Raw genomic sequence first — 64088 nt, 5'->3', positions numbered from 1 at the left:
CGTGACAACAGAGACAAACTGAAGACTTAAATACACGGGATAACGAGAGGATGGGCAGCAGGTGGAAACACCAGGAACAAATCTGACTAATGGGATAGAAGCAAAACTGAATGTCACACATGAGACGAGGTAGCTTCAAAATAAAGCAGGAAGTGACACACACTGTGAGACCCAGGCAAAGACACACACAAGAGAAGGACACAGAGAACAAAGAGACAAGGGGAAACTAAAACACAGAATAAACCCAAGAATGAAAAACGAAGCTTAAACATAAACCATAATACAAAATGACACCAAATACAAGAAACCATGACATTGACTGTATTCTATCCCTTGTTTAAGTTATCGTGGTTCCTCTGTGTTTCCCGTGGTTTGTCAGGTTGTCATCTTTGATTCCACATTTAGTTACTTTCTACTGTATTCTATCAGTCATTTGTCTCGTGGGAGCTGTGTTTACTTTTGCTTCCTTTGTCCTGTTTCCACCACAAGTTTCAGTTGTGTTCCCACCTGTTTCTATTCCCATGTTATCTCATGAACCTCTAGTTTTTTGGTCCACTTCTGGGTCTTGAGTTCTGCATTTGGGTCTGAAACCTGCTTGTAACACAGAGCTACATGATGACCATCATCATCAGACATCAGCCTGCTGGAGCAGTTTCTGCACTGTGAGAATGTGAGACTCCAAAAGACTCTTTCTGACATGTGCCCAGAGAATCCCAGACTATTGGAGGTGCTGCACACATGGCTAAGGGACCTAGTCATTGTCACCATCCGTCCTCTCACGGCTTCTGTCCTGAACTCCACACCTCTGCAGTCTGCAGGCTTTCTGCTGCAGGTTTCTTCCTGTTAAAAGGGAGTTTTTCCTTCCCATTGTCACCAAAGTGCTTGCTTGTTGGGGTCATATGTTGTTTTTTTTCCTCTGTATGTATTATTGTAGGGTCTACCTTACAGTACAAAGCACTTTGAGGCGACTGTTGTTGTGATTTGACGCTGTATAAATAAAATTGAATTGAAATTTCATAATTCTCACTCTTTCTGCCCGACTACTCCTCATCAGCCAGCTCCTTGCTGCTCCACCTCAGACTCACCTGTCTCCCTGCTAGCCAGTGTTTAACTGTCCTACTCATGAAGGTGGAATATCCAACACAAAAGAAGCAGCACCAGCCAGAGCTTCCATCCCTGCCTCCACCTAAGCTGGTTTCCACATTCGTGTTTGTCAGGTCTCTATGACATCCTCCTCAGTGAGTAAGACGGAATTTGCTTTTCTCCCCAACTTGCTTGTTCAAACACTAATCCTTGTGTTTTTCAGCATATGAAATGTGAAACAGAGTTTTTTGGTTACCAGCTTGTAAAGTTAGAGACTGAGTTTTTTGTTGCTTCTTTAATACAACCTGAACTTTTTCTACGTGTACTTCATATTGAAACTGCTCATTGTGTGCTTCATTCTGAACCTGCTGGCCAAATACCTGACCTAGCAACTCTGAAAAGCTAAACACAAGTACTTGCCTTCTTGCTAGTCTGTACTTTATAAGTTTACACGGGACTCTGAAATTCCCGAGAACGCAGCGCGATCATTCTACATTCAAGCGTACTCGATGACATCACAAACTTAATCTCTCCTATTAAAAATAGCATATATGTATGGACAGCTCACGCTGCTTATTGAATAAAAAGCAAACAGGTCTGATGTTAAAACGCTTTTATTTTTATGTCAGTAGATATTAATAAATTAAAATAGATGTCTGCTCGGGTTTGGAGAGAACAGAGCAAATATCTAAAATATCATTTTATCATTTTTGGAGCAGCCTTCAGGATCTCCACGCATCAACATGCAGTTTCTGCTCCCGGAGAAAATGTTTCCTGCTGAGTTTAAATATTCCCAACATTAAAATTAATTCATTTATACTGACAGCTCTGCAAGTAAGGCTTTAAAATTTTTTAGTCACTCTTGTCTGCCAACTGCTGCATTTGAGTTCTGGATGAAATGCATTCTGGGATATTTGGCTCCATGTAAGTCACCGTGTAAGTGCACCATGAACACAATTCTGAGCGTAGTTAAGTTGATGCGTACTTTGAATGGGAACAGTACTTTGTCTATAAATGATGATGTATCACAAGTCCACTATAGTGCAGGTACACACGAGTACACACGAGTACACACGAGTATGCATATTGAGAAATGGCCCCAGTTTTTAAAGACTGTTGCCCCGCTCGAGCCTACCTCAAAGGTTGTTCCTCTGCTTGTAGTTTCTTCCACTCTGAATGAAAAAGGACTGTTGGCAAAGCAGTTTACATGTTTCATAGATGCTAATCTGAAAGTGCTCGGTGAGCCTGCACCTAGTAAAGTAAAAACGTAACATTTATTTATAGTACTGTTAAAGTCAGGAATCTATTACAAAGTTCTTTACAGGGAATGTAAAAATACACGTGGCGACCTGGTCAGCCTGTTTATTAGACAGGACATGTCAGAACTGCCTTCTCCTCTCCATCATTATCAGAGCTTTCCTTGATAAAAAGTAAGTTATTAACAACATTTTCACACTCTTCTCTACATCACACTTCTCCCATCGGTTTGCCATGAAAGGCTGCAATGCACGTGGGCAAACCACCAGAAAAAATGCTGCTCAGCTTTGTCCGTCTAATTCAGTCACTGTTAGCAGGAAACAGAAATACTCACACAGTGGAGACAGCTACCAGTCATGTAAAGGATGTATGCACATATTAATTGACAGACGAGGAGCTTTATGACAGCGCTGTGTGGGATAAAAGGAGAGCGACTGCTTTCTTTGGTATGTTCCATTTTTAGATTTGGTAAAGGGAATGAGCAACTAGCCAAAGATGCAAACCACTAACCTTTGATTAGATGACCTGCTCTACCTCCTGAGCTACAGCCAAAATGCAAAGCAAGCACTGGTGCCGAGGAAAGCTAGGACCCACTCAGTCCCTGCACACATACTTTCATTATGGCAAAACCATTTTAGTCAGTTGAAAATTCATTAAACTATAATAAAGTGAAAGCTATGGCTCTTCTAAACACAGTGGTATTTGTTCCTCCATGCAAGTTTAAGAGACACTCAACATTTTGACCTGCCAGCATCTTTGAAATGGTGAGAACAACAACCCAAACTGTTCATCATCAAAGTGTCTAAAACAAGATTTCTGCCTTTCAAAAGACTTTTTCAAACATAGCAAACAAAGAACTTTGTTCAGCCTCCTTCCCCTTGAAGTTAAAAGATTATATTTTATTATAATGTCTGTATACAATTAGCAGCACTTAATTAAAATAATGAAATCATTCTGACACCTCTGAATAACAATTTGGCTTCAGTTTTAAAGTTTAGTAGTCTGTCTCAGCTACCGTCTGCAGTAGTGAAAAAAGTTGGTGAAGGCTGTGTTAGCTCATGAACTGTTGGGTGCCACTGAGTGATAACTGTCGTCATGTCAGTACTATGGCTTTCACATTTCATGCAGGGTGAAAAGGTGGAGTTTTTATTAGATGAAAGAAATATTTTTTTAATTAAAGCACTAAAATAAAAGCAGTCTGTTGATCCTTTGAAGGCTTGCAAATAGTACAGCAAGTTTTTAATGCACCAGTAAATTCATTGCAATAAGTTCACTTTTAAGTCAAATTGTTTTTGAAATGCTTTAAATGTTTATGTAAGGTTTCACAAAAGAGACAAAAACAACAACAAAAAAAACTGTTAACCTTTGTGCATAATGGAAATGCAAGAACCTGTGAACAACTGATTAAAGACAAAGCAATTTTGCTTCATTGTTGTTTGCTTCAGATAGCCACTATGGCAGCAGCGGCAGAGGAAAATGGAAATATTACTGCAAAGCAGCAGAACAGCTGAACGGCTTCTGCAAGCTCAGAGAAAAGGTCACATAACAGACCCCGATTCTACCAGCTGGGACCTATAGGAAGAAGCTGAGAAGCTCGGTTATTTAACCAAGACTGACAACTACTGGGTTAAATACCAATACACTGAGCGAGAGGTCTGGCCTGGTGCATGGTCTAAACCTGAACGGTATATAGGACATGGTTTGTGAGGGGGGATTGTACCAAACCACCTGCGTTATTGGGCTGTCAAGAGGACACTGTAAAGATATGCAAGGTTGGATTGATCATTGCCTGTCGCATTATGAGAATGAGTATATTAAAAGTTTGGAGAAACATGGCTAAGACACATACCAACAGGGGTTGATAACAGCAGCTGTGTGCAGGCAGGAATAGGACCCAAAAGCAGACTCCTAAAAACAGGACGTAAACCCAAAAGTCAGCTTTATTTGCCGAATGGTGATACAAAAAAAGATAAACTACAAATACGAAGAGGCACACAGGGAAACACAGGGAGAGACACAGCTATGAGGGAGATCTAAATACACAGAGGGATAACAAGCAAGTGACAACACACGAGGAACACAGCTGACACGAATAACCAGAATGAGACAGGGAAACACGGGACCTTCACAATAAAACAGGAAACACGAGTGGAGGACCAGGCAGACGAGAGGGAGCGAGGGACACGAGGGAGAGAGCAGACATGGCAAACTAGGGAAACAAGGAGGAGAAACCAGGCACGAGGACTCGCACAACTATATAAACACAGACAAACAGAGGGCAAAGGCACAAGGGGAAATCTAATAAACAACAGTGAACAGAAAAACCCAGGTATCATGGAATAAACACAATGGCACTAAAACATAAACAATAACACCAAAATACAAAAAACACAAGAGAACTCAAAACTCTGGGTCAAAAGGACCCTGGACCATGACACCAAGATGATCATAGATATTAACATTTCTGTCCCACCTCTGGCCTTATTTACTGATGAATGCTGGCTTTATTATTCTGACTGCATTTGTTTGAGCAGAAGCCAAAGAAGGAACCAAAGCTATCACTGCCAAGCTGCCAAAGCACTTGAATTCTCTCACGTAAAGTGAGTAGTCTGGCTTTTTCATTGCTGCACTGACAGCTGGACTTTCAGATTTATACCACAGTAAGTGGTCTGTTTGCATTGTTCCCAGTCTGCAAACCTTTGCAAACTGGGACCTACCACCAAACACGTGTGGAATCTTATACCATCATTGGCTGATGGTTATGTGATTGTCTGACAGAACATATTAACCAGCATGTGTCAAGTATTTGCAATACCCAAATGGACAGCAACAACCTCCACCCGCCTGGTTAATGGATGCTTCATTGCCTTCACACTAAAAGGGCCAAGTTTGAGATCTCGAACCAAAGCATCACCACTAAGCAGGAGGAGATTCAGGCCCCTGGGTGATCTGCATGTGCTATGATGTTGCAGGTGAGATGGAGGAACTACAATCCCAAGGGCCACTGCTCCCAAATCATACTGCGTTGAAATCAGTGACACCTGCCAGCAGGTATCCTGATAATAATGAATTACAGTCGTCCAGCCTGGAAGTAATAAATGCATGAACTAGTTTTTCAGCGTCACTCTGAGACAGGATATTTCTAACTTTAGAGATGTTGCACAAATGGAAGAAAGCAGTCTTACATATGTGTTTAATATGTGCATTGAAGGACATGTCCTGGCTTCATGGATAGAGATGGGTGTCATCTGCATAGCAGTGAAAATGTATGAATGTCTTCTAATGATGCTGCCTAAGGGAAGCATGTATAATGTAAACAGCATCGGTCCTAGCACTGAACCCTGAGCAATGATAACCTCTGTGTAAGACTCCCCATTAATGGGACAAATGAGAGTTTTGTTTTTTTGCACAACACTGGTCACTATATTCTTCATTTCCGGTTAATACTTGTACAGCTGCTGTTATTGTGTATATATTTATTTAGATTTAGATTTCTTCATACATTCTTATATAGTTCTATATTGTGTATTTTGTTGTACAGTTATTTTATTTTCAACTTTAATTTATATATTTTATCTTATTCCTTCCCAGTTAAATTTACCCTTCATTCTAATTTGTGTTGTACAGTTATTTCATTTTTAACCATAATTTATATTTTATTCCTTCTTAGTTAAATTTACCCTTTTTAATTTTTCATATTTATTTCCTTTCTTATTCATAGCCTTTTCCTTTTTTGTTTTCTTTAGGTCACGAGCAGTTGTCCAAGCATTTCACTACATATCGTACTGTGTATGACTGTGTACGTGACAAATAAAATTTGAATTTGAATTTGAATTTATTAGATATGATTCAGATATTAATGGTCAACATGATCAAACACTGTACTGAGAACAAGCACATCCACTGTCTATCAGAAGCCATAAGAAGATCGTCTGTGATCTCCACTTGTGCAGTTTCTGTGCTGTGATGAAACATCAAATAAACCATTGCTCTCCACAGGATCAGTGAGCTGTTTAAAAACAACTCTTTCAAGAATTTTAACCTATAATTAGCTAAGACAGCTGGGTCAGCTGATGGCTTTAATCCCTGCCCAGTTTAAAGGCCTGTGGTACAAAGTGCAGTAACTGGGATAGATTGATCATATTTAAAACTGCAGCACTTCTTTGAGGAGTCTTATAGGAACGTGGTCTAATAGACATGTTGATGGTCTGGAGGAAGTATCTCAGTCACAGAGAAAGAGTCCAAATAATTATGAATAATATTGAATATTTTTTTCTCTAATGATTAAAATGTTATTTAAATGTAAGACGTCCTTACTGGTTAAGGGATGCTCTGACTCAGCCTGGCTGCAGTCCTTAGAAGAAACCTGAAGTTGTTCCTGTTTTCTTCAGTTACTGATGAAGAGGAAGATGTTCCAGCTTTACAACATTTTTTTGTTTCCAGGCTAAATTAGTGAGATGCCATTTCCTGTCCAGCTTACAGGTTATCTGCTTTAAATAGTGCATTCGAGACCAGAGAGTCAAGTCCAGCCTGCCACACATCAAACCTTGACACAGTGTGATTTCTTTGAGAGAGACAGAGACAGTAACTCTGAGTCAGGTGAACAATAAATAACAACAATAAAACTGGACAAGCCAAAGAGTCAGGCTTTCAAATTAGTAAAAACTCTGTGATTGATTAATAAGCTGAAATTGAAGAGTGCTGCTCCTCCTCCGAGAGATTTGCTTCAGTGATTCTGAGTTAGTATAACAACATATTCATCCTGCTGTAGCCCAGTGTCTGTGAGACTTAGTACATCTATATGTTGATCCACCACTAAATGGTTTACTGACAGGGAATTAGAAGAGGGAAGCCTAATGTTTCATCATCCACAATTAACAGTTGTACGCTTTTCTGCATTCTGGATATGATAATGTTCTTTCTTTGTGATTTGCTTGCTTAATTGCATTTTTAAAAGCAGATGTGTGGTGTTCTTTATGACCCCACACTGGCCTTATTAACTAGTTTTTCAGCGTCACTCTGAGACAGGATATTTCTAATTTTAGAGATGTTGTACAAATGGAAGAAAGTAGTCCAACATATTTATTTAATATGTGCATTGAAGGACATGTCCTGGTCAAAAATGACATCTTCACTGTGGTTGAAAAGAACTCCTTGTTGCAAGAACACAAAAAATGTAAATGCAGTTTTCACAAGAGTGTTAGATATGTGATGATTAACAGGCAAACTTTAAATTTGTTTGTTGGAACAACAAGCTAAAGACCAGAAAACACAGGAAATATCATCCTCACTTTCCCTCATAATCCTGTCTAAAGTAGGCTTTAGATTTTAGGTGTTTTTAAGGCACTGATAACCTTTTTGTTGGGTGCCTCAGTGGACTGTGACTGTACATTCAGCACTGATCCCTTTCATGTGCCCTCTCTGTCTCCCCTGTGAGTCCCTTGTACTAAGGTTTGCTTCCAGCTGCAGCTTGTTCTGCTCTGCAGTCTCATTGAGCTTGTTAGGACCTCTTGGTCTTCACATGGCTGCTGCAAGTAGTGACTGGACTACAAATGCTACTGTTGAGAGACACTGTTCTCCTAGAAATGATTGTAGTTAAATACAGACCAAAATAAACTTACGGCAGTCTCAAGGCAGTCCTCACATAACTCAAAGTCTGCAGAATAAATCTACAAAAACAAAATTAAAAGGCACAATTGCCACCGCTATTAATCTGCCTTTGTTTGTTTGTAACCCAGGTATCAAGTTTAATTGAGGTTTCTCACCTAAAGTTATGTTTGTATTAGAGATGGCACGATACCACTTTTTTATGTCCGATACCGATTCCGATATCATAAATTTGGATATCTGCCGATACCGATATGAATCCGATATAATGTTTTTTAATCAACAAAACTGTTTTTTAAATATCTTGCTGCATTTTGTATAAGTTCATACTCAAGTTTAAAACAACAACTACACTAAAGCTATTCTGTTATACCTGTATACAAAAAAAATATTTCATAGTTCAGCAATACTGATCAATCTAATAAACTTAGACCTACACCATCCTCCCTATTCTGGTATTTTAAAGAGTACTTAGCGTAAATATTAAGCAACCTAACTAATAGGGTTCCAACTCCCAGCAACAACAAAAATAAATAAATAAAAAATGGGGAACCACCCCTCACGCTCCACCTCATGATGCTTAATCGACGTAATCAACCTTAATTTGATGCAGTGTGAAAAAAAATGCACAGAAATCAATTATTTTTCAAGAAATATTAAATAGATTCAACATCTTTCTTCAACAAAATTGCAGACTGCACAGATGGTACCTTCCCAAAGGAAAAAGTACTATAGCTTACTAGGGTATATATATTAGACTTAATAGTCACTATATACAGTAATTGACTTCTATTCATTTTACATCAAATTAAAACTTTGGGTGTCAGATAATTATTTATTAAAAGCTAGACATTTTAAATGAGAATAAGAAAGAAAAGTATGTCTTTGTGCCCCCTTTCCCTGTTAATGCCCTATCGGCCCCCCTGGCTAAACTTTGCTAGCTCCGCCCCTGCACAGTTACCAGCCGTCAGCTACAAAGAAAAAGATCCTGGTGTAGAAAGTAATATTAAATAAATTCTAACAACAGCTGATCAAGCTTAAACGTGCTGCTGTTGTTCAGCCGCTGGTTTCCTCTTTCTGGTGCAAAGTGGGCCAAAAGCAAACTAGAGACACGGACTGGCGACAGAAAAGCCGATCAGCTGATCGTTAAGCAGTTTCATGATTGAAGTAGCAGCAGGAGAGGCAGTCGCTTGTTAAGCTTAACGCAGGAATGCTTTACAAACATTTAGAGATGGACTTACACACTTGCTTTACTTCTCCCGGGGATAACTTTGTCGGAGATGAAATGCCGGGTTGCTAGCGAAGCTCCACATGCTATCCAGACCACCGACAGGTCCTGCATGCCACAGCCGCTCTATCACGTGATGCATACTGCTCCGACGTGCTAACGTTCTGAGGCGAGTTACGGCGTGTTGCAAGTTTGTGAGGTGCTTTCGTGATATTTAATGGATTGGATTACATTTTTTATTTTTCTCCGATATCCGATGCAGTAATTTAGGTCAGTATGGGACCGATACCGATACGTAATATCGGATCGGTCCATCTCTAGTTTGTATTACTTGAGAACTGTCCACCACATCAAGGTTTCCCAACCACTGCGTGCCGTGAGAAATGATCAGGTGTGCCGTGGAAGATCATCTGGTTCCACCAGACTGGTAAGTAATTGGTGTGAATAACAGGCAGAACAATGACATTCTCTTCCACTAGAGGACAGGACAACTACCTGTTCTAATTAAATGGGTTGCCAACTGCCAGTAAAACAGAAGAAGAAATGACATAATCGTCATGCTGTGAGACGATGCAGCGCGTAAAAGCAATAGATAAATATTTGAAAAGCAGTCAGTGTGACCTGGTCCTGGAGAAAACTCCGACCCAGGTGAAGGCCCTATAGGGTATGCTATAGCATGAGAAGAAAGCAACAAAACTATACTGGGGACAAACCGAGCTAAGTCTGCTCAGGGAAAATGATCAATATGCTGTTTGTGACATTGTTGTTTCTAATGTGAAATATTTCTGCCATGGCTCCAAAAGGCTGGGAAACAGTGATATATATGTTATTAATGTCTGTTCCCAGACAGCCTGGCAGTGCTTCGTGGCTGCTGTCCTTCTGATTGCCCTGTAAAGGTTTGTGGTCTGCTGTATTGTACTTTCTGCTGTTTGCTATTACATGTTAGTAAAGTGTCCGTGCCCTTGATTGCTTCTTTAACAGCTGATTTGTACAACAAATTCCATGAACTTGGCTTAGCCTTTTAAGGGATGACTTAGCAAACATGTGGCCGTCTCACTAAGTGTTACCACATGCATAGCAAGCGAAGTGCTTATTATGCTTTTGATGTCTTCTGCCTCCCAGTACAACCCCTCCACCCTCTTCTTCATCCCACTCTGTGTAATCTTATGAGATCAGAAGCTGGTTGGGATAATAATGTGTAAGTGATGACAAATTAGAACCAGCTAGCTTGAGGTTTTGCTGTTAAAGGAACATGTTGAGCAAAGACCTTTTTAATGAAAAGAGGAAAAACAAGATCATGCAGACAGAAGGAGAGGCATATGGACACTCCAGAGAGAAGCTAAAACTGTGTGTGTGATTCATCTGCTGTAAAAGCGTGCCATTGAAATGAACAGTGTATTTGTTAGCAACATGTTAACAACTTACTGCTCACTTCCTCATCAGAATTTTTCACAGTTGGTCCACGGCTCTTCATGTTACTGCATGTTGTCCTTTGTCAGTCACTATGAAGGCAAAAACAATGTGTGTGTAGAGATGACATGTGGATGCTGTTTCTCAGTCAGTTATTTGATAAATTGATTTTCAGACTTCCATTAATCTAAACATAACTCCAGATGAGCGGCAAAAAGTTTTAATTTGCAGCATATATAATGACGGTGCTTGCAGGAGTGCCACAGCCCATCCTTTTATAAATAGGAAAGAAAATCAGTATTTCAAAAAGCTGGCACAGGACCCAGGATATGTGTCCGACCCTTCAGTGAATCCATTTACTGTTCATGCAAGCTAGAAATGATAGGGTGGCTGTCAAGAAGGTATGCTCAAGAAAAAGCAGAGCCAAAGAAGTGGACCAAAAACTCAGCTGCAACAGATTCATGGGGAAAGCATATTCCTAAAATATCTGCACTGTAGAAGGAACAAAGTCAGCCAAAATCAAAAGAAGACTGGATGTTGTAGTGTCCTTTAAGACTTTTAGAGACCTGCCTACAGAAATTAGAAGAAAGCTTCCCTGAGACACTTCCCACTTTCCTAAAAGTGGGAAGTTTATAGTAACAAAGTATGAATAAATGAGCGGTGGCTCAAGACGTTTGTACGGTAGTGTATATCCAGCATATGTTTGTTTTGGTGGACACAGAACATGTGATTACAGATGGGAATGAGCTCTGTAGGTAGGTTAATAAGAAGGCATGGGCAGACCATCCTGCCTGTAACACATTTTTGTACAAATCAGATAAACAGAACACATATTCAGTGTTTGGGGACTAGTAGCTGATGATGTTTACGAGCCTTAATCTACCCTAGATTTCTGAGACAAATGCACAAAGAAAACTAGAGTGAAAACAGCCCCACCCATCTATCGTTTGCCATTATCATTAATGAGAAGTTATTGCACATGGTATTTCTGGAAGGATGAATAAACCACAGTTTCATGGTTTCACTGACCAAATCACTATGAGTGAGCCCATTTGACTGAGATCTATTTTGAGACACATCATGGAAATTGCTGCTGGAATCGGGTCCTACTCATTAAGTTTGCAAACACTTTTTTCAGTCTTGACCACGGGGTACTGGCTGCAGCACCAGTGGTTGGGGTTTGGCCCGCTCTGAACCAGCTAAAATGATTCAGTTCCAACCACACGTGAACTACATAACTAACCTTCCAAATGACACTTTGAGAAGTAATCTTGGTCTATAAAATATGTAAGCCTAGTTATATTGTTAAGGGACTATGAAGAAGGTATAGGGGAGTTTTTTTTTTTTACATGAGAGTCAAAAAGGTTGTGAGCTTTTTTTAAAATCAGCCGAGTAGAGAGAATTTGACTCAACAGGTCAGACCATAGTTTGACCATTAAAACTTTTAATTTCCTTTAATTTTCCTTTTTTAAGAAAAACCTAAACAAAATTAAAATGTTGCCTGGTTGTATTTGTTTTACCGTTATGAATTAGCAGTTCTAAAAACAAAAAAGGAAAATGTATACAAACTGTTTTTATCATTACGTCTACACTGTTAATGAGGTCTGACACTGGTGACCAAGAGAAACTGTTACACAAAGTTAAAGTAGCGAAGTTAAGTCCCGCCCATTCACGTGAAAGCAGTGGTCTTGGCAGGATGTGGTCTTCACATGTCAGTTGAGTCTTCTTCCTCAGAAACATGATCCCCGAGTGCAGCTACTCAACAGGAAGAGTTCAGCAAAGGTCTTTAAATAAATACCTGTGAAATGCACCTGCCTGTAACTCACTTAGATTCAGGACACTTAATTTGGCTCTCAATGCTGTATTGTATTTTCTATTTAATTAACTGAATTAAAACCCTTGCTATAACAACATATTAACATAGTGTAATCTTCAAATGCATTATCCACATCACTCTCTGCTGAATTTCCCACTAATCAAAGTCAAACAGTATTTACCCATTCTGCTTTGAGTGATTCTCTAGCTTAAATCGCATCTTAAAACTCACTTTTTTTACTTTGGGTTTTAATTCGAGTTCAGTATGAGTACCATCAGGCCTGTTTTATATTTTTAAATTGTTAATACATTATCTTCTCATTTATCTATATTTGTTTCTATATTGTTTTCTCTTGTTTTTAACCAATTGTGAAGTATGGAAGAAATATAGTATCATCAGAATTCAAGTATTTTTAGACATTGAATTTATGACACTGAATTTTTATCCTCCAAATTTCCCTGCAAAAATATTCACCTGCAAAAATTCACCTGCAAAAAATTCACCTGCAAAAAATTCACCTGCAAAAATTCACCTGCAAAAAATTCACCTGAAAAAAATTCACCTGCAAAAAATTCACCTGCAAAAATTCACCTGAAAAAAATTCACCTGCAAAAATTCACCTGCAAAAATTCAACTGCAAAAGTGATGAACTTTAATGACCCAAGCCAGAGCAATCAGCACCAGATCGAGTCGAGTGGCTCTCAGCCAATTAAATTACGCTGTTTGATCACATGACACCGTTAGCCAGCAGTGTGTCTCCTAAAAGAGAGCTGTTTAAAGGTGAGTGATTAAGTTTTTCTCCTAAATAGAGATCATTACAGAACGCCTAGTCCTACTTAAAATCCCATTTATTATTATTTTTTTTTATCATCTACTCGAACTAAGGAAAACGTTTGACTAACTCAAAGACAATTTCCACGCCTCCCCTGCCTGACTGCAGAGGCAGTTTTGAATTTAGGAGCGCCAAGATGGCAGCGGCAAACCCTGGCGGCTCTCCGGTGAGTATATATATTTTTTTATCTTCAAGTTTGTCTTTTGAAACCTTAATTTTATTTAAATCCGTTGCTCACGTATAAAGTACACAGACGGGGTCTTTGCTCAACTCGTCTGAGGCGTGTCTCACTAAGCGCTACATGCTAGCATCCTGCTAACCGAGCTACCCTTTACATGCTGTGCTTTAGAAAATGGGATACTCGTTAAAAAAAATACTCCGCAGATATTGATAGATAGACGAACACTGCAAATATAATGTTGGAAACGAGAACGGCCTTTGGTGAAGGGGTAAAATACACTATGAATAGAGCCATAGAGTGAATGGCTGCCATGGTTGCAGAACAGCCTGATTTAATGACAAGAATGGGGAAGAGTGAGGTGAAGTGAACCACAGCCACAAAACACGGTCAGACAAGGCGGCAAAAGGGCAGTGATCTGTCCGTCAGTATGAAGTTGGTGTGTGCTTTGGTGAACAAAAACTCCAGACTGGTAGCAGGAAGATGGGAGACTCGTGTTTCACTGGAATAGTGGTGAATTAAAACATCCTTTGTTGGGGACATTTCGGTGTAAATGCATCCATACAGGCAAGACAGAGGCAGACTAGACAGTGAAGAAAACAAGGCAAACATTAGAAATATAAAAACGGAAATATAGGATGAGTCGGGGATGAGTTCCTGCCCCAAGTGGAGGAGTTCAAGTATCTCGGGGTCTTGTTCGCGAGTGATGGGAGAAGGGAGCCGGAGATCGACAGTCGGATTGGGGCTGCAGCTGCAGTAATGCGGACGCTGCACCGGTCCGTCGTGGTGAAGAGGGAGCTGAGTGTAAAAGCGGAGCTCTCAATTTACCGGTCGATCTACGTCCCTACCCTCACCTATGGCCACGAGCTGTGGGTAGTGACCGAAAGAATGAGATCGCGGATACAAGCGGCAGAAATGAGCTTCCTCCGAAGGGTGGCTGGCCTCTCCCTTAGAGATAGGGTGAGAAGGTCGGCCATCCGGGAGGGGCTCAGAGTAGAGCAGCTGCTGCTCCACATCGAAAGGAGCCAGCTGAGGTGGTTCGGGCATCTGACAAGGATGCCCCCTGGGCGCCTCCTGGGTGAGGTGTTCCAGGCATGTCCCACCAGGAGGAGGCCCCGGGGCAGACCCAGGACACGCTGGAGAGATTATATCTCTCGGCTGGCCTGGGAACGCCTTGGTATTCCCCCGGAAAAGCTGGAGGAGGTGGCTGGGGAGAGGGAGGTCTGGGCCTCTTTGCTTAGGCTGCTGCCCCCGCGACCCGGCCTCGGATAAAGCGGATGAAGATGGATGGATGGAAATATAGGATTAATATAACATACAATTAGGGAAAATGTAAGGAACACAATGTAAATGATATTGTAAAGTCATTAAAACGGCATACTCTGATTAAAAGAAACGCATAATTGGGTAGGATAATAACAATAATAATGTTAAAAAACATGTACAAGATGGGTATGTATACTTGTGTTTTGTTTTGTTTTTGTTTGTTTTTTTGGAAGTGACATCAGAAACAGCAGCATGTGACATCACGTGATGGCGGAGCTTCAGTTCATCCTTTGTCATCCTTTTTTTTTTTTTTTTTTTTTTTTAATAGGACAAGGGGAGAGGAAGAAAGAAAACCAAAGGGGAGAAGAGACGGTGAGAAGGGGGGGAAGAGAGAAAAAAACAAAAAAACAAAAAAAAAAAAAAAAAAAACAACTCCTGGGTCACCTGTATGGAGAGAAAGAAAAACAAAAAAAACAGGGGAGACAGCAAAGAGCAACATAATAATAATAAAAAAAAAAAGCACCATCACAATAAACTAGCTAGTCATAGATATCAATAGTTACTAAATAGTAAACGATATTGTGCAGCACGCAAGATAGACAGCGCACAGTGTGCTTTGAGGCAGCAGCCAAGAAAGCTGTAGTCCGCATCTGTGAATACCCATGTGTACACCTGTGTGCATACCTGTGTGGATCAGCATGCTTGCATTCCAAAGGTTTCTCCATGTAATGATCTGCTAGGGAGTGTGGGGGGGCCACAGCCCTGTCCTCTATGGTATCAAGCAGGTATGGAGGAGATCAAAACTCCAGACATCCAGAGGTCCCCAGAACACAAGAGACCAAGGAAGACCAACAGAGGGGCAGCCGCGCCACTGTCCCAGTAAGAGCTGAGGAGAGTCCCAGATGAGGGTTCACTCAGCAGCCGCGGAGCAGAAGCCAGGGGGGGTTGCAGTGACGCGCCCGTGAGCTCCGCCGGCAGCCAGCTGTGCCTGAGTGACCGAGCCCCAGGCCGAGAGGCCGGGGGCACCCCACCTCCAAAGTGGCCCGAGCGAGCCCCAATAAGCGGCCGCCAAGGAGTGAGCCGGTGTGTACCCGGACGCCCACCCCCAGATACAAAGAACCACCAACGCACCGATACCTGAGGGAGTCCGCCACCGGCAGGGGAAGTGGTGGTGGGTGGAGATAGGCCTCCAAACCTTGGAGGGCCCGAGATGTCCCCAGAGAGGTGGCGTCTGATACCCAACCTGACATATAGACACAGACATACAGGCACACACAGACACAAACATCCATTCCCACCCTCATGCTCTCATATGTACTTCACACTCAACCGACGTGGAGACAGACATAAAGGGACGATCACACTCCCCAAGCGTACTCTACTAACCGGGTCTAGGTACCCTTGCCCCTGGAGGGGGGAACTGCACCCAGACCCAGGTGGTGTTACCCTTTTCCCTGCGGTGGGGAGAGGCAGACCGCCCCGACTCCGCAGCAGCAGGGAGGCCCCAGACCGCAGTCGGACGGCCCACTCCTCCTAGCCCCCCCCCGCTCCAGCAGGCCGCAGAGAATGGGGGTGGGAGAAGACTCCAAGCCTCCCTCCACCCGCTCATTGTAGTGTTGATGCATGTGTGTTCTAAGGTGCAATTAAAACCCAGGAGGGCATGGAGCTACCTGCCAGAGAGCAGCAGGTAAGCGCATAGTCCCTCCTGCTAGCCCTCAATGTCTACATGTATTTAAAATTGAGAGGTGGGCAACGACGCCAGGGGTGAGGCGTACACCCTGATGGTAACTTGGACTCCGTGTATCGTGCCCACCCCCAAGATCCTATATGTATGTGTAATGAGGGTGTGAGTAATGTGAATGTCTAAGTTGTGGGATAAAATTGAGGCAGAGGCAGCCAGAAGGGGACAGAGGGGGGGGGTAGCCTCCTCTGCATCCTGGTGACATACCCCTACTCCAAGGCCCTGCATGTGTGGGTGGTTGTGGTGGAGCAGGAGGAGGGAGGCAGCTGGAGATGGGGAGGGAAGGAAGGGAGGGGCAGGTGACCCCTCCCTGGGGCCAGCTCCCCCGCTGACCCCAGTAGGCACTCCCACACTCCGCGACCCGCCAGGGAAAGGGGGGCCCAGGCCCATGCAGACCGGGGCCCAGCGCAGCAGCGCCCCCCGGCCCCACAGAGCCCGGGACAGTCCACCCAACCCCACCACAGAGAAAACTGCACCCACCCCACCATCCACTCGTCTTCCAGACTACATGAGACAATAGACGCCCAGGCTGAGGGTATGTATACTTGTAGCCAGAATACTATAAAGTTGTAGCATGCCAGACCATCTTGATTGAATGTAACTTCGCTCCACACAAGTTTTATGGTAGACATATTCATATTGGTATCTAATAAATGATTAATTCTTAGATTTTATCGAACGTTAATTTATAAATTGTTTCTGTCTTTATGTGTTTGTTTCAGATTATGCAAGATGAAATTATTCAGTCAGCAAGACACTTGCTGCAGTTGCTGACATCATCCAACTGAACTGCTGCTGTGATGAATCAGAATACAAGGTTTACTTTAGCAAGACTTATGAGTTAATGCTACATTTAACTAAATTGTTATATATTTTGTGTCCAATATTGTCTCCATATGATTTTGTTTTTTGCAACATCTTGCAGAGAACAGAGTCAAGGTACCAGCTTGGTCAACCCTAAAAGACCATCTGTTCAATGACCAGGTGAAAAAGTCATAAACTAAACACTCTGCATGAGCATGGAATTTAGGATGCAACTTTATATCTTACCTGCTCTACACTCAGGGCTTGAATTACAACAACAGTCAATCACATAAAAAAATATACTTTTGGTAGTTCTGTGTCTGTCTCTCTCCTCCAAACCCAGATGGCTGCTGGTACTGAACCGGGTTCTGCTGGAGGTTTCTTCTTGTTAAAGGGGAGTTTTTCCTCTGCACTGTCACTTCATGCTGCTCAGTGTGAGGGATTGTTGAGGTTGAGTCCATATGTCCTGCGAACAACTGCTGGGCAATGACACCATGCAATCTTCTGGGATTCCTTGGATAGAAAACCTGTGAACTGCACTTGTCCTTGGTCTTCACAGCTCACCTTTTTACTGTTTATTGAATCAAAATGCTCCAGTGACATGGATTCTACATTGTAACTGATGTGATGTTCTATAAAGTGGTTTTAATAAAAAAAAAGGCAAAAATTAGTTTGTTTCTTTATTCAATTTTTGAACAGTGATACTCATTCAGTAAATGCAAATTATTTACATGGCAGTGCACTATAGGCATAAATCTAGACCCCTAGATAAAACATGATGGCATTATAGCAGTGACAACTCCTCCACAGTAGCAGGTGGGATTTCTTTTTTGAGGACTGCTCCTTTTCCCTGTCACTACAGATGGTCTGTTTATGTTTTGATCAAGAGCCTTTTTTGGGCAGCTGAAGAGGAGAAGTCTATCTTATGGCCAACCTCTGACTGTATCTTGGTCACATTACCCAGCAAAACCCAGTATGCAGGTTCACCTGTAACAGTCCTTGTGCCACAGATCAACACTGTTGCTTCTACATTAAACAGAAGAGCAGTGACATGGGTGCAGGTCTCCGTGACTCCGGCCTTACAGCTGGAGTGGGCGGCTTCAACCTTCCCTGTGATGCTCACAATGACCCATGGCTGCAATGCTGGTTCATTCAGTCTTTGAGAGTGCAGTACCTGAAACACACACACAAAGTTCTTGTCTTTAAATGAACTATGAGCCAAGGCTGACATAAATGTTTTATCTACTTAATCATTAATGTAACAGTGTTTAGAAAGTTAGCACATACATGTAATTTTTCATTTCTTTATGTGTCCATCTATAGAACGCTGCATGTTATATTCTAAATCTGCCTGTTCTGTCAGAAACCTGCCTGCAGAAAATGAACCTAAAGGATGTAATCACTTTCAAGATGGAGAAAGCATAAAGTGACAATTATGAATCACTTAATATGATAAGGAGATTCTGCAGGTCATTAATCAATGTATAAAATTAAAATAAAATGCATTTTTAGTGACACAAGATACAAATATGGAAGCAAGATGTATAATCGCTCAGTTTGGGGAAATTGTGGGTAGCCTGCAAGAGCCTCAACTTCTCCATAGCCACAATGTGCAACAAATGGGCACAGCTGATCTTCAACAGTGGAACATGGGCCAGTTACTTCCAACTTTAACGCAGCTTGTAGTCTTGGAGAGCAGCACACCAAAACTGCATGCACAACTTCTGCTAACAGTGGAAACGGATTAAGAAATCCATGCAAACAGATTCATAAACCGAAAGAATATCATTTCACAGGATTAATGATCATATCAGCCGCTGGCTGATCACAAACCCTGAGGGTGTATACGAGAAGCAGAAGAAGCAGAGGGAATATCCCGTTTAAGTTTAGATAGTATTTGTAAAGATATTGACCATATCCTTTTCTGAAAGTGTGGATATAATGGATGGGGTAAGGTACTGACATGTTACAACTTTATAGTTGTTAAATTCTGGCTACAAGTATACATACCCATCTTGTACATGTTTTTTTTTTGTTTTTTTTAATTATTATTATTATTGTTATTATTATTATTATTATTATCCTACCCAATTATGTGTTTCTTTTAATCAGAGTATGCCATTTTAATGACTTTACAATATCATTTACATTGTGTTCCTTACATTTTCCCTAATTGTATGTTATATTAATCCTATATTTCCATCCATCCATCTTCATCCGCTTTATCCGAGGCCGGGTCGCGGGGGCAGCAGCCTAAGCAAAGAGGCCCAGACCTCCCTCTCCCCAGCCACCTCCTCCAGCTTTTCCGGGGGAATACCAAGGCGTTCCCAGGCCAGCCGAGAGATATAATCTCTCCAGCGTGTCCTGGGTCTGCCCCGGGGCCTCCTCCTGGTGGGACATGCCTGGAACACCTCACCCAGGAGGCGCCCAGGGGGCATCCTTGTCAGATGCCCGAACCACCTCAGCTGGCTCCTTTCGATGTGGAGCAGCAGCTGCTCTACTCTGAGCCCCTCCCGGATGGCCGACCTTCTCACCCTATCTCTAAGGGAGAGGCCAGCCACCCTTCGGAGGAAGCTCATTTCTGCCGCTTGTATCCGCGATCTCATTCTTTCGGTCACTACCCACAGCTCGTGGCCATAGGTGAGGGTAGGGACGTAGATCGACCGGTAAATTGAGAGCTCCGCTTTTACACTCAGCTCCCTCTTCACCACGACGGACCGGTGCAGCGTCCGCATTACTGCAGCTGCAGCCCCAATCCGACTGTCGATCTCCGGCTCCCTTCTCCCATCACTCGCGAACAAGACCCCGAGATACTTGAACTCCTCCACTTGGGGCAGGAACTCATCCCCGACTCATCCTATATTTCCGTTTTTATATTTCTAATGTTTGCCTTGTTTTCTTCACTGTCTAGTCTGCCTCTGTCTTGCCTGTATGGATGCATTTACACCGAAATGTCCCCAACAAAGGATGTTTTAATTCACCACTATTCCAGTGAAACACGAGTCTCCCATCTTCCTGCTACCAGTCTGGAGTTTTTGTTCACCAAAGCACACACCAACTTCATACTGACGGACAGATCACTGCCCTTTTGCCGCCTTGTCTGACCGTGTTTTGTGGCTGTGGTTCACTTCACCTCACTCTTCCCCATTCTTGTCATTAAATCAGGCTGTTCTGCAACCATGGCAGCCATTCACTCTATGGCTCTATTCATGGTGTATTTTACCCCTTCACCAAAGGCCGTTCTCGTTTCCAACATTATATTTGCAGTGTTCGTCTATCTATCAATATCTGCGGAGTATTTTTTTTAACGAGTATCCCATTTTCTAAAGCACAGCATGTAAAGGGTAGCTCGGTTAGCAGGATGCTAGCATGTAGCGCTTAGTGAGACACGCCTCAGACGAGTTGAGCAAAGACCCCGTCTGTGTACTTTATACGTGAGCAACGGATTTAAATAAAATTAAGGTTTCAAAAGACAAACTTGAAGATAAAAAAATATATATACTCACCGGAGAGCCGCCAGGGTTTGCCGCTGCCATCTTGGCGCTCCTAAATTCAAAACTGCCTCTGCAGTCAGGCAGGGGAGGCGTGGAAATTGTCTTTGAGTTAGTCAAACGTTTTCCTTAGTTCGAGTAGATGATAAAAAAAAATAATAATAAATGGGATTTTAAGTAGGACTAGGCGTTCTGTAATGATCTCTATTTAGGAGAAAAACTTAATCACTCACCTTTAAACAGCTCTCTTTTAGGAGACACACTGCTGGCTAACGGTGTCATGTGATCAAACAGCGTAATTTAATTGGCTGAGAGCCACTCGACTCGATCTGGTGCTGATTGCTCTGGCTTGGGTCATTAAAGTTCATCACTTTTGCAGTTGAATTTTTGCAGGTGAATATTTTTGCAGGGAAATTTGGAGGATAAAAATTCAGTGTCATAAATTCAATGTCTAAAAATACTTGAATTCTGATGATACTATATTTCTTCCATAGTGAAGCACTTTGATCAACTCTGCTGTTTTTAAATGTGCTATACAAATACATTTTGAATTGAATTGAATTAGCTTAGCTCCTAGTCGAGTCACTGATCAATACATCATTATTTGCCCGTCTGAGTGGTGTCAAAAAAATGATGCGGGCTTTATAGATCATCGGGAAACTTTGTGCGGACAACCTTGATCTTATTAGGAGAGATTGCATCCCACTTTGGATGGAGCAGCTCTCATTTCTAGAAATCTGTCTAAATTTATTACATGTCACTATTTGCGGTTCAGTCATTACTGATTTGGAAAAAAACAAACAAAAAAAAAAAAACACAACTGCAGGTTCTGAGGATTATTTGAACATGAAAGCATACTGTGTTGTAGCCTCACAAAGACGACATGAAAACTGCTTTTGTTTATCTGAAGAACAAAATAAAATTACTTTGAGTGGTCTTTAAAGGTATTCTTAGTGTGTTCTAGGAGCTTCAATTCCAGTAAAAGAAACATCATCACCAGATTAATACACACACATCTGAGTGTCACAGCTTGTGCTTCATTTAGTCTCTCCCCCAGCAGAGACTTTGTACTGCACTTTAAAACATGATGTTCCAGCTGACAGAAGGGAATGTGGGGTTTAAGAATAAAGATTATACTTAAAACAGAATTAAAACATATTTGTCTACATACAAATTTGATATAAGGTCAGCAAATACAGGTTATCTATCCTGTTTTTAGGATCTTATTTTAATGCTTACAGAACAAAATTAGTTTTTTTTATAATTAATTATTATTAATTATAAGTAATTTCCTACCTGTTGATCTAATCTGAAACCTAACCTGCTGTAGAGCAGTGTGGTCTGCAGCATAAATTACCATAGTGATTGTAAGAAGTGGACCTCCTCCTTGGTATAGAAAACCTAGTGGGAGTTACCTGGATAAGACAAAATCATGCTTTTATAGTACAGGCCTCTAACAACATCTCCAACATGAACTTTCCTCCACTCCTGAACAAAACCCCAAACTGAGACATTTTTAATTGATTATTATGATTGATTGTGATTATGATTGATGATTTTACTATGATATTTTTTTAATCGACACAAAAAAACAAAACAAAAACACATTGTCCTGCTGCATACCACATAGCAAAATTGGTATGGCCCAGATCTGGCCCACACAGGGTGCTTACACATGGCCCACATACCGCAAAGAATGACGGCGCTTTGGCGGCCCAGATCTGGTTTGCCAGAGGTGGCCCACACATGGGCCAGCACAAGGCCAGTCACACTGGTGGTCCTGCGCTGGCCCATGTGTGGGCCGCAGATAAGTGATGAAACACCTGAACCCTCAAAACCTACAGTGAGTGTATTTGATAACTCTTGGGAGCATTTTGCTGCTATGGGGTATCAATGTAAGACTTCTGAGGAGTTTTTTTTTTTTTTTTTTTGCATTACATCTTTAAGTAGGAGTAACTTTGTGAATCCTCTGGCAAATTTAGTGTTCTCATGTCAGCTTAGAGGGAATGTCCCTTGAGGCATCCTGGGAATGTTAGTGCAGCCGAACACTTGAGATGATGCTAGAGAGTGTTAAAAGAAGCGGGACAGCCTAACCCTGCAACACTGTCTGCCCTACCAGCTGCTGGAGGCTAGGAGAGCAAATGCCTGACTGGGGGATATAAATGAAACCAAGTGAAATACCTGATCTCTTTGGACTCACTGAATATGCTACTCAGTAGTCCAGCAGAAACAGCAGATACTTGAAACTGTTATCTTTTCTGCTATCCCTCCCTGTAATGTGAACACTGGCTATGTTAGAAGACATGTAACTTGTTCCCCTTTGTATTTAAACTGCCCTTCACTAAGACTCTCTACTCTAGAAACCACATATTTAGTCATTTTGAAATTCATACAGAAAATACCTGACTAACACAGGTGAGTTTGAGATGAGACAAACATGAATGAAATTTAAAGAGGCTTAAAAACCTAACTAGTTCAAATGCAAAGTTAAAGTAACTAATTTCAACTATTTCCCCCCTCATTTTCTCAAATGTAAAACCTCGCTGGATAATGTAGGCTTACTTTGCAACTTCAAAAATTGACTATTGATTAAACTTGGAGGCTTGGCGTCAAACACAGGGGCTGGACAGGGTATTTATAGATGTTTGGCTGGAGCGTTTTACAAAGAGACGTTTGGTTGGAAGTTATTTGCAGCAGAGTTCCTGAAATTTCTGGTTTGGATACCCCTGCAGGAGGCGATGATTTATTGAGAGACAGTCAAGTCTAATAGCATTCACACTAAACTTAACCCATACAATTATAGGTTTGATAGGTTGTTAATATTTACAGAGAGTACAAAACTTATATAAAAGCCTCAGCTTTTCTATCCCCCAACTACTGTTCATCAGTCTGCTGAGATGTTTGTAATAGCGATTATTAATCTTACAGCGCAAAGATTAATATGTGTGACCTCATAGTTGTTAGTTCACAAACTTAAGTATATTAAAATATGAAAGTCAACTTGCAGAACAGTATGTTAAATGCTATATAAGTAATTTTACTATAAGTATATATGGCTGATATAAACTTGCATGAATGCAAGAATCAGGGTCAAGGGGCATAAACTAAGTGGCTTTATTAACCGAAACTGAGTACAAAAAAAAAAAAAAAAAAAAAAAAAAAACCCAACAAGGCAACTAAAATGCATCTTCCAGGAAACGTACAGTGAGGAGAGACATAAGCATGAGGGAGGATACACCAAAGGGCAAGTGAGGACTGAGACGATATATACACAAGAGGGAAGAGGCAACAGGTGGGAGGACAGCTGAAACTAATCACATATAATTAGAGAGGGGAAGTAGAACTGAATACAAAGCACACGAGGCAAAACGTCCCTAAAATAAAACAGGAAATGACTAACAGATAGGCAAAACAAAGAGACACCTAAGAACCAAACTCAGAAGCATTATGAAATAATATACTTGAAGATAAAACAGCCCCACCCCTGGAGTGCAAATGGTGGCGACGAAGACCCTCAGTTGGCTTGGATGGAGGCCATCAGCATCGACAGAGAACTTCTCAGGGTCGGTGATGAAAGTAGCTCTCTAAAGGCCAGGTGAGTCTGTGATTTTGGTGATTTGGCAAGTGGCCTTTGGTTGCAAAGGTGACCCTCTGAAGGCAAGCCCAAAGGCTTGCATTGATGAAGGAGAAGAAGCCACTCATTGTGTGGCTGGAAAGGACTCCAGGAGGGGCGAAGAAAGAGCCCATCAGGGAATCTGGCAGGGGGCCGGTGGCACAAGAGGAGACACCGCCCATCAGACTGAACGGGACACTGGCAACAAGGCAGGGAAAACAACCAGCAGATCTCAGAGTAACAAGATAGAGTCTTGGTGATGGTTTGACAGAGGGGCTAGTAGCTCGTCTGGTCCCGTTGCCTTTCTGTTCTTCATCTTCTACCTTCCACACTTCCATGGTCGTGATCATGGGTACTGGGCCGGGGATGGGCTTTGGATTGGCGGGTGTGGGAATTCCTGATTGGAAATGCCAGCAAAATATTTGGACCAACGTTTCAGGAGGGCTGTCGGGTCACTGAGGACCTGGCTGTCTGCTCCCTAACTTGCATAACGTGGCCAATGTCTTGCGTGGATCAGTTGCATGCTTTGGACAGGCGATAAACCATGTTGACCCCTTCTGGCATGTCCAGCTGATCATACACATTCCAGTAATGCCGGTTCTTCGCATCAGCCCTCTTTGCTGCTCTCCAATCAGGTCAGCTTTTAGCATTGATTAGGGCTATTGCCCTGTTGTAAAAGCTGTCCTTGAGTCGGTTTGTCCCGGACCTCAGCAGCCTGAATCTCCTGCCAGATGGCAGCAGCTTAAACACCTGGTGTCCTGGGTGTGTACAGTCCAGTAAGATGCTGCGTGCCCTTTTGAGACAGTGAGTGCTGTACAGATCAGTTAGGGAGGGAAGAGGATGTCCAATGATTTCTTTAGGCCATATTAATGAAACTTCTGAATTGCCTTTTTGTATGCCATGGTGCAGCTGGAGAACCAGACAGATACAGTATGTCAGCACACTTTCAATGGAGCAACGGTAGAAGATGATCAGCAGCTACTCTTCCCTACTGGTGGTGGTCAGAGGGCCCGGTGGCGCCAGTGTCCGGCAGCCTCGCCTCTGTCAGTGCGCCCCAGGGTGGCTGTGGCTACAATGTAGCTGCCATCACCAGTGTGTGAATGTGTGTGTGAATTGGTGGATGACTGGATATGTAAAGCGCTTTGGGGTCCTTAGGGACTAGTAAAGCGCTATATAAATACAGGCCATTTACTCTCCACCACCAGAATCTTTGGTTCCTTCAGTGCTGGCTGGGGCCAGGTTTTCAGAGATCCATTAACAAATACTTGTTACCTGACAGCAGAATAGAAAAAAGACACCATTCTCATCAGTCATAGTGAGATTTGTAAGAGAAATGATGGACAAAATGATGAAAATGAGTAGTTCTTTACACTACAGCCATCTTACAACGTCATCTACTGCTGTTGGCAGAGCACGGAGAGAAGCTGACCTTGCCCAAGTATCCTTTGCCAAGCAGGATGAAAACATCCTGAAGCAACAAGGCGATCAGTTTAAAAAGACAGCAGATCTGGATACGGAGCTACACATACTCAAATCACAGAAAGCAGCAGAAGCAGCTCCAGCCACAATAGCTGAGGCTCAAGCTTGGTAAGTATCCACACATGAAAGTGTGCACCTACAGCAGTCCCAGCTGGACAACATGCAGACAACAGTTAGAAAGCAGTGATTAGTATTGACACCTGTATGGAGGATAGTCAGTAAATGATCAAGTTCACCATCCTCAGTCTGAGGTATTGACACCCAGACCTGTAAGGAGCAGTAATGCTGACACTTCAGGTGGCTGTAGCTCAGGAGGTGGAGCTACAGCCATCCAAACTGGTCTGCATTGGTGCATCATATCTTTATTCTCTTCCCCCTCCTGCCCCCCCCCCCCTCTTTCTTAAATAGATAACTATCATATCTCACAGTACAATAATATTGAATGGGTTGCATTGTTGTATTTTGTCATGTTTCTCAGGTCTTTGTCTGAATTTCTACGAACATTATTGCTAAGGATTGTCTTATTGCATTGGAGTCACACTGGGTTAAATATGTACACTTGGGTTTTAAGGGGTATTTATTATTTTCTTCTTTTTTGGGGTTGTATGGAAGCCCCAAACGCAATTTCATTATTCTTGACAATGACAATAAATAAATAAATACTAAATACTAAATAATACTACTGACTGGAAGGTTGATGGTTCGATCCCTGGCTCTTCCAGTCTGCCCAAGTATCCTTGGGCAAGATACTAATCCCAAGTTGCTCTCCGATGCATCCATCGGAGTGTGAATGTCGTTAGACAGCACTCAGTTTAGAGTCAGTGCTTGTGAGAATGGGTGTGACCAGGTAGAGTAGAAAAGTGCTGTATAAGAATCAGTCCATTTACATCAGACAAAATATCTGATATGAAAAGAATGGTCAGTTCTGGTCTGCTGATGATCAACAAATTATTGAACACGTACTTTTAATTTTAAAAAAGTAAAGATTTTCCAAAGGTGATAGACAGAGATAATCAGCATTTCAGAGAATTTGGGACTCTACTAGAACTTTGTGTTGCTAAAACATCTCCCAGGCCTTTCACATCTTTCACAGAGTCAGTCCAATTCTGGAAAAGCTTCCATACCATCTTCAGGAGAAACGAGTTCAAGAGTTATTCAAGAGATAATTCAGTGTCCTGTCCTCGTTTTTAATTTTGTTGAGCTTAGGAAGTCAAAATTTGTAATGACTCAAGTTTTTCCTGTGTCAGGCAGTGTTGGTCAAGTTACTTGAAAAAACTAATTAGTAACTATTTACTAAATACTTCTTCAAAAAGGTAATTCCATTATTTTACTGATTACTTATTTTAAAAAGTAAGTAGCTCATCCATCATATAAAATTGAATCAAATGAAAAAGTCTCTTTTTAAAACTTGTTTTATTCGGTTTAATCTTTTAACTTTATGCACATTGCATCAAGAAAAAAAAAAAATTCAACAGTCTTTGATTTTCAGAAATGTGTTTAACATTTAAACCTATTTTTTTGCATATTCCAGCATATAAAATCAAATAATTTTTGTGTTTGCACTCACTCTTTCAAATAGATGCAAGTAAAACACAACAGAAATAAATAAAATCAAAGACTCAGTGGCACTGAGTCCTGTTATTCATAAATCTATTCTCACCTGTTTAGCAGGAGTGGGGCGGGTGGAGGTTTGCCCACAGCAGTCATGTCAGTGGATCCGGGGGTTTCTCTGTGAATTTCACGTTCAGATGTTTGGGGGGGGGGGGGGGGGGGGGGGGTTCCTTCCCATACGGCAGACGCTAATGTTTTTGTCACTTTTTACCAGTGTTGGGTAAGTTACTTTTAAAAAGTAATTAATTACTAATTACTTAACTCAATATTGTATTTAAAATACTTATCTAATTACTGTGTCTGAAAAGTAACTTAATTACTCAAGTAATTTAACTAAATACTTTTTAAAATCCCTATAAACCTTGAGTGGACAAACAATAGAAATTAAACTCTTTAAATAATAAATACATTTTTTAAAAGCCGGAGACTCTACAGTATGCAGCGGTAGCATCTCTTCCACAATGTAGCCTGCAATCATTTTTTAAGCTCACCTTCAGACGCTTTCTGTGCTGCTGAAGTAAAATCAGGTTTTGGAGGAGTTGCCGCGCTGTTATCCATGGATGATAAGATAAGATAACCTTTATTAGTCCCACACGTGGGAAATGAACAAGGATCGCTCAGAAGTGTTCGTCTATGCTCTCGTGTCAGGCGCTTCAGTAGATTACTCCTGCTATTAACAGCAGCCGATAGTTTTTTCTCCCCAGCACCTAGCTTACATATTACTGTAATGTTCGTGTCTGCTTGTTTCAGAAAAGTGAAGAGACGGGAATATTTCCATTTCATAAAACAGCCACTCGCTTCAGCCGAGTCCGACGACTGTGCAGCAAACTGGCACGAAAGACGCGCAGCTGCACTACAGCGATGTTAAAGCGGCAGAGTTTACTTCTACCTTTAGAAGATAAATTATTGAAATTAAATAATGATATTCAGCGAGTTTAATTTTACAATGTAACGCAAGTACATTGTAAGTAACTGTAATTAAAATACCTAAATGAACAGTAATCAGTTACTCTACTTTTTCAGTGGAAAAGTTATTTAATTACAGTAATGCGTTACTTAGTAACGTGTTACACCCAACACTGCTTTTTACAGAATCAAACTTGAAGTAAAGTGAGTGCTTCCACCCTCTAAGCGTTGCATGGTCATACTCTCTCCCGCACTCCATATTATCCATTATTGATCTGCACACGTCTGTTATAACAAACGTCGCATGTGCTTATGTCATTGTCACTCATGAGACACTCTCACAGACAAAATCTCAGTTTAGGAATGCAGTAAGGCAGTGTGCTTACGGCAAAGTAACATCTAATTACTTTTTTGCAATAGTAATTCCTTACATTACTCGTTACTCGAAAAAAGTAATCGCATTACTTGTAACACATTACTGCTGATCTCTGGTCATAGGCAGCAACACCGTCAGCCCTAAAATGGAGAGATCAGTAAAATGGAGATATCATTTCTTGAATCTGTTAAAAGGACAGAGATTTTAAGTGTTGAAGGAGCTGGCCCAAACAGCCCCACAAACAAGAACAAAGTGGACCCAGTTAAACTGTATATAGGAGTGGAATCATTACTTCTTCAAATGAGATCTAATTTGGGACCTTGAGACAGAATACTTCAGCTTCTTTGTTGTAAATAAGTCTTTGACCAAGGGAAGCATTTTTTCTGAAGTTAACAGTTTGTTTGACCCCTTAGGTTTTATGATGCCAGTCACAGTGGGAAGAAACTCTCTACTGAACAGTATGACTGGGGCAAACTAATACCATCATTGAGACACGAACACTGGAAACTCTGGAGAAACTGGAGAATACTTAGAAAAGCTCCTGATTCCAAAACCATATGCTCCGGTTTCTTTGTCTACACAGGCACACCACAGAGAGTTATGAGTTTTTTTCAAATGCATCAATCATAGGCCGTGCTGCTGTTTGAACACTGCAACAGGAGAGAGCCATGTGGGATTAGTTACGGCAAAGACAAAAGTTTCTTCACACCCATCTCATACTGTGCCCTGCCTTCATCTTTGTGTAGGGGTCTTGGCAACTGAGATAGCAGACTTGATGAAATGGATATTGACATTCATTCTGTGGTGTACCATAAAGACATAAAATAGTACTGGGTTACAAATACAATACGTCATGGAGGCATGTGCCTTGATATAAACTGAATGTGTCAAACAGGATAACATATTTGAGAAAGTCTTCTCAACCAGACATTAGCAATGAAGAAAAACCAGTAGACCATGGAACTTGAACCAGCAACTGCTGCAACTCTCTAAAGCACCAAGTGGTTTACTGGACCATCATTTTTATCCAAATGTCAGACTGCACTGACTGCCATGTCTGCTCTCAGACTGATGTCTGCTGGTACATCATGATATGGATCCAGAGGTTCTTCCTGAAGCAACAACCTTTAGCACAATTGTTATAGAGTTCAGAGATTGCATAGGTTTTCCACTTGGAGATCTTTTAGTCATACAGTCTCCACAAATATCAGGAAGGCAAGAAGTGTTGCAAAAACACATGGTGGCAACACAGTAAATGAACATGCACAGACAGTAAAACTAATCATTAAAACTACACAAGATACAAAGGAGTTTTAGTAGCTTGCCAAGGTAGATCAAATTCCAAAACACTTTGTAAGTTGACATGCCTCATAAGGAGATTGTTTGAACAACTCCGGGGTGACAAATGAGTTTAGAGCAGGGGTCGGCAACCTTTCTGATGATGTGTGCCATCTAAAATTTCTAAAAGTCAATGTGCAATATGATTGCATTAGCAATAAATCTAATAACGCTCTATATGAACAGTTACTCACTATATAGAACAACTTTACAGAATTATATTTGTTCGCAGATGTTGGCAGCTATCAGCAAATAGTTATCAGCTATTTAGAAACAAAAAAAGACTTTTTATCCATAACAGCAAATGAACTGTACAACAGAAAATACAAATGCTATTTATGGTCTCCTCCCAACAATGATAAGAAAAATAAACTGGGCCAACATGGCATGTTTGTTAATACAGAGACACACATGTTAATGTGATCTCTGGTCTCCCACTCAGAGACACAGGTCTCCGAGTGTCCAGCATTCAGAGGCTACCTGAGGACTCATGTGAGAGAAAATCTGCTCACACAGATATTAGAGCCAAACACTGTCAATAAGGCCTCTGCAATGTTCTGAAGACAGTTAAACGTGTCAGGTAGTGATGTCCAGCAGGTGAACAATGCAGCTCCATGAACATGCACAGCTGTGGATTCCAGCTGTGTTTGTAGTTCTGCAAACTTTGACCCCACAGTGTCTGGGTTCCGGGGTCTGTTCATTCATGTTCAGTATATTTTTCACTTGTTCTCACTTCCTGTTTTTCCTGCGTCAGCTCATCTCATGGGTCGTTAGCCAGATTATGTTCAGCTGCGTACTCATCGGTCTCGCATTATCATCCTCAGTCTGTGTATTTAAGTCTTCCGTTTCTGTCATGGCTGGGAAGGCGAGCCGTGTGGTGTGGAGGAAGGAGGACCGAAGATGCAAGCAGTGGATGAAAATGCTAGTGAAGTTTATTTACAAGGTGTAGTAGCAAACAAGCAGTGGGGCATGACAAATAACTGAAGACACCTAAACTGGGAGAACTAAAATAACAGACCTGGGAGCATACGACAAAGGGATGAGCGGCAGACAAAGAGCAGGACACCGAAGAACACAGTGTAACGCAGACAAACCGGCAACAGGCAGGAGAACACACAGGGCTTAAATACACACACCGGTAATCAGGGGATGAGAGACAGGAGGGCAACACAGCTGGGAGAAATCAGAGCTGACGGGACAGGGGAAACGTAAAGTGAACACACTCACATCAGACAGAGACCTTCACAATAAAACAGGAAACTCACAGACACAGAACCAGACAAGACACAGAACTAAACAGACAGATTCACAAGCAGACAGTGTGACACCATAGACAGACGGAGGGAACACAGAGAAGTGGGAGCAGGCAGGCAAAGAACAGAAATCTAACAAATGGAAAATCACAATAGAATACATACTCGGAATGAACAAAAGCATAAGGAAACACAAAACACTGAGTCGGCAGGCTCAGGACCATGACAGTCGTGTCATTGATGTTATGTTGTCGTTCCCGCCTGTGTTCAGTTCAGCCAGCCATTCAGTCTTTCAGTCAGTCAATCCTTTTGTTCCTGCTCTGTCTATCCATTCGTTCCAATAAATCATCATCACCCTGCACCGTGAGTCCTGCGTTTGGGTAATCTCTTCCTCACCTCCACACAACCCCTGACAGAATGACACGACCCGTGCCGCGAAGACACGCATACGACCCAGCGGACTCTGACCTTTTTGAGCGGCAGGAGGCAGCGCTCTCCCTATGGGCGGAGAAGCTCCGGTGGAAAGAGTAGCTCTTCTCAGAGAGGGAGCACATTTTTGAGGGGTCTCGTCTGGCTCTGGGTGGGCCTCAGAGATGTTGTGGTCCTCCACCTGCTGCCTCACCTGCTTCGGAGCATTCGCCGCGGAGAGTGGGCGTCACTGGCCAAGCTTCGGCCGCTCGCTCTCTCGCTCGCCCTCCAGCCAGCCGCTTCACTCACCAGCCTCCCGACTTCGCCCTGGCACAGCGGCTCTGCCTCCCACCTCAGCTCAACGGAGGCTCCTGCGCTCAGCGGCTCAGCTGTTTCCACGACGACGAAGTAAGGCTTGCGCCACCGTCGCTCTTCCTGCTTGGAGCAGCAGCATCCGATGGTGAGCGAAACTGACTTTTTTCTTTCTCCACACTGCAAGTCAGAGACTGTTCACCATTCTCCTAAACCAAAGACTGTTTACTGTGATTATATTCTAGACTACCCTAGTAATACTCACCATCCTGCCTCCGAAGAGACTGTTCCACCATCACAGGCCACTGCTAAAGACACTATCACCGCTAAACCTGATAATTTCTCCCATTCACTCATTATTTCCTCACCCATTACTCAGCCATTTCCTGCTAGCAGGGCGGCTCAGATTCGGCCTTCCCCTTCACCTGTTTCACCTTCTCAGGTGAAGGCAGCTAAGGCTCAGCCTGTCCCTGTAGCACCCCCTCCCGTGCCAGCTCCCAGGACGAGGGCAGCTGTGACCCAGTCTACCCCCACACCTGTTCCTGTTCCTCGGGTGGGGCTGACTGGTGTCCAGCCACCTCCCGTGCCTGTCACAGCACCCAGGGTGGGGGCAACCAGAATCCAACCCGACCCCCCTAGACGCTCAGCTGAGGTTCTCCAACCATTGTCCTCATGCTCTGGAGGCTCGGAAGAGCTAGCCTGTTCACCTGTCAGTCTACCACCTTATCCACCTCTTGATCTAGCTTTCCACGGCCTAGCATTATCTCTGGTTAGGCTAGTCAACCTATTTCCAGCTCAAGCACCAGGTTTGCTAGCAAAGGCTGCCACTTTGTCTCCTTCACTAACCCAGTCCTCTGCTCAGCCATTAGCCTCCCCAGTCCAGTCAGTCCAGTCGCCTGTTCTCCAGCTTCAAGCCCAACAATCATGTTTTACAGTCCGGTGGTCTCAGCCTCAGATACTCAACTAATCAAAGTGATGTCATGACAAAAATGAATGAACAAAAATGCTTCATTTCTGTCAAACAAAGCTGTATGAAACGTTCCTCGTCGTTAGTATCATGGTTGCTGGGCAACCTGAGCAGTGCAACAAAGGCCAGACCGTCCCATTTCACAAGCCTCTCACTTCCACACTTCTCGTACTTCGCGAACTGCGCATACTCTGAAGCGTGCGGTCGCTGGATTGGGACAAAACCACAGACATACTCACTTGCCTATACATACAAGCATGGTGAACACAGCAGCACAGCGCAGCAAACATACATTATATATTATATGAGTCCGTAACTGCTCATGGACCTTGGGTCGCCCAGACCCAGGTCCCTGGCAGCTGTTGTATGTTTTTTCAATGTAATACAGGTCAAAGATAGTTTAACAAAGTGCTGTTTTCAGTTTGATTTTAATTTAACATACCATCCCAACTTTTTCTGATGTGGGGTTGTACAAGTTGCTGGAAACAAAAGGACTTCATTAAGTCTTCTAAAACATTATTTTTTATATGTCTGTATATTTATTGGTGACTTTGTAAATGAAATCATTTTTGTGTTGGATCACTCATAGTTCCCCAGTCATCCGGTGTAAAGACTGCTTAAGAGGTCAAGTACAAATAAAGTGGAAATCGCAGAGGTCACCAACGTAGAAGTTTATCTTTAAATAGAAGGTGCAGCAGGATATCCCCATTATGAACACAAGCACTGAGGAAATCCACAGTTTGTGCATTGTTTTTGTAACACCAAGGATTTTATGGTCTGTCAGTGCGTCACATTCAATTCTTCATGCATTCTTTTCTTGTGCCAAGTTATCTTCTGATACATTTATGATAAATATATGGCATTTTGTGACTTAGAAAGGCGGGAGCCGCACTTCTGCTTCAGGACAATAGGATTATTATTTTAAATGCTTGGGTAATGGAGTCGATGGTAGGTGTTGGTTTCCTCTTAGGCTGCATCCTTCTCTGCTAGTGCTGGTTCATATCTGTGCAATAAGTGGAATTACAGTACCATTCTATTTATTTATGTACTTTGATTCTAACTGTAAAATCTAATTAGTTCACAGAACTCAAAAAAACTATGCAAACTCGTTGCCTCAAAAAAAATATTTTTAGTAAAGTTTAATTAAGATGACTAAGTTAAGGCAACTTATTCACTGTGAGTACAGAGTAAAAACCTATTTAGTTTCCAGAACTAAAAAAAAACTATGCAAACTCGTTGCCTAAAAAAAAGTAAAGTAAAAAAGTAAAGTAAAGCTTACTTGCAGTTTTTCTCAAATGCTAAAACACAAAAGCCAATACTCTAAACCAAATGACCAGTTGTCTAAACACATTTACTAAATCTAGCCATCATTTACCAATATCATAAACACATGTCACATGAAGACACAGTTCACAGAAAACAATCCTCCGTTGTCATAAATCTAAACACATCTTTCCTTGCTAAAACAGAAGTTGCAAAAGAACTCTGCTCATATTCTCAAATGAAAGCTCATGTGATGCAACAAGCTTCTTCTTCTTCTTTGTGTTTAACGGCGGTTGGCAACCACCGTTAAACACAAAGAGCATTACCGCCTCCTACTGTTCCGGAGTATGGGTCAGACAGTGAGGATGCAACATGCTTGCCACAGTCAGCACAATTTGAACACAATGAACACACCTGGTGTCACTCATTACACACAACGACTCAAAATTGAAGACACCTGTTGCTAATGCTGTGACCACATGTATAAAAGCAAGTTCAGAGTGCACAGTATGCTGAAGATGCCTGAACACAATGGATGAAGGCAGAGTCAGGGGAAGAGGAATTCGATGCAGAGGAGGGAGAAGAGCTGGCCCTGGAAGAAGAGGAGCAGGCCAACGAGGAAGAGGAGTTCAAATGAGAGGAGGAAGAGGAGCAGGCCAACGAGGAAGAGGAGTTCAAATGAGAGGAGGAAGAGGAGAAGGCCAACGAGGAAGAGGAGGAGGCCAACATGGGAGAGGAGGAGGCCAACATGGGAGAGGAGGAGGTCCAGGAGGGAGAGCAAGACAACCTCGCACCATCATTATGGACGAGATGCAAGCAACAGTCATTGACAGTGTCATCGTTCATAGCATGATAAAGGCTGAAGCAGGACTAAGAGTCCGTCCAAACCTGAGTAGGTTCACCACTGCCACCATTATCAGGGCATTCAGACAACACAACAGGTACTCGATTGCTTTCTTTGTCACAATACAGTTTTACAAACCTGTGAAAGTAGTCTATTGGTTTCACATCAGTTGTGACTGTATTGTAACACATGGCAATTGACAACACATGTTTCTTTCTTTAGAGTTGAAAGAATGACACATAGAGGTGGGAGGGTTGCCATATTTAAAGAAACCCTCATTGTGGATATGGTTCGTGGGAACAACCTCATCAGACTCCGGGAGATCAGAGACAAAGTCATTGCCGATAATGTCAACTTTGAGAGCATTGTTGATGTCAGCTTGGCCACAATAGACCGAGTTCTCCGGCGCCAAAAGACGCGGATGAAACAGGTCTATAGGGTTCCCTTTGAGCGCAACTCTGCGCGACACAAAGACCTACGTTACGAGTATGTGCAAGTATACATGTTCACAGTACAGTTAGTGGACATACTGTGTTTCTCAGTGGCCTACATTACTTCTGGACAATCCTGTGCTACCTGATTGACTGTTGTTCTGAACACCTGTGCACTTTCACATTTTCACAGAGGATATTACAGTTGGACGCGATGGCCAGACCTCATGAGTACCTCTTCCTGGATGAGGCTGGCTTCAACCTGCAGAAACGAAGGCAAAGAGGCCATAACGTCATTGGCCAAAGAGCCATCACTGAGGTCCCTGGCCAACGGGGGGGGGGGGGGGGGGGGGGGGTAATATTACCCTTTGTGCGGGCATGGGTTCGGAGGGGCTTGTCCACCGGCATGCTGTCCTTGGGTCTTACAACACCCAACGTCTCCTCACCTTCCTAGAGGAGCTAAAAGACATCCTCCTGGACCGCCAACAACACCATCCTGGGCCCGCACATCACATTTATGTGATCATTTAGGACAATTTCTCCTTTTTGAGCAGTTTTCCACTTTTCATCTTCCTGATTTATCCGATATTTCCGAGTTCATACAGTGGGGCAAAAAAGTATTTAGTCAGCCACCGATTGTGCAAGTTCCCCCACCTAAAATGATGACAGAGGTCAGTAATTTGCACCAGAGGTACACTTCAACTGTGAGAGACAGAATGTGAAAAAAAAATCCATGAATTCACATGGTAGGATTTGTAAAGAATTTATTGGTAAATCAGGGTGGAAAATAAGTATTTGGTCAATAACAAAAATACAACTCAATACTTTGTAACATAACCTTTGTTGGCAATAACAGAGGTCAAACGTTTACTATAGGTCTTTACCAGGTTTGCACACACAGTAGCTGGTATTTTGGCCCATTCCTCCATGCAGATCTTCTCGAGAGCAGTGATGTTTTGGGGCTGTCGGCGAGCAACACGGACTTTCAACTCCCGCCACAGATTTTCTATGGGGTTGAGGTCTGGAGACTGGCTAGGCCACTCCAGGACTTTCAAATGCTTCTTACGGAGCCACTCCTTTGTTGCCCGGGCGGTGTGTTTTGGATCATTGTCATGTTGGAAGACCCAGCCTCGTTTCATCTTCAAAGTTCTCACTGATGGAAGGAGGTTTTGGCTCAAAATCTCACGATACATGGCCCCATTCATTCTGTCCTTAACACGGATCAGTCGTCCTGTCCCCTTGGCAGAAAAACAGCCCCATAGCATGATGTTTCCACCCCCATGCTTCACAGTAGGTATGGTGTTCTTGGGATGCAACTCAGTATTCTTCTTCCTCCAAACACGACGAGTTGAGTTTATACCAAAAAGTTCTACTTTGGTTTCATCTGACCACATGACATTCTCCCAATCCTCTGCTGTATCATCCATGTGCTCTCTGGCAAACTTCAGACGGGCCTGGACATGCACTGGCTTCAGCAGCGGAACACGTCTGGCACTGCGGGATTTGATTCCCTGCCGTTGTAGTGTGTTACTGATGGTGACCTTTGTTACTTTGGTCCCAGCTCTCTGCAGGTCAATCTCCCAGGTCCCCCCGTGTGGTTCTGGGATCTTTGCCTACCGTTCTCATGATCATTTTGACCCCATGGGATGAGATCTTGCGTGGAGCCCCAGATCGAGGGAGATTATCAGTGGTCTTGTATGTCTTCCATTTTCTGATGATTGCTCCCACAGTTGATTTTTTCACACCAAGCTGCTTGCCTATTGTAGATTCACTCTTCCCAGTCTGGTGCAGGTCTACAATACTTTTCCTGGTGTCCTTTGAAAGCTCTTTGGTCTTGGCCATGGCGGAGTTTGGAGTCTGACTGTTTGAGGCTGTGGACAGGTGTCTTTTAAACAGATGATGAGTTCAAACAGGTGCCATTCATACAGGTAATGAGTGGGGGACAGAAAAGCGTCTTACAGAAGACGTTACAGGTCTGTGAGAGCCAGAGATTTTCCTTGTTTGAGGTGACCAAATACTTATTTTCCACCCTGATTTACGAATAAATTCTTTACAAATCCTACCATGTGAATTCATGGATTTTTTTTTTCACATTCTGTCTCTCACAGTTGAAGTGTACCTCTGGTGCAAATTACTGACCTCTGTCATCATTTTAAGTGGGGGAACTTGCACAATCGGTGGCTGACTAAATACTTTTTTGCCCCACTGTATGTAAATCAAAGCCTGCCACATGTCATCTTCACCCCATGCCCACGGGGCTTGTGATATCCTGCCTCTCTTCTTTACTCCCACTCATCTGTGCTATCATTCACTCTTCTCTCACCACCGGTATCATTCCCTCCTTATTGAAAACTGCTCTAGTCACTCCTATATGGAAAAACCTTCTTTAGATCCTAACAACTTTAACAACCTCCGTCTGATTTCCAATCTACCCTTCATTTCTTAGATACTCGAAAAAGTGGTTGCAGCTCAACCTCATTTACACCTGGTTAATAATAATATTTACGAGAGATTTCAATCTGGTTTTCGCTCATGTCACAGTACCGAAACTGCTCTACTTAAAGTCACTAACGATCTTCTAATCGGAGCTGACTCTGGTCTTCTCACCATTCTCGTCCTTTTAGATCTGAGCTCAGCCTTCGACACCATCTCACACTCTGTACTTCTAAGCAGACTTTCCTCTCTCGGCGTCTCTGACACACCCCTCGCCTGGTTTCAATCATATCTCCTCGACCGTTCCCAGTTTATTCAACTAAGATCATTCCGCTCTCGTCTATTCCCCGTCAACTCTGGTGTACCCCAAGGCTCAGTTTTAGGCCCTCTCCTCTTCATAATATACATCCTCCCTCTAGGTACCATTTTCTGCAAATGTGATCTTCACTTTCACTGTTTTGCTGATGACACCCAGTTACATCTCTCTTGCAGACCTGATTCCTCCCACCTTCCTCCCTTACAGAATGTCTATCTGAATTAAAATCTTGGTTTACCTCTAATTTTCTAAAGCTCAATGAGGATAAAACTGAGATCAGAACTCTGCTGCCCACACTATCACCAGAACCCCTCCTACCAGCTGCTCTGCTCCCAGGCTGTGTAGCTCTCTGCCCCCAGAAATAAGAAACATTGGTTCTCTCCCCCAGTTTAAATCCCAACTCAGAACTCATCTGTTCAAATCTGCATATTCACTGTGAATCCACTGTTTGTTAATTTTATCTTGTGCTTTTGTTTTATTGTTCTTATTCTGCCATTGTTTTACTAAGTGTTTTATCCTATTGGAGTGTCCTTGGGTGGCTTGAAAGGTGCTCATAAATACAATTTATTATTATTATTATTTTATTTATTTATTTTTTTGCATTTAAAATTTTTAAATGGCAGCACATAATAACACTTGTAGTTCTCAGGGGTCAAAAATGTCCTCACTTCATTTGAGTGTTTTTTTTTAAAGTATAAAGAGCAGGTCATCTGCTAATTGGATGGTTGTTGGTTCAGTCTCTGTGTGCTCTAGTCTGGAGTTCTTACCAAGGTGTCCTTGGGCAAGTTACTGAACCCCAACTTGGTCTCTGATGCATCCATTGGCATGTGAACGTTAAAAAGTGTAATACAAGCAGAATACACTGTGTGTAATGCTTTCAGTAGAAAAGCAACTGAAGGGACCTGGCATATGTGCTTGGACCGTGGTAGATTGTCTTTCTCTGTGATGCCCGAGAGAGTCAGGCATCGTCTGTCACTGGGAAGGATAGAGGACCAGATCAATGTTTCCTCACATTACTGCAAATATTCCTCTGTCTCAGCTGATTCCTCTTTCCTGCTTGATTCTTTGTCTTCATCATTGAAATAGAAGATGTGCAGTCCTCTGACACATCTGCTATTTCAGTTTCACATTCTGAAAATTCAAGAAACTTCAAGAAGCCCAGTCACTTTCTTTCCAAGCTCCTCAGACTACCATGTCCTGGATGTCTGAGAACCTACTTGAACATAGTTCAGATTCTTCATCACTTTCCTTCACTTCATTGCCTTCTTCCACTTCTGCAGGTGGGTGATGTGCTTTTTCAGAGAAAGAGTAGCATGTGATCTCAATATTTGCAATATTTTCTTTCTCTTCTAACCCTGAATCTGTCAAGGTCTGCAGAGGGCAAACTGTGTGTGGGAGTGTGAGGATCCAGGTGCAGACACAGACGAGGGGACAGTATTGAACTTGAAAGTCTGCCATTTGGGCTGATTAATGTGGAAAACAACAGAAAGCACCGAGGCAAGACAAAACTAGAAGCTGAACTGGGAAAACTGAGAACTGACACTTAACTCAGACAGCAGGGAAGGCTAAGACAAGGTGACAATGATGCATATGACTTAGACAACTATGAAAAGGACTCTGTGCTGGAACAAGAAAGAACTATGAAACATATACACGTAAGCAACATGAAAATGACCATCACAGAGTCCTGAAACCTGACATAACATGGGGGAAGTTAAACAGTCGACGCAACGCCGAACAAAGGAAGACTGAGGACTTAAATACACACATGAGGTGATATGGGCAAGTGGAGACACATGAGGACACAGCTGACTAGAATGAAACATAATAACAACACGGGAGAGTAACACTAACTACAATGATCAAAGAACACCATACTCTTTCAAAATAAAACAGGAAACACAGAGACATAGACATGACACGAACCTGACAACAAGAGCCACACAGACATGAAACATGACAGGTAGATGAACGGACCAGGGAGAGATGACAAAAGGGACTGTTACGACTGTTGTCATAATTATAATATGTAAATTTGAGTGTGCAGGTGCTCCTGCATGATTGGTGCATCCAGGGTGGATGGATCGTACCGATTGGCTAACGACCGGGAGGCAGCGCATAAGAAGACACCGCCAGCCGGCAGACCGTGTGTTTCACTATGTTGGTTTAGGAGCATGTAAGGGTGGACCGCCTTTTTGTTTGATTCGTTTTCTCCTGTTTTTGTTAGGCAGGGAGGAAAGTAATTGTCGTTTGGTTTAGTTCTTTGGACTAGGTAAGTTGTATTTACTCCTCAGATAGACTACTTTTGGTTTGTTGTTTTGGCCTTGGGTTCACCCTGAAGTTATAATTTGCTCCCTTCCTTTGTTTAAATTCACTCATTGTAAATAAATCACTGTCACAAAGTATTCATTGTGTGACGTGCTGCTTGGGGTTGGACGGGGATGCATCACCCTTTATGTTGTGGTCTGGCCGCGCCTAGACGGGCCATAACAGGGACTAAGAAACAAAGGACTAAACTAAACTGCTGATCGTTGATACTTCTTCCTCATTATACTAGAGGACAATATATGCATTGTTCTGCTGGTCATTCCTTTGCACAGCATGGTAAAAAAAAGTATGCTCACAAGCCTCCAATGCAATGGAGGCTTGCTTGACCCCACACATCGGTAGTGATGGGAATAACAGCGTTACAAGTAACGGCATTACTAACAGTGTTACTTTTTTCATTAACGAGTAATCTAATTACTATTAGATTACTAATTACTATTTCTATTGTTACAACGCTGTTACCGTTACTAACAAGAACATGCGGTGCGGTCGCGTTAATATTTTTCAACAAACAGACGGTTGAAGCTGTCTTCAGCTTTCTGCATCTTATATCAGTTGCATGGAAGTAGCTGTAGGTAATCTGGGCGCTACAGCTTTAAGCAGCTGCACGCTCCCGCGGGCGGCAATCACTTTCTGCGCGACGATCACTTTTTGGCACAACACCTGTAGCTAGGGGGGCAAAACAATTGCATGAGTGCTGCTGTTTGACTGAGGAAGAATAAAGTAGTCGTGGTAAGCCGATCACATGGCCACTTCAAGATGACAAAGCAACAAGGTGATACCCATATGGAAAAGATATAAAAAATATATAAAACTTATAAAGTTTGTGTCTGTCTTGTGTGAAACTTGTATGACAAGCATAAAGAGTGAAAACAGATATTGTAACTTGTATGTTTTGGAAACTTCCTAAAATAATATATGAAAATGGCCACTTTCATGAGTAAATCATAGAAGCCTTATTTGATTCATTATATGAAGTAGGCCACATCTGATGCAAGTCTTTTATAAGTTTTTTTCTATTTCTTTTCCATATACGTATATACCAGTTTTTAAATTGTGTTGATAGGCCACGTAAAACCAGAGTCATGATAAACAATATACGCAGCGTTTTTTCCTCAATAGTTTCGTCACGTTGACTGTCTAAGAACTGTGCTAGCAAGCACTCTCTGCTTATGACCAAAAAATAATTAAAAAAAACAAAAACTGCCCTTTTGTGTTGGTGGAAAAATGCACCATGTCGACCAATCAAAAATGATATGGCAACATGACATTTGGTTGTTTAGGAAGAGGGAGAAGTTTTAGGAATGACGGCGAGAGAGAGAGAGGAAGAAGAAAAACAGAAAAAGAGAGAGGGCGGGTTTTGAAATGTGAGAGATTTGTGACATTTAACATGTTTGGAGTGTGTAATTAATGTGTTGTCTTGTGTAGTTAGTGTGTTGTGTTGTGGATAGTTTTGTGTTGTGTGTCAGAACAATGAGGCGACTGCTGTCTCCAGGTAGAAACAGGAGTGATACACCTGCTGCTGTCAGACCTGCAGGTATCAGGCTATGATGTGCTCCTTTATAGTGGACAGAAATATTTGGAGTGGCACAAATAATTTGTGTGGAATCGTATTAAATGCAGAACAGCTGATGGTTATAAATGGTTGATGGTTGTAAATAGTTTGAAATGGTTATAAAAAAAAGGGGGGGGGGGGGTAAAAGGTAAATGGCTGCAAATAACTTTGTTGTTGTTATTTGCTTGTTTGTTGTTGCATATGATTTTCAAATTGCCAATTTATATTTTCATTTAAAGTTATGAAATATGATTCATTAAACATGTTTGTGGTTCTTACAGTAAAAATTAGGGGTGCAACGATACACAAAATTCACGGTTCGGTTCGATACTTTGGTGTCACGGTTCGATATTTTTTCGATACAAAAAATGTTCATGCATTTTTAATTTGTCATTTATTAAAATTATAAATATATATTTTAACTCAAAAGTACAGTTTTTAAATTTAACCCTAACCCTTGTGCGTGTTTTTTATTTTGACAGCGAATGCGCACCTGCGGACCACTTATGTGCAGCCCTGGTTATTTAGCTCGTCATATTGCAGCCACAGAAATTCTTTTGTCCATGAAACCATAAAGCTGCACTTTCTTTTTGCCTTATAGTCTGATTTGTCATAACTTCTCCGTTTTGTGGTAAGCTTTTCTTTGGCTGTCACTTCTTCACCCTGACCTGTCTTATTTGGCTCAGCAGAACTGAAATGCTTTTACACATGCACTCACATAAGCTCAGCAATTCTCTGCGCAATCAACCTCTCACATGTTTAAGCTTGCTGCGGGAGATTTCACTTGTCATGTTTGCATAGTAAGCTAACGATTAATAAGACGATGTCAGGAATTGGTGCACAAATTATCATCACTCACAGATCAGTGCTGTCGCTCTCTATACACAGTTCGCACGATTGCAAAGTGAAAGCAAAAAAACAAGCGCAAATTCAAACGCGATTTCAATATGTCACATATTGACAGTGGCTCACCGATGCCAATGACATAATTACCCAGCTACATTTCTGAAAGAATGCAAAAGCATTGACATATATTTTTCCTTCCTACAATAGCCCGACGGGCAGGGAAGAGATACATTTTGGTAGCCCGACTGAAAAAATCGCTAGCTCCGGGACGTCGGGCTAGCGATATTGCGAGCCCTGTATCTGATTGAGGAATCACTCATCTTTGGAAAAGAGAGTTTATTACAGAGAAATGGCTCTTTCCAAAATAAAAGCTATACTATCCGCTTCTTCTGGGCTATATTCTCAGCAGCATAAGGAGAATCATGTGCTAACAGCTGTCTAAATGACTCGGCTAAAGTTAGTAGCATGCTTGCTTTTTTTTGTCTGCTTCCACTTGTCTTTGCACTAGGATGATGTCGGCGTAAATGTGCAGTCATATTCGTTGTGTTCCCACTAGTGCTTTCAGGTTAATCTCGTTGAAATGACCTTAACGCCACAACACGGCAAATCTCCGTTAACGAGCTACCGCCGATCGCTCCGTGCATGGGGCTAGACGGCCAACACGTTAACGAGCTAACTGCGCTAACACACTAGTTCACACCAATGTAATTGAGCATTGCATGGCACATTCAACATACTGTTTTACTTTAGTGCATGACTCGCTTACCTTCAGGGTCATACGTCACATGAAAACCAAAATAATTCCAAACGCCAGATCTGAATGAGGTTCAATTTGCCTGTTACAAGGAGAGCTTAACTTCTGTCTCGCTAGCTTGCCCTGCGCTCTTCCTTCTGACTATGCTGTCTGTGTTGAGCGCTCAGTGGATCTGCGCTCGACAGTGCAGCCTAGGCGGAGTAGTCGAACACAGATTCACTGAGCGCTCAACACAGACAGCATCGTCAGAAGGAAAATTGATAAAATAAATTACAAATGTTGTATTGTTCGATACATATGCGTACTGAACCGAAAGCACTGTATCGAACGGTTCAATATCGATACGAATATCGTTGCACCCCTAGTAAAAATATAACTTTTTCTACTCGGATTTTATGTTTTTTGTCTGATTTTAGATCAATTGTGTTAATACAGTTTGTCAAAATGAAAACACAACTGTAGATTCAGACACGTGAGGTTGTGCTGAAAACAATGATACCGAACAAGGCAAAGTAAACGTTTTTTAAAGGTGTAATGTAGAGGGAAAATCAAAAGTAGTTAAAAATGGCCAATTGTACCGTGGACCCCAGAGGGTTCAACTTTTTTAAGTAAATAGTTTCTTTTCAAGTAATTAATTACTTTTAGAATCTTGTAACTCAGTTACTAACTCAGTTACTTTTTTGAAGAAGTAACTAGTAACTATAATTAATTACTTTTTAAAGTAACTTACCCAACACTGCACATCAGTGATCCAAGATCAAAGATGTTTGAAAGCAGTATGGTGTTAAAATATGACCCTTTGCAACACTTTATACTTTGTTGTACGAGGACAACGGGTGTTATAAAATCCAATAAATAATAAATCAAATTATTTAAAACTTATTCCAATCATGCATAGCATAGTACTGAATAGCTTCTGTTATTTTCAGACCATTTGATGAATAAAAAAACAGCAAAAGCAAAAGCTTTCTTTAGAGGACAAAAATGTCACAAGGACAAGACACATCTTTTTAGTGACCTAAGCCGAAAGAGCCGGTTCTCTAAAAAGGGTCGGAATTCCCATCACTACTTGCTTGATGTCTCCAGCTTTAGACAGTAGTTCTCACAGAAAAATCGGCAGTGTTGGCATGTATGTACAGTACTCCCTTAGGAATGCAACTTCTACAGAACTCAACCTGTAAGATACAACAAGAAAACATTAAATATTAAGAGTCTGCTCATGTTTTCAACAGTCCATTAAGGAAAATTCACAAATTTGAAAACATAGTGGTAGGTGTCCAATTTTACTCACATTTTCACCTTGAACTCCTCACAAATGCCCCTGATGGCATCTCCCCCCTTCTGATCAATGATGTGTATTATCCTTTTAATAGCAAGGTAGGTTGTATTTCACCGTGTTGCACTGGGACGGATGATCTGTAGCTCACACTTGTCCTCTACCACTTCATTTGCCAAATGAGACCGGCCAGTTTTGTTCCAAATGGCCTGGCATTTTGCAAAGGTTGCACGAGAGAGCCTTTTGTACGTGTCATTCATGCTCTCTGCTAGGACAGCATCGGTTGTTGCCACAAGGTTTAACGAGTGACATGCACATTGCTAATGAGGCGAGAGTTGATACTCCAAACCAGAGTCTTCATCAAGGATCGCACTTGCCTCATGGTAGTCAATATGGTCAGTCAGGTCAAGAGTATCTGGGTCTGCTTCATCTTCATCTTCGTCTGCATCATTTTGTGCTCCAAACATGTGGAAGGCCTTGACAAAGTTGGATCCACTATCAGTTGTGGTTCTTACAACTTTGCCTCTAACCTTGTACTGGCAATGGATATCATCAAGAGCACCAGCAAGCATGTCAAATGTGTGAGACCCTCTAAATCTCTTTTGCATGACTCTTCCTCTATCCAATGGCATGTGACCCCAAGGTAACTTTTCTGATTAGCTGACCAACAATCAGTAGTGGTAGCAACAAGGGTTAGGGGCAAAGACTGTCAATAAGGCCTCTGCAATGTTCTGAAGACAGTTAAACTTGTCAGGTAGTGACGTCCAGCAGGTGAACATGCAGCTCCATGAACAGCTGTGGATTCCAGCTGCTTCAATGTTATATGTATGATTTGTATACATTTTACGTCAGATAAAAACTTTGGTTGTAAGCTTCAGATAATTATTTATTAAAAGCGAGAATAAGAAAGTATTTCTTTGTGTCCCCCTCTCCCTGTTAATGCCCTACCTGCCCCCTGGCAAAACTTTGCTAGACCCGCCCCTGCACAGTTACCAGCTGTCAGCTACTTAGAAAAGGATCCTGGTGTTATTTGTCTCTCAGAAACAGTTCATAACTTCAACTCATCCATGTCACCTAAAAGGTAAACCTGTTTCTCCATCACTGTTCAGCTCTGATGATTCAGTAAGGACATCTCCTGGTTTCATCTTCATGTTTCCCTCTCACCACATATCCAAACCGACATCATGACCAGCAGCTTTACAGCTGTGGCTCCAGCAAACATCAGCTGATACTAGAAATTAATATTAAATACATTCTAACAACAGCTGATCAAGCTTGAACGTGCTGCTGTTGTTTAGCGCGACATTCGCTGGTTTCCTCTTTCTGGCGCAAAGTGGGCGATAAACAAACAAGAGAGCCGATCAGCTGATCACTGATCAGTTTCATGATTGAAGTAGCAACAGGAGAGAGAGAGGAGAGAATGAGAGAAGAAGAAACAGCTGACAGCGTAACGACAGAATAACGCCAGCGTTGTGTCTTTTTCCATTCTAGCTGAAGTACAAATTGTTCCTTCTCAGCTCAACACGAAACGCGTAATATTTTCTCTGAATACGAGACGATTCCGTGTTTTTACGGGACGATTGGCAACTCTACTAACTAACCTTATGAATAAAATAAAGTTATCAGTAACATCATAGCATCCACCCAGCTGTATAGAAACTCTGTCATGCTAGCTAGCACGCAGTACGATTTATTATAACTGACTGTAAAAAGTCAGCACAGCAAAAATAAACTCCACCTAAACTTGGTTTATATCTGACCCAGATAGACTGCAGGTCATAACTTCTTACCTGAAGTTCAGTTCACCTGACACTCGGACCGGCAGCCGCCTCGGGTCTCTCCTCCTCCTGCCTCCCCCTTTCTCTCATCCACCTGCTGGTGGACAAACTGAGTTATTTTTACACACCGACCAGCGTCTGGCCAATCCACCACCTTTCATTGTTTATACTGTTACAAAGAAAAGAAAAGTCACCGGTCCATCGAGCAAATACCCGGTATGCCCGGTGACCAGTCCAGCTATGGTCGTGCCATCAGTTAACCCTTCGCGTGCCAACTGTGGCCTAGGGTTGCCGACCCCTGATCTAAACATATTAACTCATTTTTATCAGTATCAGCCTAAAATTTTTATTATCAGTCAGGTCCTAAAAATACTAAGAGAGCAAAATCTATTTATTTACCAAACCTAAATTTAGAAAAGGGATCACATACACAAAAATGCTGCCCATAGAGGTAGCAAATAAAAACAATTTAAAAAATCTGATTAAGAAAAATATTGATTAAAATCCATGTCACTATGAAAGACCTATATCAGGCCAATGATACTGATCAACTGATCCATCAGTGGGGCTCTGCTACATGTCAACTGAGAGCTGGAAGATTAATTTGAGATGCAGCTCAGCACTGTGTGCCAGTTTTTTTAATATAGGCCTGTGAGTTTTAAATGACTAAAGATTTAATTTATTGTAATGACGGTGGTTGTCCAAATAATAAGCTAAAACATGCCTACGGATTGTAGCTCAATTATCCACACATGCAGGCACGTTAGCTAGCTCCATCTTGTTTTCATATCAGGCTAACCAATGGCTGTGACAATATCTTAGCCAAGCTAATAACCTTAACACACATGAAAAATAAGAAAGCAATATCGTGCGTGTATAGTTGTAAAAGCTCTTACCTCAATGTGTTTTTTTTAGATTAGACGCTGAATTCTTGTAAGCTGATATCACTGTAGAGGTCAAAGTTTGCACTGCATCTGGACGCTGTCTCCTTTTCTTCCTCTGTACATGAAAAATTCCTCCAGGTACGGCCACAGCATTCGTCCTCTGTCTTTTCTACATCATTTTCACAGTTGACAGTGTTGTCTTCTGTCTCCATGTTGGCTTCTTTGTCTCCAAATCTTCATAAATTAGTTTATACTCCACCATGTAGCACCTCTAGACACCTGTTCCTGCTGCTGCAGCGGAGTTTATTCTTTGCTTACATCTTTAGTTGGCACGGTTGCGATTGCACGGCCTTATTGGCTGCAAAGATGCAGATGAAAGGTTTGAATGTTAATTCAAATTGTGGGCGTACTCGGTAGTGACTTTTGATTTTATAAGTAGCGAAGTAGATTACATGGTGTAAGTTGTACTCAAGCATGAGTAAAATTACACACTTCAAAAATAAAAGTACAAAACTACTTAATTACAGTAACGAGAGTATTTGTAATTTGTTACTTCCACCCCTGCATTTTGCAACATATTTGCTTTCATAAATATAGTATATGCTGTGAAGTGATGGATTGCCATGACTTATACACCGTGGAAAACAAATAACCTCTAGCTAAATGGATGGTAAAACACAGAAGAGCTAACTTCATCAGGCCAACTCTGCAGTCTGTTTATATCTGCTGCTCAGTGGTCACTCTTCAGTAACGAATCATGGGCGGGGACGAACACTGGTTCGAGTGGAGGAGAAGGGGGCCTAAAGGTAAAACTTTCACCATCTTGCAATGTTGTGATTGCAGCCATTCACCAACTCTCTTTGAATGCTACACGGGCCACTGATTAAAATGTTTGCAGTTTGCACATTAATGATCATGAAACTGACCTCACAATGGTGCCAGTTTCGGTCATTTTCCAGATGTAATGTTTACAAGGTTGAGGAAACGTCCAGTCAGCTGAGACTGAATGAGTGACAAAAAGTATCAATCAACTATTGATACAGAGTGGTAAAGCTTGTCTGATTTCCCCACAATATTTCACAGTGGAACTTTTAGCATGGACAGTCAGACACAGGACTGAAGGAGCTCCAAAAACAAAGAAAGGAGCCTTTACTTGCCAGGAAATCAGATAATTATTCTTTGGAGAACCCCCACCCATTCTATTCTAGCAAATTAGCCTGCTTCCTGGCTCCTTCATATACAATAGTGGTTTAATGAGCAGCTCTATCAGTCTATCCGTCAGTTTGTGAGACCATAAGGGCCCTGTTCATAGTTTCATCATCTGGCAGTTATCACAGAAAAAGCTAAAGACCAAATGCTCAAAGTCCTCTGGGGCTGCTGCTATTGTGGTGTGTGTGTGTGTGTGTGTGTGTGTGTGTGTGTGTGTGTGTGTGTGTGTGTGTGTGTGTGTGTGTGTGTGTGTCTGGCCTCCCATACAACATGTGGAGGCTAAGGAACCTGTATTTAAAGGGGTCAGAGAGGCTTGTACCCTCAAGGGTTTAAAATACGGCCCATCAGAGGAAGAAAAACTTTGAAGGGAAAGTAAACAGGCTTCATTCATCAAATCTCTCTTTGACCTCTTCTGAGGGCACAACAAAGAAAGCAGACTGTCTTCAGTGGCTTTGTGCATGCATAATAGGTGCAATATGAATGAAGACACAACAAAGAGTGTTTGAAGTATTTGGCAGTCCATTAACATGTGGCATAAATGAGGACTGAGCCATTAGGAACAGGAAAGATTCTTAAAGCGAAGCAAACAAGGCACAAGTAGCTCGATGCCTCTCAGACGTCACTGATAAGCTTTGCTACTAAACACAGGGGGTTGGACTTTTTACTAAGGGGTTAAGAATTCTGGCGTGATCATGGAATATAAGTTTATAATATAAATTTAGATCAGTGCTGTTAATGTTCACTTACATTCAATTTTCTAAATTAACCTCACCCCACTAACTGCATGTCTTTGGACTGTGGAAGGAAGCCGGAGTACCCAGAGTGAATCCATGCAGACAGGATGAGAACTTCCCATAGAAAGGTCCCAGATAGTGGCGTTGAGCCAAGCAAGACACAGGGTAAATGTTTCAGAATCTTTATTTAGCTTGAGCAGGGGCAGATTAATAAAGGTAGCTCACTCGGGGGGGAGGGAAAAAGGAGTTCACTACAGAGAAGAAAGAAGAGTTAGATCTGGGTCCAGGCACGACAGTGAACATGGTCAGAGTGAGATGGATACTTGAGAAATACACACAAAGAAACTTCCAGAGGGTAGACGTTGGAATCCAGGTGAATATTGGCACTTAGTGATCTGGGTTGTTTGGGAATGAGAACTTGTTTATCTTGGCAGTATGAACCGAAGAAAATCTTTAGTCAGCAGGAGGCGCACTGGAAACAAAGGAAAAGAGCAGGAATACACAGATGCCCAGAGACAACAGATCTGTTACCACTCATGAGAGGCAGGCTGTCTTGCTGAGACTGGAAGCTTTGGCTCAGCCTTTTATACTGACCCTGATGAAGGAGATAAAGTGTGTCTGACTGAAGAGCAAGAAACCCCAAAGCTCCACCAACATGGAAGCGAGAGCCTGCAGGAAAAACAATCTGGAGCAGAGAGAAACTAAACTAACCTGCACACCTATGAGCCAGAACTGCTGTGAGGCAGCAGTGCAAACTACCACTTCACACATAATAGTTTTCACAATATGAGAGGTAAAGCTACTTCTTTTTTTTGACAGTGAAAATGTTAAAAACATTAAAAATAATATAATAAATGATAAAAGTAAAAAGAAGTGTTGTTCAGCAGCTTTGTTCTATCTTCACAGCAATCCACTTTGGGAACCATGGTTCTAACATAAAATAGTAAACAGAACAAAATAGCACAAATGTGCTGAATAACAAATAAGAAAGCCTGGAAGAGATAACCGTCTAATGGATTCTAATGAATGAATTTTACAGGCAAGGAGTCAGATTAAATCAGATATCTGGAGGAAGCACAAAAGGGACCCATGCCCATTTAACCTTCCATCAAGGAACTTGATAAGATTCCCAGCTGCAGCATAAGTGATCGTTTTCCTCTCATTCCCTTTCTCCCACTACTGATCATTTTCCCTGATTCCCCAGCTTGCAAAGTCCATCAGGACCTGAGCGTCGGGAGCACAGTCACAAACACACCACAGCCCCTGAAAAACAATCCACCTGAACAAAGAAGAAGCAGTTTAATAGTTTGATGCTTATCCCACGACTGCACCTCCACCCACCCATCCAACACTATTGTAAAATTTGCAGGCGACACAACTCTGATCAGGCTCAACACCGGGGGGAGATGAGTCTGCGCACAGAGACGAAGTGGAAAATCTGTCATGGTGCATCCGAAACAATCTGGTCCTCAACACCACAAAAATCAAAGAAACAACTTCAGAAGGAACAAATCTGACCCTCAGCCCATGCACATTAATGGGGACTGTGTGGAGAGGGTCTCTGACTATAAGCTCCCGGCCTGGGTGGTGACCTGTCCTGGAAAACAAACACTAAAGCTATGATCAAGAAGGCACAGCAGTGACTCCACTTCCTAAGGGTTCTGAAGAACAACACCTTAGCCAATGAGCTGCTAGTGTCCTTCTACAGGTGCTCCATTGAAAGTACACTGACATACTGCATCCCAGTGTGGTTTGCCAGCACTACTGCTCAGGAGAGAGCATCAATCCAGAGGGTCATCAACACAACACAGAGGATCATTTGCTGTGGTTTTCTCTCCCTTGAGGTGCTGTCCAGGCCCCACTGCCACAGCAAAGCCTGCAGCATCCTGAAGCACGCATCCCACCACCTGTTCCAGCTGTCACCCTAAGGAAGGCGCTACAGGACAATCAAGGCCAAAACAAAGAGACTGAGAAACAGCACATACGCCTGGGCTGTTGCATTAGTAAATACACTCGGGGGATAAATCACTGCGAAAACACAACCTTCAACTGTGCAATATTCTAACAACATCACTGTGCAGCGGCTGTATTCTCACTTGTTTGTATTCTCACTTGTTCATTCTTATGTACAGTCTTGTATATACTATATTTATTTATTTATCCTTTTCTTTAATTTATTGTACATTCGTTGTACACATGCTGAACAGGTTCGTATACAGCTTTCATTGTTCGAAAAGCTCGATTCTGATTCTGACTTGCATCTTTGGTACAGGAATGATGCTTTCCACAGCACTGGGGCCCTCTGCAGGCTCATCATGAAGAGTTTATGGAAGATTGCACAGAGCTGGGGGCGCAGGCTTTGAGGACACAGAGACTCACCCCGTCTGGTCCTGCAAACTTGCCTGAGTGGAGTGTTTTCATTTGTCTCTGAACTTGGTGATGAGGGAAAATGATAGATGGGCGAGGGGCGTTAGGACTGTCACGGGAGGCTATGGTGCTGTGTGTACAAACAGGGATAGAAAGCGTCATGTCTGTGGGTTGCAGGCTGACTACAGCTAAGTCAGTAGGGGATGAGCAATAATTGCAGTTTTGAATCTGTTGCAGAACCAATTCAGCTCACTGGCTCTTTCCTCATCACCCTCGTCTCCTCTGCTGTTGGATGGCCTGAATCCAGTCATGGTCTTCATGCCACTCGAGACCACTCTCATGCTCCAGCTTCCTCCTATTATTGTTAAGATGGCGCCTGTGTGTTTGGCATGCCGTCAACCGCTCCTTTTTAGTTGTTTGATTTTATTGTTTTTAGCTAATGTTGTGCAACATGTCAGTTCAACACTGTCGTATGATCGCCAGACTTTATTGGAAATCGGCTTATCCACCAAAGTTTCAGTTTGGTTTGGTAAAGATAGCCAGGGTTTTCTGCCTCCCTACCTGGAAGCAGTACCATTGCGCTGGCATCCCCTACCACTGCCACCAGATATGTGGAAGCGACGCAGGAGACGGGGTACCCATGGAGGTCGCCTCGTTAAGCTGAGAATCAGGATTTCTTACCTTCCTCACGATCTACGCTCCGTTCGTCAATCTTTTCCACGACTCTTGGTACCATCGCGTGCACTGGATCCTGTGGATTCCTGGTTGGTCCCCGTTGTCGGCTCTATCGGGAGCAGCCCTGTTCAATCATTCCCTCTTCGGCATCTGAACTTTCTGAACTGCTGCCCGCCAGCTGTGCTTATGTTAGCGCTCCGAGAGCTTCTGGTCGTGGCGGGGGGTTAGCTGTTTTTAAAGCACACTTTGAGTTTAAGCAACTATCCTCATGGACACGCCACACCAGCTTTGAACTTTGCCTGTGTGAACTGGGCCACTCGCCTTCATTGCTGTGTGCAATAGTTTATCGGCCTCCTAAATATAACAAGGAGTTTTTATCTGAGTTTTCGGAGTTTCTCGCTGACTGCGCATCCCGGTTTGACCAGGTCCTGCTGCTTGGTGATTTTCGTCTGTTGCCCATGAAGCCCCTGGCTAAGGAGTTCATGGACCTGGTGAACTCTTTTAATCTCGTTCAATCTGTTAAAGGTGCCACTCAAGAACCTGGTCACACATTGGATTTGGTGTTATCATATCGGTTATCTGTCTGTAACTTACATGTGGAGGATGCTGTTGTCATGGTCCTGGGTCGAGCGACCCAGTGTTTGCGTTTATGTATCTTTTGTATTTATTTGTACCTTAGCTTAGTGCACCTAGTTAATTTCTAGATTACTGTGTAGTCCTGTTTCTTAGTTATGTCATCTCCCCTGTACTGTTTCCCTGGTTCATGTGTCATGTCTGTGTGGTTATGTTTGGTTCCTTGTCTAGTCTGTCATGCGTGTTAGGCCTGTTAAGTTGTGTTGTCGTGTCTAAGTCTGCATGTTTCCTGTTTTATTTTGAAAAGGGTCTTGTGTTCTGTGTTCATGTGGTTAGTTTTACTCTTGCCTTTGCATCATTATGTTTATCCTAGTCAGCTGTTTCCTCATGTGTCTCCACTTCCCCTGATCACCTCACGTGTGTATTTAAGTCCTCTGTTTTCTGAATGTCATTGTCGGGTCGTCTGTTATCCCCACCATAGTCATAGTCATAGAACTTCGTAGTATTTGTTTCTTAGTGTTTTTTAGTTTGCTTAGGGTTCCTTGTTTAACCCCTGCAATCATCCAAACAGAACACTTTCTAAATTAGATGAATCAATATCCCTTCCTATTGCAAAGTGGGAAGCAGATTTATCAGTCAGCTTAGACCAAAACTTCTGGTCTCAGATTTGCTTAAAAACCTTTAAATTAATTAAAAATCCCAGTCTGCAATTAATACAATACAAAATACTACATAGAGTGCACTATACAGGTCATCGGATGTTCAAGATGGGCTTTACATCTTCCAACAACTGCTCACACTGTCAAGGCAATACACCAGACAATTACATCCACGCTCTTTGGTTCTGTCCACCAGTGCAAAAGTTTTGGCGCGAGATATGTGAAGACTTATCGAAGTGTCTGAAATGTAACATTCCAACTTCCCCTTAGTGTGTTTACTGGGCAGCTTAGATAATGTCACTTCAGAAAAGAATATAGCCCATATGATTTTCACTGCCCTATGCATAGCCAAGAAAACAGTCCTCATGAACTGGAAAAATAAAAATAATCTTAATTCTAACCAATATAGAAATTATCTATTAGATTACATTAGTCTTGATACAGCCTCTGCCACCACATCAGATCAATTGCTCTGGACTCCTTTTATCAGCTCCATCACCTAGTGGGGGTGGGGGGTCATAGTTTGGTCCCGCCTTCACTGTTGTGATTGGTGTGGGGGTAGGGACAGGCTTAGGGCGTCGGGGGGTTCCCCGGAGGCATCTTCCTTGGGGGGCTCAACCCGGGGTAGCGGTCATGTCCGGTTGGGGGCTCTGTTGGCTCTCAGGTGACTGTTTCCTCGCGGCTGCGTGCAGCGGGGCTAGGGGAGGGTCTGTGCTGACGGACGTGGGTTACTGACCTGGTAGCCTGGCTGCCCCTGGGTGGGTCCGGGATGGGCGTGAGGTTCTGGGGGCGCTCCGTCTCTGGGCTGGGGCCCTGGCCGGGCCTCGGGGGCTTGGATCCTGGTTGGTGTGTTGCCGGGGTTGTGGGCGGGTGGGTGCATGGGGGCCCGGCCCTGGAGCGGGGTGCCGCCGGTGCGTCGAACCACCTGGGGGGCTCTTCAACTGGTGGGGGAGATTGTCACATCTTGCAGGAGCTTTCCTCTCTTCAGGAACTCTCTGCAGGAGGGGGAGATACAGGAGAGGTGGAGGAAGATCTCAGCCTGGGCGTTTACTGTCTTATGTAGTCTGGAAGATGAGTGGATGGTGGGGTGGGTGCAGTTTTCTCTGTGGTGGGGTTGGGTGGACTGTCCCGGGCTCTGTGGGGCCAGGAGGTGCTGCTGCACTGGGCCCCGGTCTGGATGGGCCTGGGCCCCCTTTCCCTGGCGGGTCGCGGAGTGTGGGAGTGCCTACTGGGGTCAGCAGGGGAGCTGGCCCCAGGGAGGGGTTACCTGCCCCTCCCTTCCTTCCCTCCCCATCTCCAGCTGCCTCTCTCTTCCCGCTGTACACCTCACCCCTGGCGTCGTTGCCCACCTCTCAATTTTAAATACACGTAGACATTGAGGGCTATCAGGAGGGACTATGCGCTTACCTGCTGCTCCTTGGCAGGTAGCTCCATGCCCTCCTGGGTTTTAATTGCACCTTAGAACACACATGCATCAACACTACAATGAGCGGGTGGAGGGAGGTTTGGAGTCTTCTCCCACCCCCATTCTCTGTGGCCTGCTGGAGCGGGAGGGCTAGGTGGAGTTGGCCGTCCGACTGCGGTCTGGAGTGTGGGGCCTCCCTGCTGCTACGGAGTCAGGGTGGTCTGCCTCTCCCCACCGCAGGGAAAAGGGTAACACCACCTGGGTCTGGGTGCAGTTCCCCCCTCCAGGAGCAAGGGTACCTAGACCCGGTTTGTAGAGTACGCTTGGGGAGTGGGATTGTGTGTACAGCGTCTCTTTATGTCTGTCTCCACGTTGGTTGAGTGTGGAGTGAGTGCATATGAGAGCATGAGGGTGGGAATGGATGTTTGTGTCTGTGTGTGCCTGTATGTCTGTGTCTATATGTCAGGTTGGGTATCAGACGCCACCTCTCTGGGGACACCTCAGGCCCTCCAAGGTTTGGAGGCCTATCTCCACCCACCACCACTTCCCCTGCCGGTGGCGGACTCCCTCAGGTGTCGGTGCGTTGGTGGTTCTTTGTGTCTGGGGGTGGGCGTCCAGGTACACACCGGCTCACTCCTTGGCGGCCGCTTGTCGGGGCCTGGAGCCTGGGGCTCGCTCGGGCCCCTTCGGGGGTGGGGTGCCCCCGGCCTCTCGGCCTGGGGCTCGGTCACTCAGGCACAGCTGGCGGCCGGCGGAGCTCACGGGCGCGTCACTGCAACTCCCCCTGGCTTCTGCTCCGCGGCTGCTGAGTGAACCCTCATCTGGGACTCTCCTCAGCTCTTACTGGGACAGTGGCGCGGCTGCCCCTCTGTTGGTCTTCCATGGTTTCTTGTGTTCTGGGGACCTCTGGATGTCTGGAGTTTTGATCTCCTCCATACCTGCTTCACACCCTGGAGGACGGGGCTGTGGCCCCCCCACACTCCCTAGCAAATCGTTACATGGAGAAACCTTTGGAATACAAGCGCGCTGATCCACACAGGTATGCACACGGGTGTTCACTGCTCGTAGACCCAAATTACACCTTTCTTGGCTGCTACTTCGAAGCACATCTGTCCTGCGTGCTGCACAACAACATTGAATATTTAGTATTTACTGCTGTTTACACTTAGCTAGATTAATGCGATGGTGTTGTGTTTAGTATGTTGCTTTGTTTTTTGTTTTTTTTGTCCTTTTTTTGCTTGTTTTCTATTCTTCTCTCAACAGGTGATCCAGGAGATTTTTATTTTTTTTCTCCCCCCCTTTCTCACTGTCCCTCTCCCCTTCTGTTTTTCCTTTCCTTCCTCTTTCTTTCTCCCTTTCCTATCTCTCACTCATGTCTGTCCCGTCTGTAACATCTGAAAATAAAATATAATAAATAATAAAAACAAAGATCGACCAAATGGACCAATACGGCAATGCCACGATGATCCATTTGGCAAAGTAAATCCATTGGGTATCCTTGTTGGTCTTCAGACAACAATTCTGATGGCTAAAGAACCAAATGGGACAAGCGAAAAAAAGAAAAAAAAATCATCCAAATAAAGGATCGCTTTCTGTTTAAACCTGCAACACCTTGTCCACATCTGCTTTTGGGTCCTGTTTCAAAAAACACACCGGCGCACCCCGCCGTGACAGAACGACCCGACCATTATGGACCCAGCGGTTGTTTGTGAGGACTTTTGGGAGTTCAGCACTCAGGTGACCATTCTCCGCGGACAGTGGATTGGCTACTCCGTATGCGGGCAGGAGAGGGAGAAGGAGGCAGTTAGAGTTCAGCTTAATCAGATTTTGTCTGCATGCCCTGCTTACACGGCGGGATTGTCGGAGGATGTGCAGGATTTTGTTCGCACCGTTTTGCCACTGCAGCAGCATCAAAACCGTGAACAGGTATCACTGCCGCTGCCTTGCGAGCCCGAGACGGTTCGAGTCGGTTCGCTGAGACTCGTCACAGCGTCACCACCTCTCAGCTCATCAGTTTCCACACCCTCGTCACAGTCTAGCCACACTCTTGCCACGGTCCAACGCGAGGAAGCGCTGGACGCCATAGATTTGGACCACGACGAGCGTCAGACAATACTCAGCGCTCTATTGGAGGAGGAGCTCTGGTGGAAGCCATGGCTCATTCCGGAGCACGAGCACTCTTTCCGGGGAACTCGACTGGCTTTCGGGGGTCCCCAGAGCTGCCAGGGACTTCCACCCATCGCTCCGCCGTCTTCCACTGTCAAGAGAAAGCGGCGTGTGCGCCACCGACGCTCCGCACTACAAACGGAGGTGAGTGACTCTGTTTTTGCCCCCACGTCTCCGCTAAGGAAAATTCTGAGATTAAGACTGTGTTGCCAGTTGAGGGGCCCGGCTGTAAACTAATGAGCCATGCCAAGCCAAGCTCTGAGACTGAAATTGCTGCTGCCACAGTGTTTGGGGTTCAAGTGACTGCAAGTGAGGCTGCTAGCAGATACTCAGATACTGCTGAGGATTTTTCAACACTATTTGAACAACTTGTGTCCAGTCCCTCTGAGTCGTCCTCCGTAGATGGATTACTCTCTCATCTGGACTCTGTTTGTAAATCTGCCCTTGATGTTGTTGCACCTCTAAGACTCAGGCAGTGTAAACCCAAGGCCAGCCCTTGGCTAACCGATTTTACTCGAGCCATTAGAAGAGAATGTAGGAGATGTGAAAGGTGATGGAAAAAGGACAGACTGTACGTCTCTCTGGAAGCTCTTAAGATGAGCTGGAAAGCTTATCAGAGGGCAGTAAAGACTGCCAAAAACTCCTATTTTTCACAACTTATTGCTGTTAATTCACATAACCCTCGTGTTCTGTATAATACCATTAATTCTGTACTGAATGCAGAGGATCGTGTTCTTTTGCAGTCTTCTGAGGTTATGTGTAATAGGTTTCTTAATTTCTTTGTGGATAAGGTTGCCAGCCTGAGACCCTCCACTTTATCTTCTGTTGGCCCGGCTGTGCATGTTCCCTGTTTAAATTTGCTTATTGCTTTCCAACCAATTGTTCTACCTGAACTCGAGAAGCTTGTGTTAACTGCTAACCCATGTGGTTCTCCGAATGATGTCGTTCCACCCCGTTTTCTGAAAGAGGTGTTTCTTACTGTTGGACCACATATTTTAAACATAATCAATACCAGCCTCTTGTCAGGTCAAGTACCAAGCGAGTTTAAGCATGCAGTTATTCATCCTTACTTAAGAAGCCAGGCTCAGATATTTCAGTAATGTCAAATTGTAGACCCATCTCTAAACGTCCTTTTCTGAGTAAGACCTTGGAAAAGGTTGTTCACACTCAGCTGATGGATTATCTAAACAACTCTCAAATGTTTGAAGTTTTTCAGTCTGGCTTTAGGCCGTTTCATAGCACAGAGACAGCTCTCATAAAGGTTATGAACAATATTCTGGTAGCGACGGACTGTGGTAAACACGTAGTGCTTATACTACTAGATATGACTGCTGCATTTGACACAGTGGATCACGACCTGCTGATCTCAAGTCAAGTCAAGTATTTATTTATTGTCATTGTCAAAGAACAATGAAATTGCGTTTGGGGCTTCCGTACAACCCGTAAAAAAAAAAAAAAAATACCCCTTAAAACCCAAGTGTAAATATTTAACCCAGTGTGACTTCAGTGCAATGAGACAATCCTTAGCAACAACATGATGTTAAGGTTCAAAATATTGGGGATGGAGACAAGAGCAAAAACCACAATAACAACACTGGTCCGGCCGGGTTGAGTCAAACGATGATTTAATGATCACACACGTGGGAGATGGACACTGATGCAGACAGCCTCAAAATCTCAAAATGGTGGAGCATTGCTCAAACTTTTATAACCTCTGGTGCCTCCACCTTATCATAAAAAGCCTAAACATTCACATGCTCTCTCTCACACAGCGCCTAAGCTACGACCTTGGCTCCCTGTTTATCTGCTCCTGCTGAAATGGGGCAGAAAACTCCAGCACACTCTGTTCTCTTCTACTCAGACAAATTAGACAATAACCTTCTGCGAACAGTATTTCTTATAACTCAGCAATATAATGCATCATAAAACAATATCATTCATTCACAACAAGTCAGCAGTTTAATGTAATGCAAATCAGTTTAACTAATGCAATAGTTATCAGCTTCTTCTAATTCAGGAGAATAATGCAAACTAAAACTACATAATAATTCACAATCTTTAATTAGGGGTATAACATGGCATAAAATAATATCATAATTTTACAATGAGAACAAGACAGGTAATGTTCATAGGACATTCAGACAAAGACCTGAGAAACATGACAAAATGCAACAATGCAACCCGTTCAATATTATTGTACTGTGAGATATGATGGTTGTCTATTTAAGAAGGGGGGGGGGGGGGGGAAGAGAGAATAAAGATATAATGCACCAATGCAAACCAGTTCAGTGCTATTAAGAAGTTGGATATGGTTATTGTCCGTGAGAGGGGGGCAGAGAGTTCAGGAGCCTCACAGCCTGTGGATACAGGCTGTTGGCCAGTCTGGATGTTCTGGCCTGTATAGACCTGTACCTTCTCCCTGAGGGCAGCAGGTGGAAAAGGTGGCGCGCAGGGTGATGTTGGTCCCGCAGGATACTGTGCACCCTCCTCAGACAGCGAGTGGGGAAGATATTACTAATCTCTGGCAGAATTGTTCCAATAATTCTGCCAGCTTCTTTCACCACCCGCTGGAGTGCTTGCTGGTCGGCCTTGGTGCAGCTGGGGAACCACACTAGAAATCCATACGTCAGAACGCTGCTGATGGCACAGTTGTAGAAGTTCAACATCAGAGATCTGGGAATGTGTGCGCTCCGCAGTCTCCTCAGGTAGTAGAGGCGCTGTTGGGCCTTCCGTGCAACTGAGGTGATATGGTTGCCCCAGGACAGGTCCTCGGTCACAGTTACCCCCAAGAATTTAAAACTGCTCACCCTCTCCACCGCCTCACTGCCAATGAAGAGAGGCAGATGGTTGTTATGACCCTTCCTCCGGAAATCTACAATGATCTCCTTGGTCTTTTTGGTGTTTAAGACCAAGTTATTGTCGTGGCACCATGACTCTAGTTGTTGCACCTCTGTCCTGTAGTTTGTCTCATCGTTGTTGGATATAAGTCCGAGCACTGTGGTGTCATCGGCAAACTTAACAATGAGATTGGACGCGCAGGAGGAAATACAGTCATGGGTGAAGAGAGTGTATAGCAGAGGGCTCAGAACACACCCCTGAGGGGCACCGGTGTTGACCACAAGGGTGGAAGAGGTGTTCTTACCCACTCTGACACTCTGTCTGCGGTTAGTGAGGAAGTCCACAATCCAGTTGCACAGAGAGGAGTTGAGTCCCAGTTGGTGGAGTTTGGGACGGAGTTTATATGGCCGGATGGTATTAAAAGCCGAGCTGTAGTCTACAAAGAGGAGCCGTGCATAGGTGTTCCTGTGTTCCAAGTGCTTCAATAATGTGTGCAGCACTATGGCGATCGCATCCTCAGTTGACCGGTTCTCCTTGTATGCAAACTGGTGCGGGTCCAGAGATGGTGGAAAAGCAGCTCTGATGTGTTTAATGACCAGTCTCTCCAGGCATTGTAATCTCTCGATTACAGCTTTGTGTGGGCATTTCTGGCTTGGCACTCCTGTGGATAAAATCATATCTGTCAAACAGGAGCTTCTGTGTTAAGTTGGGTTCGTCATCGTCCTCTGTGGCCCCTCTGCCATGGGGTGTACCACAGGGATCTATTCTTGGGCCATTACTGTTTTCATCTCCTGCCACTGGGTGCGATCTTTCGTAAACACAAAGTCTCATTTCATCTATATGCTGATGATTGCCAGCTTTATTTTCCTTTCAGTTATTCTGATAGCTCCCCACTTAGACTCCTGCTTGATTGCCTCAGTGATGTTAAGTCATGGATGGCTCTAAACTTTTTAAATTTTAACGAACGTAAAACGGAAGTAATTCTGTTTGGCCCGAATCGTTCCTCTGACATCCCTGATGTTGACCTTGCTGCTCTGACCCTTCACCTGAAGAGCTCGATTACCAATCTTGGGTTAAAAATCGACTCTGCACTTACCTTTGATGGCCACGTGAATGCGGTGGTGAAATCATCATTCTATCAACTCAGGCATCTGTCGAAGGTCAAACCTTTTCTTTCAAGGCGTGACTTGGAGACTGTTATCCACGCTTTTATAACCTCACACTTGGATTATTGCGACTCCCTTTTAATAGGGGTTGGACCGGGCACTCTGACACGCCTGCAACTAGTACAGAATGCTGCGGCACGGTTTTTATCTGGTAAAAGGAAATTTGAGCACATTACTCCGGTTCTGGCCTCCCTGCACTGGCTTCCAATTGAATTTAGGATTCATTTTAAAGTTCTTTTATTGGTTTTTAAATCTTTAAATGGTCTGGCACTTGCGTATCTGTCTGATTTGCTGAAGCCCTATGTCCCCAAATCACAGTTGAAACTGAGAGGAGACCGAGCATTCTCTATTGTGGCTCCTAAGCTTTGGAATAATCTCCCTCTTCACATTAGGCGATCGACATCAGTGATGGTTTTTAAATCCAGATTGAAAACGCATTTTTATTCACTGGCTTTTGATTCAGTGGTTGACTGACTTGTATTTTATTGTTTTCGCTAGTTTATTATTTTATCGTATTTATTATTCTTGTGGTATCTATTATGTTTCTGTTGTTCAGCACTTTGGTCAGCCTTGTGTGTTTTTAAAGTGCTATATAAATAAACGATGATGATGATGATGATGATATCATTGTCCTTATTCTCTCTGTCTGTTCCCCACCAAAATCCTGTTCTGATCTCTATTGCCCGCTCTGACGGCCCTATTTTTGGCCGTGAGGAAGGCAGTCAGGTGCTGAATCTGTAAGCAGTCTAATGAATAATGTCACATGAAGCTGTGGGGGTTAGCACAGGGAGGAATATAGACAGCCACCAAGATCATGTGCCTAAATTCCCTGGGCAAATAATATGGCCTGAGTCAAACAGCATACAGTTCAATGTCCAGGCAACAAATGTGCTCTTTGATTAGGATATGAGCAGGGTTACACCGCGGGATGTTAACAAGAGCAGCAAGCCCCCCTCCTCTCTGCTTACCTCTCGCAGAGTTGTTCCTATTGGCCCGAAAAGTGGACCCTTGTAATCAGGAATATTCTGGTGGACCCATGATTCAGTGAAGCATATGAGGCTACACTCCCAAAACTTCTGCTCACTCTGGGCTAACGCTGTTAGCTTATCCATCTTATTTGCTAGTGACCCATTATAACTGTCGAGTTGCAATTTTAAAGCCTGCATGATGAACTTTATCCAGCCAATTACTTGTTCATCAATCAATCCAATTAAAATCAAAGCATTGAAATAGCTCTGGAAAAGAGCAGAGCTGTTGAACAGTTACAGAAACAGCAAGACACAGCGCACACACACACACACACACACACACACACACAAATACTGCTGAGTGCATTTCTGAATCATTTTTTATGGGTGAGTCTTCAACTCCTCCTTCCATTATGTATGTATCAATTTACATATTCAACACTTGCTTTGCTGAACTTTCTGGGCATTTGTCCCAGAACTTATCATGCATCATTTTTATGGCTCATTTTGACAGGCTGAGGTCAGTTCATAAGCTCATAAGGTTTAGAATAATATATATAGAATATATATATATATATGGGGTGCAACGATACACAAAATTCACGGTTCGGTTCGATACTTTGGTGTCACGGTTCGATATTTTTTCGATACAAAAAATGTTCATGCCTTTTTAATTTGTCATTTATTAAAATTATAAATATATATTTTAACTCAAAAGTACAGTTTTTAAATTTAACCCTAACCCTTGTGCGTGTTTTTTATTGTGACAGCGAATGCGCACCTGCGGACCACTTATGTGCAGCCCTGGTTATTTAGCTCGTCATATTGCAGCCACAGAAATTCTTTTGTCCATGAAACCATAAAGCTGCACTTTCTTTTTGCCTTATAGTCTGATTTGTCATAACTTCTCCGTTTTGTGGTAAGCTTTTCTTTGGCTGTCACTTCTTCACCCTGACCTGTCTTATTTGGCTCAGCAGAACTGAAATGCTTTTACACACTCACTCACATAAGCTCAGCGATTCTCTGCGCGATCAACCTCTCACATGTTTAAGCTTGCTGCGGGAGATTTCACTTGTCATGTTTGCATAGTAAGCTAACGATTAATAAGACGATGTCAGAGGAATTGGTGCACAAATTATCATCACTCACAGATCAGTGCTGTCGCTCTCTATACACAGTTCGCGCGATTGCAAAGTGAAAGCAAAAAAACAAGCGCAAATTCAAACGTGATTTCAATATGTCACATATTGACAGTGGCTCACCGATGCCAATGACATAATTACCCAGCTACATTTCCGAAAGAATGCAAAAGCATTGACATATATTTTTCCTACAATAGCCCGACGGGCAGGGCAGAGATAGATTTTGGTAGCCCGACTGAAAAAAATCGCTAGCCCCGGGACGTCGGGCTAGCGATATTGCGAGCCCTGTATCTGATTGAGGAATCACTCATCTTTGGAAAAGACAGTTTATTACGGAGAAATGGCTCTTTCCAAAATAAAAGCTATACTATACGCTTCTTCTGGGCTATATTCTCAGCAGCATATTAAGCATATTGTCACGATCCTGGGTCGTATGACCCAGTGTTTTGAGTTTTAGTTCATTTTGATGTTTATAGTATGTTTAAGCTCATTAGGTCTCCTA

At 43.1% G+C, this 64088-nt stretch overlaps 1 long non-coding RNA gene across 1 annotated transcript; it reads left to right on the top strand.

Moving 5' to 3' along the window:
* The first annotated feature begins 12998 nt into the window (after positions 1-12998).
* LOC113035548 (uncharacterized) lies at positions 12999-17866 on the top strand. The gene is made up of 3 exons (XR_013901081.1): positions 12999-13399; positions 17141-17235; positions 17344-17866. It is a non-coding gene; the product is annotated as an uncharacterized LOC113035548 (long non-coding RNA).
* The last annotated feature ends 46222 nt before the right edge of the window (positions 17867-64088 follow it).

Source organism: Astatotilapia calliptera, chromosome 13 (genome assembly GCF_964374335.1).
Source record: "Astatotilapia calliptera chromosome 13, fAstCal68.1, whole genome shotgun sequence".
Taxonomy (NCBI): Eukaryota; Metazoa; Chordata; class Actinopteri; order Cichliformes; family Cichlidae; genus Astatotilapia; species Astatotilapia calliptera.
The sequence above is the reverse complement of the archived record's forward strand: the minus strand, read 5'-3'. Positions and strand labels throughout refer to the sequence as shown.